This window comes from Pseudorasbora parva, chromosome 2 (assembly GCF_024679245.1).
Source record: "Pseudorasbora parva isolate DD20220531a chromosome 2, ASM2467924v1, whole genome shotgun sequence".
In the NCBI taxonomy this organism is placed as follows: Eukaryota; Metazoa; Chordata; class Actinopteri; order Cypriniformes; family Gobionidae; genus Pseudorasbora; species Pseudorasbora parva.
In genome coordinates this window covers 6,179,477-6,235,390 of record NC_090173.1, presented here as the reverse complement: position 1 = coordinate 6,235,390, position 55,914 = coordinate 6,179,477, and the positions used below count along the sequence as shown (strand labels likewise).

The 55,914-nt window shown below is 39.4% G+C and overlaps 2 protein-coding genes and 1 long non-coding RNA gene across 3 annotated transcripts; 1 reads left to right on the top strand and 2 right to left on the bottom strand.

Moving 5' to 3' along the window:
* Window positions 1-15,427: 15,427 nt before the first annotated feature.
* Window positions 15,428-18,273, bottom strand: LOC137091192 (uncharacterized). Its single transcript, XR_010908041.1, has 4 exons — window positions 18,059-18,273; window positions 17,230-17,299; window positions 15,802-15,863; window positions 15,428-15,663 (listed from the first exon to the last, which is right to left on the bottom strand). It is a non-coding gene; the product is annotated as an uncharacterized lncRNA (long non-coding RNA).
* Window positions 18,274-22,456: 4,183 nt separating this feature from the next.
* LOC137048321 (GTPase IMAP family member 7-like) lies at window positions 22,457-23,593 on the top strand. The gene is made up of 3 exons (XM_067426442.1): window positions 22,457-22,468; window positions 22,560-23,402; window positions 23,471-23,593. Exons 1-3 carry the CDS (start codon window positions 22,457-22,459, stop codon window positions 23,591-23,593), a joined length of 978 nt encoding a protein of 325 aa, XP_067282543.1.
* Window positions 23,594-25,900: 2,307 nt separating this feature from the next.
* Window positions 25,901-50,504, bottom strand: LOC137048313 (GTPase IMAP family member 8-like). Its single transcript, XM_067426429.1, has 2 exons — window positions 49,925-50,504; window positions 25,901-27,087 (listed from the first exon to the last, which is right to left on the bottom strand). Exons 1-2 carry the CDS (start codon window positions 50,502-50,504, stop codon window positions 25,901-25,903), a joined length of 1,767 nt encoding a protein of 588 aa, XP_067282530.1.
* Between the last annotated feature and the right edge of the window lie 5,410 nt (window positions 50,505-55,914).

Below are 55,914 nucleotides of genomic sequence, written 5' to 3'. Positions count from 1 at the left end.
ATTGTTTAATGACTACAACAAGTATAGTAAGTTACAGATTTATGTCATGTCTGAGCTGGATTTGAACGAACATCATTTTACCGGCGGGTTCATGAGCGCGCCTGCAGATTATTGAGCTGATCACACCGACTCCGCTCCGCTAATTAGTCATTACAGGCTCTTTCTCGATGCTTACACGGGCAGGGCTGGTCTCTCGGGTGCATGGGCTCGGGTAGTGTTGGGCTTTATTTGTTTGAGCCAATCTACGCTCTAGTTCTGGCGAAAAATGTAGTGCTGTGCCGGCCCGTTGTCATAAATTGTTTTCGTGGTAGTGGAGCGCTCTCGGAGCGAGTAAAAACCACAATGCTCCGACTTTTAAAAAAATCGCTCCTCACTCCATTCAAAATCTCGCCGCTCCACTCCTCACTCCGCTCCGCTCACATAGGCCTACTCTGCTTCGCAGGCTGTGGAGAATTGCAATCCTCCAGCACGGAGCGCTGTCATGACAGCGAGGGCATCACGTCGCAGGCTTACGGTATCGATAAGAGGCAGTTTTAATCTGACAATTTGACCGAAAAGATTTCATTTTGTCGGACATTTAATTTTTTTCCCGGCCAATGTCCGGTAATTACCGGACAACGGAAACCCTGATCTGCTGAGACCGTGTCAATTGGTGTCTCCTCTGAATTTGCCTCACTGGTACGTCATGCAGGATGATGGAGTTACTTTAAACAATTTCACTCAAATCTGCAGTCCATTTCAATTAAAAATGTAACTGTTTCATAATCAGAGTAAAACTGCGTATTTGGAGATGTGAATGAACTAATTGGATTGTAATTGTGATGTTTCAGTGGAGCGGTGAGTGTGTACTTGTGCTCTAGTTGCCATGGTGAAGCAGTGACTCTGTGATCGGTGAGTGTGTAATTGTGCTCTTGTTGCCATGGTGAATCAGTGACTCTGTGATCGGTGAGTGTGTAATTGTGCTCTAGTTGCCATGGTGAATCAGTGACTGTGATCGACGAGTGTGTAATTGTGCTCTAGTTGCCATGGTTAATCAGTGACTCTGTGAGTGTGTAATTGTGCTCTAGTTGCCATGGTGAATCAGTGACTCTGTGAGTGTGTAATTGTGCTCTAGTTGCCATGGTGAATCAGTGACTCTGTGATCGGTGAGTGTGTAATTGTGCTCTAGTTGCCATGGTGAATCAGTGACTCTGTGATCGGTGAGTGTGTAATTGTGCTCTAGTTGCCATGGTGAATCAGTGACTCTGTGAGTGTGTAATTGCGCTCTAGTTGCCATGGTGAATCAGTGACTCTGTGAGCGGTGAGTGTGTAATTGTGCTCTTGTTGCCATGGTGAATCAGTGACTCTGTGATCGGTGAGTGTGTAATTGCGCTCTAGTTGCCATGGTGAATCAGTGACTCTGTGAGCGGTGAGTGTGCTCTAGTTGCCATGGTGAATCAGTGACTCTGTGAGCGGTGAGTGTGTAATTGTGCTCTAGTTGCCATGGTGAATCAGTGACTCTGTGATCGGTGAGTGTGTAATTGCGCTCTAGTTGCCATGGTGAATCAGTGACTCTGTGAGCGGTGAGTGTGTAATTGTGCTCTAGTTGCCATGGTGAATCAGTGACTCTGTGATCGGTGAGTGTGTAATTGTGCTCTAGTTGCCATGGTGAATCAGTGACTCTGTGATCGGTGAGTGTGTAATTGTGCTCTAGTTGCCATGGTGAATCAGTGACTCTGTGAGTGTGTAATTGTGCTCTAGTTGCCATGGTGAATCAGTGACTCTGTGAGCGGTGAGTGTGTAATTGTGCTCTTGTTGCCATGGTGAATCAGTGACTCTGTGATCGGTGAGTGTGTAATTGCGCTCTAGTTGCCATGGTGAATCAGTGATTCTGTGAGCGGTGAGTGTGCTCTAGTTGCCATGGTGAATCAGTGACTCTGTGAGCGGTGAGTGTGTAATTGTGCTCTAGTTGCCATGGTGAATCAGTGACTCTGTGATCGGTGAGTGTGTAATTGCGCTCTAGTTGCCATGGTGAATCAGTGACTCTGTGAGCGGTGAGTTTGTAATTGTGCTCTAGTTGCCATGGTGAATCAGTGACTCTGTGATCGGTGAGTGTGTAATTGTGCTCTAGTTGCCATGGTGAAGCAGTGACTCTGTGAGTGTGTAATTGTGCTCTAGTTGCCATGGTTACTCAGTGACTCTGTGAGTGTGTAATTGTGCTCTAGTTGCCATGGTGAATCAGTGACTCTGTGAGTGTGTAATTGTGCTCTAGTTGCCATGGTGAATCAGTGACTCTGTGATCGGTGAGTGTGTAATTGCGCTCTAGTTGCCATGGTGAATCAGTGACTCTGTGATCGGTGAGTGTGTAATTGTGCTCTAGTTGCCATGGTGAATCAGTGACTCTGTGATCGGTGAGTGTGTAATTGCGCTCTAGTTGCCATGGTGAATCAGTGACTCTGTGAGCGGTGAGTGTGTAATTGTGCTCTAGTTGCCATGGTGAATCAGTGACTCTGTGATCGGTGAGTGTGTAATTGCGCTCTAGTTGCCATGGTGAATCAGTGACTCTGTGAGCGGTGAGTTTGTAATTGTGCTCTAGTTGCCATGGTGAATCAGTGACTCTGTGATCGGTGAGTGTGTAATTTTGCTCTAGTTGCCATGGTGAATCAGTGACTCTGTGAGTGTGTAATTGTGCTCTAGTTGCCATGGTGAATCAGTGACTCTGTGAGCGGTGAGTGTGTAATTGTGCTCTAGTTGCCATGGTGAATCAGTGACTCTGTGAGCGGTGAGTGTGTAATTGCGCTCTAGTTGCCATGGTGAATCAGTGACTCTGTGAGCGGTGAGTGTGTAATTGTGCTCTAGTTGCCATGGTGAATCAGTGACTCTGTGATCGGTGAGTGTGTAATTGCGCTCTAGTTGCCATGGTGAATCAGTGACTCTGTGAGCGGTGAGTTTGTAATTGTGCTCTAGTTGCCATGGTGAATCAGTGACTCTGTGATCGGTGAGTGTGTAATTTTGCTCTAGTTGCCATGGTGAATCAGTGACTCTGTGAGTGTGTAATTGTGCTCTAGTTGCCATGGTGAATCAGTGACTCTGTGAGCGGTGAGTGTGTAATTGTGCTCTAGTTGCTATGGTGAATCAGTGACTCTGTGATCGGTGAGTGTGTAATTGCGCTCTAGTTGCCATGGTGAATCAGTGACTCTGTGAGCGGTGAGTGTGTAATTGTGCTCTAGTTGCCATGGTGAATCAGTGACTCTGTGATCGGTGAGTGTGTAATTGCGCTCTAGTTGCCATGGTGAATCAGTGACTCTGTGAGCGGTGAGTGTGTAATTGTGCTCTAGTTGCCATGGTGAATCATGGTACATCATAGTAGGTAAAATATACACAAATTACATAAAATCCTTCAAACATACATAAATTCTGGTTTCGAAAGTAGACCAATGTTTTTTATGAACACTGAAAATATTAAAATCATGTGTAATAAACCATAATGTATGATGATGTACTCACCGTAGTTAATGTTTTAATTAAGGTGTTGTTCATCCATGAAGTCATGAATGAAAGACTTCGAATTCCTGTTAGTTCCTGAAGATTCATGAGATGAGATTCATGATTCATTAATGCATGAATTCATGATAATTCATGTTCCCTTAACGTAAAGTGTTACCCAACTGTTTAAGCATCACTAATCATAATAAATGGGTTACTCCCATATTTCAACTATCTTTTCCAGGTCTCTTATTGGACATCTTGTGACGGGTTTCAAACCTAAGCAGCAATATTCAACAAATGAGACTGTGCTTATGATATACTTCATTTCTACAACACTGTAAGACCTTGCAGTAAAAATACGGCCAAATTCTGACAGTAACAGACCATTTTTCATGAAACAGTAATATACCGTAGAAAACGGTGCATTCTGGGTAATATTTGTTGTTTTCGAGAATGTAGCTGACAGGAATATACTGTGAGTTAAGCTGTGCTCAGTCGACACTTAGAGGCTGTGATCCAAATCCCTATACCCTCATTCACTATCCCCTATTGTTCACTAAATATAATCCCCTTGACAGAGTGAATGAAACTAAAGCCCCATTTACACTGCATGGTTCAAGTTACCCAATTCCGAAATATTTTTCAATATTCACATATTGTAAATTGTTCTGATTTTACAATTCACTATGCAGAAAGTTTTTTGAGCATTGTCATTTAGAATCACACAGATACCAAGTATCAAGTCACCTCCAGGTTGACTTCAAACTTTATTTTCAATAAAACATCAGCACCTTCTCATTAAGAAATTTTGTATGAAGGTAATACAGTCAGACTGGTTTGTAATAAGTACAGATGCTGAACTTTGTTCTGTTTTATTTTGTCTGAGTTTTGTGAGGCTATTGTTTTGTTGAGTATTCTGTGCTTCAGTCCAGGATGGGCCAATGAACACTAATGTTAAGCTGCATGTTGCTTTATTCATCAGGCAGTGATTGTGTAGTGGCTGTGGTGGCAATGATAATTACATTAACTCATGTGTGTGCTGCTGTTAATTAATTGTTAACTGCAAGATATTTGCACTTTATAGAAAATATTTCACTATGATAATCAAGAAAATAAGTGTTTTTTTATTTATTTATTTTTAAGCTAAAATTATTGACCTAAATTTTGCAGTTTGAGCCGTCTATGTTAGTCAATTTAGCTCTATTTTTCAATTAACTTTATTTGACAAGAGCAGTGGGGACATTCTGGGAACAACTAATTTTCAAATAAAATATGGTTCCCTAAAAGTTAAAAGAATGCCCTGAATGTTCATTGAAGGTTTGCCAAATAACGTCCCTCAACCCTTAAAAGAACTCCACATCGTGACGTCTCTGAACGTTCTGGGAACTTTATTATGCAATGTCCTTGACACCAGCAGGGACGTTCTAAGAGCTTTCTTGGAATGTAAAATTTCTAGCAGGGCAGTTACTGTAACAGATGGTTATTTCATAAACTCTGAGGTGGAACATCACAACACACAAACAGCTCAGTTACTGAACATCCAATGTATTTGTTATTCCCTTATTTTCTATACATCACCCTCTAGCTTTTACTGAACTGGTGTGTCCTCTATAGTGCCATGCAATCCACCACACTAGTTAACAACATGCACACTTCTTCTTCTTGTTTAATGGCAATCAACTCTTTAAGAGCATTATTGCAACCCAGAGTTTATGATTTTGAATGGATATTTCATTTCCATTCTGTCAAATGGGCCACTGACACTCTACTTTTAATTTCTTGTTGAACCATTTTCTATCAACCCATTCCCCCTGATTCTTATACCTGCATAGAGGCTTCATATAGCTTTATCCGACACTGCGTGTTCAGCTCCTACGTCCACACTCAGCTCCATGGTGGGATTAATTTTTTTTCTCTCATAACAATCCATTAAAAAAAATAACCCGATTCCCCTGCTATGTTGAAGTCCTTACAGATTTTTATTAGAAATGGCTGGGCAAGTTGGAAAGCTGATTTCCCCCAGACAATAGATGTATAAGGTATTTTAATGTACAATATTAGATGTATAATGTATTGTAATGTACAATATTAGATGTGTAATGTATTGTAATGTACAATATTAGATGTGTAATGTATTGTAATGTACAATATTAGATGTATAATGTATTGTAATGTACAATATTAGATGTATAATGTATTGTAATGTACAATATTAGATGTATAATGTATTGTAATGTACAATATTAGATGTATAATGTATTGTAATGTACAATATTAGATGTATAATGTATTGTAATGTACAATATTAGCTGTATAATTTGTTGTAATTCTAATTTGAAATGTTTAGCCGTTGTGCAAGGTTAATGAATTCCATTTTGGCCAGTGCAGGAGAATTTCAAAAAAGAGAATTTTTCCTAAAACTACATCAACATTGGGAAAATAAATGAATTTATTGCAAAACTGAATTCAACAATCAAAATAATTGTATCATGAAGTCAATAAAATCCATAAACATGACAGGGAAAAAGATTACAACAGCATAGAAAAGCAAGCATTTTATATAACAAAGATGACGGCAACAGCATAATCAACGAATGCTTTAATTCATGCTCATACAAATTAATCTATATAAATACGGGATAATTATATTGTAGAATCTTTATATAATTACTGTTTTTGTTTTCTCTTGAGAACTCTAAAACATCTACAGCCCAGGACAGTTTCTCTACAATATTTCATTGAGTTATAGTAAATATACAGTTATCATTTTTACAGCATTCTTTGCACAGTTGTTTTCTTAAGGTTTTGTAAGCAGGAAATATAATTAGAAATTAAAATAATCAGAAGCTTCTATGAAAACAATGGAAGTTTATGAGATGTCCTCACTAACAAAGTTAAACACACCTGTGTGTGTGTTCCTGCATGCATGTACTGTAGTTACTTTCAATTTATTTTCTGTTCAAATCAAACAAGATTCACGGTCCGATCTCTAATAAACCACATGCTCAGGTGTAGAAGTACAAGAATACTCCAAATGCTATCAAAATAAGAACACATGATAAAAATAATAATAAACCTAATACTATATTCTGTGTCACCTTATTCCTGTTGTCCAGCAACTCTGCCCTTTCTCTTTCTCTCTCATCCACTGCTCTACTCCCTTCCTGCTCCTCAAATTCTCTCCTCCTTTGATGCTATAAAAACGGGGGGTGTGACGTCATGATTGACAACTGAGGTCGACGTCTTCTCTGAGTGAAGTTGTCACTGAGGCACTAACGGACTTTTTTCAACATTTTTGGGAGCAGATTAGAGCTTTAGGTTTAATTTCTACATTTCCATAACTGTTTATTTCACACCAACATAATTAATTGTTCTGCATCTGCGAGAGTGTGGGCGCTTTTGATATCGCAGCTGTACTTCCTGCTCTACTTCCTGCGCTCTACTGCACAACTCCGGTCCCGAAATCGCTACTGCGCAGACTCGGTCCCAAGATGTCCGCGCCCGGCAAGGCCGCCTAAAAGCTTCAAATCTGCCAAGCGGAAACGGATGATGTTGAGTCGTCCATATATTTTTTTACGGTCTATGGCTAAATGCACTATTTTTCAGGTTGTTTGAGATAATAGAATGCCTAAAAATCTATATACTATCTGGAAGAAAAATAAAATAAAAAATCCCCCAGTAGAGCCTACAACCTGTTTGGTATTTAACTGTTCTCCAGCTGTAGTGAATCCAAAACACCAAAAATGTTAAGGATGACTCATTTTAACCCCTGGAAAATAAAAAAGGCAACCATTATCTGACAATTTTTCAATTAGCCTGCATAGGTGAAATTGGAATTTGGTGTAAACATCGTTATTAATCTTTAGAGTTCAGTTTGGTTTACTTTGTGCTTAGCTGACAAATTTGCTACATCAGAATCCATGACCAATCAGATGTTGTTTTCGGCTGCAAACTTTCACTGTTGGTTAGTTCTACAAAGGAAATGCCCATATTTGGATTAGAGTACCTTACCTGATCTGCCATGATTTCAAGGTCCGTGTTCCCCTAGTCAAAGCACTTTCACCAAGAAAGAGAAGAGTCCAACCTACAAACAACAAGAACAACTTGTACATTACGAACACTTGGACATCAGGAGATCCGGAGCTCCAGTCATTTGAATATGATATGAGTTATGTTATACGCTCGTATGTGAGCAGCGCAAAGGCTCCTTGCTAAGGCTATCGATGAACCAAAAGAAACCGTCTTGAGTCTTGACCTTTTAAACTGCAGTGACGAGGTAAAACATGATTGTGCCGTACAATGAGCTTTCAGTCCACACCGCAAAATCTCCTCGTACTGTAGAAAGGTACAGTAGCAACATTACAAATGTGACTTGCATCCAATATTGTCCCTTTTACTGAGATTGTTTTAGGATTTGTTCTTATTCCAAAACTCCACCGTTCTTTTTCTTTCTTCTTTTCCTTTTCTTTTTTAAAGAAACCACATCACCTCAGGAGCATAGTTTTACCGGTGACTACTGTGATCTTAAAAACACGACAGTCGATCTCTGGATACAATGAACTGAAACATTTTCAGAACCGAGAAAATTCAACAAAACAACTCAAAAGAGCTCAACAGCCCTGAATTTAAGAGCAAAGGCATGACTTTGTGTTCTCTGTATATGTTTTACATTTAATAAATTCTGCATGTTCAGCTCTAATAAATTGTTTTAAATTAAAAAGTTAAATATTAAAGGTCCCGTTCTTTGCATGTTTTCGAAGCTTTGATTATTTTTACAGTGTGCCATATAACATGAGTTCATGTTTCGTGTGTAAAAAAACACAGTATTTTTCACACAGTTGACTCATCTGTACAGCGCTGTTTCCTCTGTCCTAAAAACGGCCTGATGATTTCCTTGTTCTATGAAGTCCCTCCTTCAGAAACACGTAACGAGTTCTGATTGGGCCAGCGCTTCCCGTGTTGTGATTGGACAGCAGCTTAGTGCACTTTGCCCAGAAAGGTCCCTCCTCTTACCATAACGGGGCGATGCAAGCGCTGAATGCGGCTCTTCTCCACGTGGGAGAGCAACGAGACCACGCCCCCTATTTTGCGTGTTCTTGTGGGCGGAGGGTTAGTCAACAAACGGTTCTAGTGACGTCATCACAGCAGGAAGTGCAGCGGTGTAGTCCAAACCGGCCGCTCGCTGTAGGCTTTGAAAGGGAACTTCTGTTAAATAAAATATCTCGCTTGGCATTGAACTTTGAGCTTTATAATTCTACAGGTATTATTTATGCTCTAACAGCAACATTACACACTAACTAAAGTTTGAAAGATGGAATCGCGAAGAATGGGACCTTTAATGTATTATCGTTACTAAGGATATTCTGCATTTTCCCTTTACTGCATCCCAACCCACAATAAATGCTTTACTGTTAATTGTGCCTTTTTATGTGAAATATGTGTGCAATATTAATAATGTTAACTACATTTGAGGTTCAGTCAATATTTGTATTTATTCGTTTGTTTATAGTGTCCTCAAAACATTCATGGCAAACTGGATTTGTCCGTGTTTTTGTCCCATTTCAGCCCCGCACGATGTCACAGGGTGTTTTGGTGTTGGTTTCATGTTTTTAGGTTTTCATGTTCACTGTCATGTCATGCACTTCCTGGTTTTGTCATGTGGTCTATTTTCATGTGATTCCATGCCCTCATGTGTTCCTGCCTCGTGTTCCTTTGTCTTGTTTTCATTGGTTGATGGGTTTATCAGGTGTCCCTCGTTTTGTCATTAGCCCTTGTATATTTAAGCCCTCGTGTTTGCTGTAGTCTCTAGCCCCTTTCACACTGCGATTCCGGCAAATACACAGATAATGTGATCCGGCATTTGTTCCCGGGCCGCTAGATTTGGTCCATTCACACTGCCAGCGAAATACCGTAATATGTGCGCTTTCACACACAACACTTAACGGTCCCGGGTCGAGTTGACACGTGACATCCGGATGTGACGTATAACGGCGAGCGATCTCAGCTTCAGCGCGGATAGTAAGGAGCTCCGTGGTCTCGACTTGTGTCCAGTTTGCGCACGTTTCTGCTTGTTTAATTTTAGTTTCTTTTGTATACGAACACTCTCTGCGTTTAAAACACCGACGAGCTCTTCTGGCACTGCAGGGTTGTGTTATTGAAAAAACAAGCTCTAGAAGTCGCACGGTAACTACGTACACGTTGCGGCATTAGTTTCGGCTTTTGTTCACACAGCGCTCGTCCCGGGTCGAATACCGCAATATTACTAGGTCCCTGACCCGAGGTTCAATTCGGTAATCAATCCCGGGACGTGGTTGCTTTCACAAAGAAGGCGACCCGGCAATGTTCCGGGAATATTGCGGGTCCGACGTGCAGTGTGAAAGGGGCTTATGTCAGATATTGTATGTTGTAACCCGCTGTCTGTGAGTGTCGCATCTGGTCAAGTTCGTCACGTCACGTCACGTCAAGTCTTTTGTTAATGTTTGGTAGTGATGGGCAGACGAGGCTTCGTGAAGCACTGAAACAGTTGAAACAAATGTGCCGAAGCTTCGAAACAACACCCGACACCCGTCTCCATGACGCCATCTAGTGGACACTGGCGTGTATTGATCTGGAATAACACTGACAGTGATCTACTGTATGTAAAAATTAAAAATAAACGTTTTTAACATCTGTCTGACATCTACTTGGTCTTGCAACCTTTGGCCTCCTCATTGTAAATAACTATTTTTATTTTATTTTTTCATGAAAAAGATTAAAATTAAATATTAAAAGAAATAAAGCCACAATGTGTCATTTGTTACATAACATTTTTATGCAAAATATGAATTGATTTGCTGTTGAAAGCCTTTGAGTAAATCCTCTCATAAGGGACACTTGTTGCTAGCATGCATACATATTTTTTTTAGCAAGTACATACAAACGAGGAAAAATTACTGAAAATTAAGTGAATGGATCATGCATTCTGGGCCAATACAATACACACATCTCACTTTATGTGGTGTTTCCAAATGGAAATGCTCCCACACCAGATGTAGTGTCTGTTACATTTACGCATTTGGCAGACACTTTTATCCAAAGCGACTTACATTGCATTCAAGGCACACATTTTACATTTTACAGGTACATTTCCGTCATCATAATTCCGGTTTATTTGGTTATCAAAATAAAAGCCTGATACCGTAATAATAAAACCATATAACGTAGCTATAATCAAAATAATGCTTAACTACTCTGATGGCCTTTACAGTGTCGTTTGTTACATAACATTTTTATTCAAAAGCTCTGCTGGTGAAGGATTTAGTCAACTTATATATAATTTCTCCAGCCTTTGAAAAAATTATCTCACAAGGCGGGACACTTCTTGATGGCATGCATAAATATTTTTTAGCAAGTACATACAAATGAGGGAAATTACTAAAAATTAAGTGAATGGATCATGCATTCTAAGCCAATAAAATACACACATCTCACTTTATGTGGTGTTTCCAAATGGAAATGCTCCCACACCAGATGTACTCTCTTATGTGGAGCCTCCTTATCTATCTATATATCACCTATTAATATCTTCTATATTCTATATCTCTAACATAGCCTATATGAATGTGTCACTAGTCTATATCTATCCTAACTCTGTGTCATTGTCTCTACCTATCAGTCAATATATCTCATTTAAATCTAGCCTAAATATAACTAACCAAAGTGCACTATAAATCTCACTTATTTCACAAAATATCTCTCACAAAAACCCACGAGGTGAAGATGGATTAACTTCACTTTTAAACTGTGGGTTCATTCAGATGTACAGATGTTCATACAGTGACTGTGCGACACCTGATGAAACACTTCGGTGCTTCGTTTAGCTGTAGTCACGTGACATAGGTGTGTCGAATCACAGCTCGGAGCAGCGTTTCGAAGCATTTGACCTTCGGGATCTCGACACAGCGTCGAAACGTCAGGTTCGCGTCAGCCATCCCTAATGTTTGGAGTTTAGGGATGTAGAAATGAAACCTCATGAAGCAGTGAGGCTTTACCCTGACTGTTTCGGGAAAAGATTCGAAGCTCCGAGAGTGTCGAGAAAAGTGCCATCTGGTGCTTATTTAAAATAAAGCAGCCAGAAGCCTGTGAAAGATGCGCTGACAAAATAGTTCCCCCTTAACCGAATTTGAGGGTATCCCAGTTAGAGAGGAAGTAACTTATCTTGGTATCAAGATCTGTAAAAATCAGTAGTGAACCTCAAAAAAAAAATTCCAATTTTAAAAGGCAGATATTGTTGAATGGTGTAGATATTAAGGATACCAAATGCAATAATACATTTTTTAGAAGTCTGATTCAATGCCCTGTAACATTTCGAGGTAGATGTTTTTAACAATTTAACTCCTCATCTTTAACTTGAGTACACCCTTCATTCTGTTCTTGTTTTTGCTATTATCTTATTTCTTATGTTATGTTTTTTTGTCTTATTATGATTTCACGATCTCATGGAAATGTTCAAATAATTATTTGTGAAACATTTGTAAAAAAAAAAAAAAAAAGCTAAAGCGGTGTTGTAAACAGAAGATAGAGATGCTTTGATTAAACATGACGACAATACACGACTGCAGCAAAAAAAAAAAAAGTATTTGCCTATTTCCCTTATTCTCTCTCGATCTGCGCATTGTTACGAGCCTCCTTCGAGGACAAGTTTGTTTTACTATTAACCATTCAGACTGAACGGGCAGTCGATCTTGTATGGAGCCAGATCAGCCTCAATAATAATACATTTACAAAACAAAATTCATAAATGCATAGCACAATTCACATTTGTAAAATCGGATTCGTAAATTCAAAACACGATTCATAAATGCACAAGTTAAAAGCATAAATATTTCCCCAAATGCTCACACAAATGCATCTTACCTAAATAAATGTAAAATCTTTACACAAATATGTATATATCAAGTTCTTGAATGCATTTCCATCACACATTTATGAAAGATGTTGCATGCATTTATGGATCGTTGAATCTGCATTTGCGAATCGTCACACGTGCATGGACTGCATTGCATTTGTGTGTGGGATTTTTGAGACCTTCCTGGCAGGTTAGGATTCGTAAATATCTTTTTTTGGAGGACGTTCTGTTTAGCCAATTGTGGTGAGCTTTTAATCCACCAATCAAAACGCTCCTTACTGATCAGACTCAAGAAGCTCACTCCTGCCCTTGTTCTGTGCATTCTTTCATGATCGGTTGTTTCACGACCTTTATGTAAAGACATTTTAATGAGTACTCTTTTTTTTTTAGCACCTATTGCAATTTCTACAAAATTATGATTTATATTGTTCGCAGACTTCGCACAAAATACAGCTACCCGGTTAGCCTGCTGTCTTATTCACCAAAGTTGCATACCGTTTATTCATGTTATCTTTGAAAAATGACTTCAATATAAAACAATATTATAACTGTATAGTAAGAGAAATAGATTAAGTGGTCTTTTTAGATCTCTTTATAGTTTATCATAGGCAAGTCACAGGTTACAATATTTCTGTAGATCTGAATATTCATCTTATTACTAGCACTTTTTACATTTCACCTTACCTTTAGGGCTCTCCTCTGGTTGTTGCTCATTTTATTAAACTACATTTACATATGTAGTCCAAATAATTTTTACTTTACACAAATTTAGTCACTCATTGTATTTATTCACAAAACATAAAAAGCAATATGACAGAGTTCACAAAAAAAGAATCATCCTTGGGTTATTCCTAATCTAAACCTGTATGACCTAATTTTCTCTGCTGAACACAAAGGGAGGTGTTAATGTTAGGATCATATATAATTATTAAGCATAATAATCTTCCTTATTCACCATTTACTTTACATTCACCATTTACTTTTTTGAACCAAAGAAAAGTGAATGGTGAATAAGTAAAAATTATATACCGATAAATAAAAATACACCAAAATAGTACAAATAAAGTACAGCACATGCAAATGATGCAATGATTGGCAAATTTAAATATAATAACATTAACCAATAGAAAAATACAAAACAATTTCAGTGCACAGTTGTTATAATGGCGTCTCCTCCGAATTTGCCTCACTGGCACGACATGCTCAAAACCCATCTTCGGCGCAATAATTCCGATCTTTCATGTATTCATACTCTTGTGTAATCGACGCCCCATCCTAAATAAATCCGTCTCTTCCGTGATACCCTGAAAATTTTGAATAATCCGATCTAATATGATTTCCGACCTGTAAGGTTGCCAGAATAATAATCTTACACGGTGTGTTAATAGGCCAGAGGAGAACTGGCACCCCGACTGAGTCTGGTTTCTCCCAAGGTTTATTTTTCTCCATCATGCCCCGATGGAGTTTTGGTTCCTTGCCACTGTCGCCTTTGGCTTGGCTTGCTCAGTTGGGGACACTAAAAATATGATTAAAGTTATTCAACTTATTATACAAATAAAATGTATGAATTAGGTCTTATTTAATTCTATAAACTATAATACTGATCTGCCAACATTGTCGCTATATGATAAATTAAATCACTGTTTTCTCCAGTACGACTATACAGCCAAATCTAATTTTGTCGCAATATTATCCTGTTTGACACTGTGAAGCTGCTTTGACACAATCGTGATTGTAAAAGCGCTATATAAATAAAGTTGATTGATTGATTGATTATAAGATACAACAGAAAAAAAATGCATTTCATCATTAAAATGTACATTCTCATTTGAAATAATTACAATCATTAATTAGTTAATAATTAGTTTGCTGCAATTATTATAATAATTAAATTGCAATCTAAATATGTAATTTAAATGTAAAATGTATAATGGCTGTTATTGTTGAATCAATAATATTTGTTGTTTTAATGTGCCTGTGTTTTAGCTGTTTTTCAGCACTTTTATAGCAGGTTACATTGTTATCCCAGTAGGTGGCAGCAAGGGCTCTTCTAATGCGTTAGTAGGTTAGTAAACCATTCCATTCAATGCTGATCCATACAGAGCACCGCACACGACGTGCAAGACAAAAAAGTAAATTGTGCCTACGATTTACTAATTCGTCCCCTCGATTAATAAATTTAGCCTACACTGTTAACAATTTTCTTGTATTTTTACAGTACATTACTGGCAGCACGGTTGCCAGCAAGTTACTGTATTTTTGATTTACAGTAACTGTACTGTAATGCAATTTACAGTACATAAAAATATTACTGTAAATTTACAAAACAGTATTTTACTGTATTTTTGCCATTTTGGCTTGCTTATGCTGTAATTATGTGGTATTATACTGTAATATCTATATTGATACATTACTGCTAAATATTACTTTATTTTTCAAAATAAAGACTACTACTACTACTAATATTATATTAGAATTATATAATAAATGTAGTTATTACAGTATATACATCTATAGGAAGCAATATAACAATATGCTTCTTCAGAATACCTGCTAATCAAAAGACAGTCCAAACAATGTTCTTGTCAAAAATATTGTTTTTATTCAGTCAAACTGTTAAAACCATTTAATTTAAAACCATTGCATGTTAAGTTCATCAGCAATTGACAGGTATGGCTGTTAAAGGGATAGTTAACCCCCAAAAAATTAAAATTCTATCATTTACTTTTTCTTCAAGTTGTTTCAAACCTGTGTAAGTTTCTTTGATCTGTTGAACACAAAATAAGATATTTTAAAGAATGTTGGTAACCAGACAGTTGAAGTAGCCATTGATTTCCATAGTAGGAAAAAAAAAAACGATGGAAGTCAATGGGTGCCGGCAACTGTCTGGTTACCAACATTCTTTAAAATATCTTATTTTGTGTTCAACAGATCAAAGAAACTTACACAGGTTTGAAACAACTTGAAGAAAAAGTAAATGATAACAGAATTTTAATTTTTGGGTCAACTATCCCTTTGTGTGTGCAAAAATGTAAATTAAACAAAAACATACAAGAAAACAGAACTTGAGGATTGGGTTGGGTAAAAGAATGACAGGTGAGCAACAACAACTAAAAACCCAACAAAAACAACAAGCGTCCCACTAACAGTGGTTGGTGGGTGTAGGCTTCAATTTGAAGTTTTCCATTCAAACTATTGACATGTGGGTTGATGGCCGTCACCTTCCTCTGCACCATCCTCTTGGTCCTCTTGCTGACTCCGTCGCAGTAGAACTCTGGCATTTCCATCTTCAGGGTTGATTCAGGAACCTGTTAGCAACATCATACCAGTCAATAAATTTGATTTATAAAATTCTTCCCATCCTCCAACTTTAAATTCTTACTAAACTGTTGCACACCTGATTTAATTACAATACAGAAGTGAAATGCAGAAAGAAATTAACTTGCCTCTGAACAAGCTCTAGTCAAGAGAGCATTTCCCTCAATGGATGCTGTCATGATTGAATGTCCTGAAAATGAAAGAATGCAATGTTAATTACCTACAATCTTTTATTTTAAAAATAACCTTATCTCAACAAAGTCCATAAACGGCATCACTCCATTCTTAAATGGTATAATTTACATATTACTATTTGTACACATTCATTGAGTATATGTATGTGCAGTAAATAAAATGTTGTGTGTGAATGAAAATACATATGTTAATACAGCTGTGTGTGTGTGTGTGTGTGTGTGTGTGTGTGTGTGTGTGTGTGTGTGTGTGTGTGTGTGTGGCTGTAAAACCATCTTTGAGTGTGTATGAGTATGTTTGTCTGAGGATGTACGAGTGTGTGTGTAATGAGACTGTTTGCGTGTATGTGAGTGTGTAGCTGTACGAAAATCTGTAAGTGAGTATGTACAGTATATGTGTATGTGTGAGTGAGTGGGTGTATGAGTGTGTATGTGTGAGTGTATATGAGTGTGTAGCTGTACACATATCAGTGTGTGTATGCAATATATTTATGTTTGAGAGTGTGTATAAGTATGTTTGTTTGTGTATGTGTGAGTGAGTGAGTGGATGAGTGTGTCTGTGTCAGGGTATATGAGTGTGTAGCTGTATAAACATTTTGTGAATGTACTATATGAGTGTGTTTGCATGTGTGAGTGAGTGGGTGTATGAGTGAGTGTCTATGAGAGTGAGAGTGTGTATGCATGTGTGAGTGGGTGTATGAGTGAGTGTCTATGAGAGTGAGAGTGTGTATGATTATGTATATGAGTGTGTTTGCATGTGTGAGTGAGTGAGTGGGTGGGTGTATGAGTGAGTGTCTATGAGAGTGAGAGTGTGTATGATTATGTATATGAGTGTGTTTGCATGTGTGAGTGAGGTGGGTGGGTGTATGAGTGAGTGTCTATGAGAGTGTGTATGATTATGTATATGAGTGTGTTTGCATGTGTGAGTGAGTGGGTGTATGAGTGAGTGTCTATGAGAGTGAGAGTGTGTATGATTATGTATATGAGTGTGTTTGCATGTGTGAGTGAGTGGGTGTATGAGTGAGTGTCTATGAGAGTGAGAGTGTGTATGATTATGTATACGAGTGTGTTTGCATGTGTGTGTGAGTGAGTGAGTGAGTGAGTGAGTGGGTGTATGAGTGAGTGTCTATGAGAGTGAGAGTGTGTATGATTATGTATATGAGTGTGTTTGCATGTGTGAGTGAATGTATGAGTGAGTGTCTATGAGAGTGAGAGTGTGTATGATTATGTATATGAGTGTGTTTGCATGTGTAAGTGAGTGAGTGGGTGTATGAGTGAGTGTCTATGAGAGTGAGAGTGTGTATGATTATGTATATGTGTTTGTTATAGTACATTGCTACTTGAAAACCACATAACTTTACTTACCAAGCATAATGAGCCTGGGTGTGTCTGGTATCCCCTGCTGTGCCTCAATGTATGCATGGGTTGCAGTGACCTAAACACATTAAAAACAACATTAATTAAAATTATAGAATATCAAATAACTACTGTGCATAAAAAATGAGTATAACAAGTACAACTCGACAAATATTGTCAGTGATATTTTTCTCTCTTAAAATAATTTTCCACTGCATATTTATTTAAATGTAAAGGAAAGTTCTGTATTTTAAAGACTTGTTTTCACGTATTTTTCTAAACAACTTATTCAAATTGGTTCAGATCGCGAGTCCGTCTGCAGCCATTATCCGGGATAGGCTAATCTTTTAGCAGTTTGAGCAGTCAATGTACGTCTATTATAATACAATAATTTCTTGCTGACAGGCTCGGATCGGACATTACGGAAAGGATCCCTACATAGATTATGTTTTTGTTATCATAATATCATTCAATACCAGCTTCCATTTGCAAATGCAGCAACTTAACTCAGACTAAAATGATCTATCGTAAAACACACAAACATTAGGTTAACGGTTAACGTCACATTAAAACTCGACAGAAACAAAGAAAAAAACAATCTCGATTTGTCTTTCCACCGTTTTAACAATCACCGGGTCTGGTTTGGTCGAAATAAACCAGGCAATTCACCGAGTTAACGTTATATGTGAAAACACTGGGACAGCGGGGAAATACACATCTAAGAAGTTAACTCTGTAACGGTGTTTTTGCAACGGTCACTAAAACTTACACACTAAAAGCTATGTACACTAAAGCGTAAAATCCTGAAACCTAATTATAAAATTAAAAATTAACTTACCAAACGTTCTGATATCCACCCGACTGAGACATCCGTGAGTGAGCTGCTGCCAGAAGTTGTGTTCTGACGTCAGTCAAGGGGCGCACTTTCGCTGTTTACAGCTGTCCTGTATTATTGCCTGGCATATTACAGCCAAGTTACAGCTAAGTTACAGCAACACTAAAATATACTGTAAAATGTTCCCGCTCAAACAAAATTACCCAGAATGCAATACAAATTACAGTATATGACTGTATTATAAAAATGCAGTATTGTACTGTATGTTTTTACAGTAATGTGCTGCTAAATCTACAGCGACATTTAACAGTGTACTATTTTCCCTGCACGTCATGCTCTGTAGATTCATTCTGTTGTAGTAGCTAATTCTGTGACCCTAGTTATAAGGTTAGGATTAGGAATAGGTTTAGTAGTAGGTTGGATTTGCTCAATATAGCGCCAACTAGGGTCACATGATTTGGTCAGTCACAGATTTTGGAAAACACCGGAAATCTGGCGCTTCATTTCATAGAGATCATTGTATTGACTAACGTTGACTTCTGTCATCTGAAAACCCCTTTACCACTGAAAGAATACTATGACAAAGATATAGATATACAAGCAAATGTGGGGGGAAAATTACGTTTCACTGGTGCACTAAATAGATGTATTATAGCAAACAAAGTTTAGTCATGTTCCCGAGTAATATCTGCATGCACCTAATTCTGCAGAGGACACATAATACACCATTAGACAGTAATAAATATGAGAGAGAAGTCTGGTCTGGAAGGTGGATCTGGAACCGACTTCTGTCCAGGTTGTCATAACATCTCTTGTTAATCTGTCTTCACAAACTGCCCTGAAATACAATTCAAACATCAACAAGAATTGTTATAAATATAACGTGAGATTTGTACATTCACAATGCTCATTTGGCCTCTGTGGTGAAGTGTGCAGAAAAAAAGAAACAGTGGAACATAAAGAATTTGTTACAGAGCCAACAATATGTGGTATTCAATGTCAGGTTTATTAGAAATAAATAAACTAGAGCATAGGTGAAAATGCAGGGGAAAAAATAATATACAGGATATACAATATAATATCTTAAGATACTAGAATTTACGTTTAGGTTTTACAGATGCATGGTGATATACATTGTCAATACTGGTTCACTATGAAAGATCAAAACGTGTCTGAAATCGTTTCAGTCCATTTTCACGCTTTGTGTGAGTGACGTCACCGATTAACAGTGAAAACTTTTAGGTTACATAATTAGATTAAAATTACTTCCATTCATGACACATTGCCAGCAAAGCTATCAAAAACTCTTATCTACAGATAATATGTGATTAAGAGCCCAAATTTCCTTATAGCGCAAGGCTAACGTTAGCCTAACATTACCTCTTATATTTAACGTTAGCTTAATGGTTGAGACTCTAACAGATTTTTTCCGAAGACACTAAACCATTTCTCTAAAGTAAATATTTAACAGAAGCTTGCAAGAAAGTGTCAGGAACAGGTGTGTGTATTATCTGTGTAATTTTAGGGACTAAACTTACCTGAAGTGAAAACAACAGTGACAGCTGCCAATTGTCAGACGAGCTGCCGCCCCATTTCCATGGTGATCGCAGGCTAACCGGGTAGCTGTATTTTGTGCGAACAATATAAATCATAATTTTGTAGAAATTGCAATAGGTGCTAAAAAAAAAAAGAGTACCCATTAAAATGTCTTTACATAAAGGTCGTGAAACAACCGATCATGAAAGAATGCACAGAACAAGGGCAGGAGCATAGACAGTAAAAGAAATGGACGGAGCGTTCCCATTGACGTCTACGGCGAAAGAATGAAGTCAACCTAGGGGCACTCACTTCCTGATGGCTGAGCGAACTGCGCAGGCTCAGACTGAGCTTGACGACGTAGATGTGACGTGAGCCTCCTGTCTGACAGCTGTGAGTCTTCTAGTAGATGTGGAAAGCGAAATCTGAATCACGTTGTTTAAATATTTTCTCCCGTTGCTTTTGGCTCACTATGGGCTTCTCCCCATTCTTCTCCCTTGACTTTATCAGACTAGTCTCCAGGACATGTCTCCACGTCCCCCCGACTGTCTCATAGACAGTAAAAGATTGCCTGCGAGCGTCTCCTCAGGTCTATACGGTAATTTCTCAACTGTGCGACAGGGTCGCGTTGGTTATGACGCAATCATTAGCCTATTTTTACAAAAACAGCTTCTGCGGGGCGACAGTGTAAGATACAAGGTAATGGAGCCTTTTATACATTGTCGTGTTTCTATAGTAATAAACAATGGACAAATGGAGTCTTTAAACGTCTCAGATGTAAAGTTATTCACTGTCAAAGTGACTCAAAAATGAATGGGAGTCAATGGGATGCTAACAGCAGGTGATGGCTTGGTTAGCAATGGCCGCCCCTAGGGGTGGAACGCTTTCCGAGCGCTAGATTACCCCCTTGGGCAGGAGTGAGCTTCTTGAGTCTGATCAGTAAGGAGCGTTTTGATTGGTGGATTAAAAGCTCACTATGATTGGCTAAACAGAACGTCCTCCAAAAAAAGATATTTACGAATCCTAACCTGCCAGGAAGGTCTCAAAAATCCCACACACAAATGCAATGCAGTCCATGCACGTGTGACGATTCGCAAATGCAGATTCAACGATCCATAAATGCATGCAACATCTTTCATAAATGTGTGATGGAAATGCATTCAAGAACTTGATATATACATATTTGTGTAAAGATTTTACATTTATTTAGGTAAGATGCATTTGTGTGAGCATTTGGGGAAATATTTATGCTTTTAACTTGTGCATTTATGAATCGTGTTTTGAATTTACGAATCCGATTTTACAAATGTGAATTGTGCTATGCATTTATGAATTTTGTTTTGTAAATGTATTATTATTGAGGCTGATCTGGCTCCATAATCTTGTGTTTATTTCTATACCTGGAACTGTATTTATTTCTGCATGCGATATAAGACCCACTATAAATTAGAGACAGACTGATGTCGCCACTGATCTTAAACTGCCGCTGTTTCACTTGTTTTATCGCTCACAGAGTCCGGAGACAAACAGCGTCACGTGACTCATGGCTGGTAAAAGTGAAAGTAAAATATCCGACATTTTGGTTGAAGCTTCTGACCGAAGACATTTTACTCTCTCCGTGTTGTGTGCTTCTCGGTAAGTTAAATTCGGTTCTATTTCACATATTGTGTTCTGGAAATGAGTGCCTTAACTAACGTTAGTTAAGTTAGCTAAACTGCTGAACTTAGTTGAGTAGCTGGGTAACAGTTCGGTCTCATGAGCTAATAGGCTTTAGCTAAAACTAAAACTAACAGAACTTGATGGTGTCTAAGTGTCACGTTTTTGTCTCTCAACTTCATTTAAAAAGATTAGCACATTAGCATTATATCACGGACTTGAATAAAAGCGCTTGTTTTTATTTCACGTTATTAAAGCATTTAAAGTGCATTCCTGTCTGCATTTACAGAAATCAAATATAATTTGTGCTCAGGCTTTCGTGCGGGACAAAAACACGGACAAATCCAGTTTGCCATGAATGTTTTGAGGACATGATAAACAAATGAATAAATACAAATATATATGACTGAACCTCAAATGTAGTTAACATTATTAATATTGCACAAATATTTCACATAAAAGGCACAATTAACAGTAAAGCATTTATTAACGATAATACATTAATATTTAACTTTTTAATTTAAAACAATTTATTAGAGCTGAACATGCAGAATTTATTAAATGTAAAACATATACAGAGAACACAAAGTCATGCCTTTGCTCTTAAATTCAGGGCTGTTGAGCTCTTTTGAGTTGTTTTGTTGAATTTTCTCGGTTCTGAAAATGTTTCAGTTCATTGTATCCAGAGATCGACTGTCGTGTTTTTAAGATCACAGTAGTCACCGGTAAAACTATGCTCCTGAGGTGATGTGGTTTCTTTAAAAAAGAAAAGGAAAAGAAGAAAGAAAAAGAACGGTGGAGTTTTGGAATAAGAACAAATCCTAAAACAATCTCAGTAAAAGGGACAATATTGGATGCAAGTCACATTTGTAATGTTGCTACTGTACCTTTCTACAGTACGAGGAGATTTTGCGGTGTGGACTGAAAGCTCATTGTACGGCACAATCATGTTTTACCTCGTCACTGCAGTTTAAAAGGTCAAGACTCAAGACGGTTTCTTTTGGTTCATCGATAGCCTTAGCAAGGAGCCTTTGCGCTGCTCACATACGAGCGTATAACATAACTCATATCATATTCAAATGACTGGAGCTCCGGATCTCCTGATGTCCAAGTGTTCGTAATGTACAAGTTGTTCTTGTTGTTTGTAGGTTGGACTCTTCTCTTTCTTGGTGAAAGTGCTTTGACTAGGGGAACACGGACCTTGAAATCATGGCAGATCAGGTAACCATTCCCCCCCCCCCCCCCCCCCCCAACCACCCCAATCCAATTGCCATTGCAAGCATTTGACAATGGTTTGATGTGTTTTACACAGAACCCAGTGTCGACGAGAGAGGAAGATGATGGAGGTCTGCGGCTGCTGTTGATTGGGAAAGCTGGATCTGGGAAAAGCGCCACAGGAAACACCATCTTTAATGAAACTGTGTTTGTGTCAAAAATAAGCCCTTCCTCAGTGACCAGAGTCTGTCAGACACACACCGGTGCTGTTAATAACAGGAGCGTGACACTCATCGATACTCCAGACTTCATCTTCTCCACTCACACTGACTTTGATTCAGACTCAGAGCTGAAGAAAGCTCTTGAATTATGTTCTCCAGGAGCTCATGTGATCCTGCTTCTTCTGCCTTTGAGCACTTTCACTGAGCAGGAGAAGGATGTTGTGAGTCGGTTTGAGCAGAAGTTTGGAGCAGAAGCTCTCAGATTTACTCTAGTGCTCTTCACTCGTGCAGAAAAGCCACACGGTAGATCACTAGGAGAAATGATCAGGAGAAACACTGAGCTGTCTGCTTTTATTAATCGATGTGGAGGAGGGTTTTGTGGAATTAACAATAAAGATCCAGCAAACAGATGGCAGGTGACTAAACTCATGGAGAAGATCGACAGACTCATGACTGAGAACACAAACTCCTGCTACACACTAGACATGATGAAGGAGAACGAGAGGAGGATAGAGGAGGAGGAGAGGAGAGCAGAGGAGGAGAAGAAAGCAGAGGAGGAAAGGAAAGAGAGGGAACATCAGATGAAATTAGAGACAGTCAGAAGAGAGACAGAAACACAAGTGAGGAGAGAATTTCAGGAGCAGGAAAAAACAAAGATACTGGAGAAACAGGAGAAAGTTGGGAAGAGGGAGAAACCGCTGTCCCTTCAGAAGAAATATGTCTGTGCATTTGTGGTTTTGCTAGTGACAGGTGGTGTTTCGTTCTGGAAGAAAGATTATTTATATAGATGGGCATTAATGAGGGGTTTCCTTACAGCAGGATCAGCAGTAGCTGTTGGAGTTTTCACAGGGATTATCTGGAGAATGTTGAGGAAGAGTCGGTTTATGAGGATCTGTTCATCTTCTCATGAGCCTCCCAGTGCTGTTAGACAGTTATTACTGAAGACAGTAGGTGTTGTGTGTGGTGGTGTCTTAGCTGGAGGTGCGATTTATCCTTTTGTAGGAGCAAATCTTCTTCCTGTTTCTGTGTTGGCTGGAGCTGCTGGAGCTTTCGCAGCAATACACTGCAGCTCATCTTTTTTTACCAAAATGTTTAATGATGTGTAAATATTATGCGTATTATACAAATATGCCACTGGTGTGTTGCCAATAGTATCCTATTTTGTTCAAGTGCTCAATGGTGTGTGAATCATTAGGTGACTTAAAGGGGTACTTCAGCGCTGGGAAGATGAACCTGTATTTAAACTGGGTCATCAATGTAGTAGAAATGTGAAATTATTTTAGAATTTGGCGCCTTCTAGACTGAGAAAAGACAAAAAATGTATTTTTGTCTCATGGGGATGAAAGACTACAATTCCCAGAATGCTTCGCTGCCCTGTGAGGCCACTCCCAAAGCCGCCGCTACTGGATTACAGTGACTGAGTTAGAGGAGACACTACAATTAAAAACTGAACGTGTCTGTTCAATATAATGAGTGAGTCACCGCGCGAGTATCACAGCACTGAGCACTAACTGCAGGAGTGATGAGAGCTGAGGTAATCACGACTACACTCGCGGCATACATTCACAACTAGAGTTCAGTCTGCCGCGTTTCAGTTCATGCCTTTGCAAGCTTAACTTTCATAGAAATTAATTTGAGAAGTTAAAAGACTTACATTGCTCACCATAGGTCAGTTTAAATGAGTGCCTGTAGCTGCGAGCTGAGCTCTGACTGTGATCTCCAACCCCCATGTGCAGATTCAAAACATGTGGAAATGGCTCCCTCTGCTGGCTGTAGTCTTTAGCCTTTGGCCAAACATTCTTTCTTTTTCCAGAAATAAAATGCATAAATCTCTTGTCTCAGGGGGATATGAGGGGGGAAAGCACAATCATTTGAATATACTCCAGGGTTTCTACTGATACAAAGCCATATGCTAATCGCTGAAGTAACCCTTTAAGTAAAAGTGAAAGTAATTAATAAAATCTGTAAGCTATACCTTTACCTGCCTTGTGTACTTTATTAAGTTTGGTGTTTAACACATTTATATTTGTCTGATTCATTGCAGCTGAAAATTTGTACTTTTAACTGTCAATTCATGAGTTAATAATTCATGGAAGTAAAAAAGTTTAACTTTAAAGTCCTCATGAAATCAAAATGACCCCCATTTACTTTGTTAGAACACATTACCAGTCTTGTTGTAAATAATTAATCCATGCAAGTTAATACACATAAAACAATAGTTTGCCGTGGTAATCTTTAATCAAAATCTGAAGTAACTTCAGGCCTCCTGGCGTACCTTCAGTGATGATGTTAGTTTGATGGCTTTGGTTGAAAACACTTAACCATTCCCCTCCAACCTTTAGTCTGCTATGAGTGAGAGAGGGAGAGGAGTAAAGCCCTGCCCTCTATTCAATATACCTTTTCACAAATACAGCACAACACTATACATCTAAAAACAAAAAAATGTTTCAAGAGTTTTACACAGTTGTACATGATTAACCAGCCTGAAAGCAAATACTAAATATTTCATCATTTCATATATTCTAGCAAATGTTTCCCACAGTGAACAACATTTACACACAACATTGTTTTTTTTAAACATTTTTTATTCAAAAGGATATACAAAGGCACTTTGTCATTAGTAACTGTATTCATAGTACATAGTATTCAAGTTAAACGTAAACTAGATTAGTACACAAGTTGAGTAGGGAAACTTTGTCTGCCATTTGTCCAATATGATGTTACAGATGGGTTTGACCTGGAGCTACACAAACTTTAATGCAAACATCTTTTATTTTTTTCATCCACAGATTTACATTCTACACTCTAAAATAAGTGTTTTTTTTGTGCTATCCTTCAATGAAAAGGAACTTTTGAATATAGAGCTTATGTTAAAGTCTCCTTAGATTTCCTTTAATCCTGAAAGAAATTATGATATTTGTTTGTGAAAATATTTTTTTTATTGTAATGATATTTTCAACAGTGCTTATGAACTAAACTCTAAATCAAGCAACTACAACAAGCTATAAAAAAATCTAAAATATTGTGAATCTGTTTTTTTTTTTTTTCATTACAAATTTTTAATTTTATGACTAAAATAATAGTTAACACCCTCAGCCCACATTACATTTTGTTTAGATTAGATACTCCATAATACTTACAACATATCTGGCCTAAATAATATATTAATGCTAATGAAACAGATCTCTGATTAACTTGCTGAAAATTATTCAACAACTCAACAAACAGCTCTACCACCAGTATCTCCACCAGTATCTCCACCAGTATCTCCACCAGTATCTCCACCAGCATCTCCACCAGTATCTCCACCAGCATCTCCACCAGTATCTCCACCAGTATCTCCGCCAGAATCTCCATCACAATATTTAGCAACTCCACCAGCAACTCCACCAGCAAATCCACCAACTACTCCACCAACAGCTCCACCAGCAACTACACAACAAGCAATAGCACCAGCAACAGCTACACCAACAGCTCCACCAGTAATCGCACCAATTACAACACCAGCTGCAATACCTATCAAAAACCATTTCCGATACTTGTATAAAAACTCATTAAATCCACTGCTTGTCTCTGCTGGTTTCTCCTTGCTTTCTTGTTCTGACTTCTGTTTAGCTTCACACTCTGCTCTGACTCTCTCATCTGTCTCATTTCTCACTCTCTCAATCTGATCTTGTTTTTGATTTTCCTCCTGTAGTTTTCTCAGTCTCTCCTCTTCTTCGTCTCTCTGTCTGAATCTCTGAGCATCTTCGTACATCTGATTACTGTAGTGTCCTCCTCCATTCTGCTCTATCATTGAGTCAATCTTCTGCAGTAGATCCTTCACCTGCTCTCTGTTATTCTGAGCTTTATTGTTGAAGATGTGAAATCTGCCTCCACACTGATCAGATAGATCTCTTAAATCTTGGCTCTCCTCAATGAGCTCCTCTACTGTCTCTCCTTCTAGCTGATCTCCATGAGTGAAGAGAATGATGGAGTGTTTTAACACTCCCTCTCCAAACAACATCTCAATCATCTGAGGAATCTGCTGCTCCTGCTCTGTGAATCTGTCAATTACTCTGAGAACAATGAGAAAAGCGTGCGGTCCAGGACTGGATATATAAACACTTCTGGCTATCTCTGTCATTAACTGATCAGGTTTCATCTTTGTGTCAAAGAATCCAGGAGTATCAACTACAGACACAGATCTGCCTGAAACAGTGGCGTGTTTCACTGAGGATTTGCAAGTTACTGAATTCATTTTCCTCTTAGATATAAACCTCTTCCGTCCCAGGATTGTGTTTCCAGCTGCACTTTTCCCAACACCAGTTTTACCCAGAAGCACAATCCGTCTGGATGAAGGACTGGAGACAGGAGCGTGTTTTGGATTTTCTGTCTTCACAGCTGTATTCTTTATTGTTTTTGCTGTAAAAAGATAAGCAAAGCTTCAGTTGTAATAGGTGAAATAAAATGTTTAGCATTCTCAAGTATCTTAAATATAATAAAAATAAGTGTTCTATATAATTCTATTTGTTTCTTATCAGCCCTTATTTTTGGTTTTCTTGTATAGTTTGTAATAATCATAAACAGCTTCAAGAGGTCATTGTGTTAATTACTGGTCTGGAGAGCGGGACGAGGCTGGTCGTTAATGATAATGAGCAACAGCTGCGCTCTTCACCGCCTCATGACTCATGGAGGAGTCACAAACAATATTTTAAGATCGCAAAATTGTCCCCACCAATATTTTAGCAAACTCCTTCGTGCTGCTATATGGACCGATTCAGACGGCCAGGAAGAAACAAATTAAAACGTTATTTGGGGTGGGGGGTAGGGTTGCCACCTGTCCTTTGAAATACGGAATTGTCGCGTATTTACAAACTAAATAACGTGCCCTGTATTGGTACGGGACGCGATTTGTCCCATATTTTACATAGGTCCACACATAGTTCAATAAACACATAAGGAATTTGTTGTGTGGAGAATACTAATAGCAAATATAAAGAAATAAATTTCACATTAAGTAGCACTGAAGCTCATTTGCACAAGATTGCGTTTTATCGGTTTTGGTGCCATAGCGACGGAGTCTCGAGAACATACGCTGGAAACTTGAGCTTTTTTTTAAAAACATGTCGAGCTCGCGTCCACCGTTTGAACGCAAGAGGATTTCCAGATATATGGCCTTTCTAAAGAGAAAAAAAAGGTGTCAGTGGGTCTGTCCAGTATGATGAACCTAAGATAAACTGCACACTTAGCAGAGAAGCATTTCAGTTGCTCAGAATCTCTGACTTAAAGCATGCGATGACAGACAAATCCGTGCTTCTAAAGGTAGGCCCATTGTTTTTTAATGGATAATATATTAATATTAAAGCTGCAAGCAGCATTTAACAGGGTTCAAGCATTTAAGGCCTTTAAACAGTTTAGGTGTTTCACATTTAAGGGCCTTTAAGCAGTAAAATAATTTTGGTTTCAAAGTACATTTTCCATGTTAATTATATTAAACATGCTTACACACGCACACACAAACACACACATTTTTTGTAGATACAGATATTTAATAAAAATGAATGAGAAAATACTTATTCCAGGTGTCCCCTTTAAAACATTATGTTCAGGTCTTTTTTTAATTGCAATTTGTTCCGATAATACGATTAGCATGCTGTTAACATAATGGTAACACAATTAGCATGTTACATGCATTTTGTTAACACAATTAACATGTTGTTAACATTATGCTAACACGATTAGAATGTTGTTAGGCGGTTGCTAGGGTGTTCTGGGTGGTTGCTAGGGTGTTGCTAGGCAGTTGCTAAGGTATTCTGAATGGTTGCTAGGGCGTTCTGAGTGGTTGCTAAGGCATTGCTAGGTGGTTGCTAACGTATTCTGGGTGGTTGCTAGGGCATTGCTAGGCGGTTGCTAACGTATTCCGGTTGGTTGCTATGGCATTGCTAGGTGGCTCCTAGGGTGTTCTGAGTGGTTGCTAGGGTGTTGCTAAGTGGTTGCTAAGGTAATTTGGGTGGTTGCTAGGTAGTTGCTAAGGTGTTCTGGTTGGTTGCTATGGTGTTTCTAGGCAGTTGGTAGTTGTCACAGTTGGTTTACTATGGAGTGTTTATAGATTTCTTAATATGTTTCAGCCTGGTTTTAGCACATAGCTAATCACTATTAACATGTAGCTATTCACTGCTAGCATGTGTAGCATGTTGGAAGTGCTGTTTGCTAGCATTACAGACAGAGAGACAGAGAGGTTTTATAATGTCTAAATATGAATTATAGAACATTATAAGTAGGTAGTATGATAAAAATGACTTTTTTCAACTAGCAGGTGGCAGCAGAGCACCACTCATTGGCTCATTTTCATTTTAAATGTCTGTTTATCATTTGATGGGCATATTTTTCAAGTGAATGCCTTCAAACTTGCTTTAGTCACATGCACATGTTGTTGAAGATATAGATATTTGAAATACATGATAGGTAACAAATTGCTTATTCCATGTTTTCCCCTTTAATTTCAGGTGTTATTTTAATTGTAATGTAATATTATTGTAAAAAAAAAAAAAAAAACATACATCAAACTGGTAAACATTGACAAAATGTTATTTGCAATGCTATTATAATGATTTCATAACATGTATATGCTTTGTGAGCAGAATGAACCAATGATTGGTCTTCTGCTGCCCTCTGGTGGTTTTGTAATTGTAATTGTAAGGGATATGTAAAAGGCACAAAATGTGTCCATGTTAACTTATTTAAACTTTAATTTTGTTGCAGATATATTTAAAATAAATTATTTTGACAAAATGTGATTGTAAATATTGTAATAGTGACTTTATAATGTCTAAATAGGAATTATAGAACATGATTAGTAAATAGTATGACAAAATGACTAGTTAAGCCAGCAGGTGGCAGCAGAGCACCACTCATTGGCTCATTTTCATTTTAAATATCTGGTTTTCGTCACATGCACATGTTGTTGAAGATATAGATATTTGAAATAAATGATAGGTAACAAATAGTTTATTCCAGGTTTTCTCATTTTAAAACATATGTTCAGGCATTATTTGAATTATAATATAATAATTATTGTAAAAACATACATCACATGAACAAATTAATTGGTAACATTGACAAAATGTAAATTGCAATGCTATTATAATGGGGATTTTTTTTTAAGTTAATGCTTAGTGGACAGAATGAACCAATGACTGGTCCTCTGCTGCCCTCCGGTGGTTTTGAGTGTTCTTTCAGGATTAATAGGCTTTTGAGCATGTTTTACCACACCTATTCTCTAAATGACCCTGTTATAGCTCCCCAAAGTGTAAAGTTCAACATGTTTTTGATAACTATTGATCAGGAGAGTCCAGAGAATCATACTGCAGTGGTTTGTTTCCGATCAGGCAAAAAACCTAGGACTAGCACCCAAAATTAGTTTTTTAACATAATTGTAAATATGTAAATAACAATTTGATTGACAGTATTGGTTCTTGAGGCAAAGTTGTTCAGTGTGAGGAGATGTATCATAATATATGCATTTGATGTGGCTGTTTTTATCCCCACTTGATTACAAAGATGGAAAATACCATTTACAGCCAATACAGGCAATTCACCATAGGGAATACATGGTTTTCAAAGCATTTTAACACTTATAGCGCCACCTATAATCCGATCTTCATAAAACTTTGCATGCTTCATCAGCATGGTATGCCACATATACCCAACAATTTCCGTGAAGTTTTGAGTTTCCCCTTAGGATTTATAGGCTTTTGAGTGTATTTTGCCACGCCTCTTTTCTAACTGGCCCTGTTATAGCCATCCAAATGCAAAAGTTTAACTTTTTTTGATAATTATTGATTTAGAGTGTCCAGAGATTTGTCCTAGACTAGCCTTTAAGGCCTTTAAAGCACATAGGCATTAAATACATTAAGTTTTATTTAGCAAGATTTTAAACACTGAAATTATAGATGAAAAAGTCAATTTACAGCCATAATAGGCAATTTACCATAGGAAATGCCTGGTTTTTAAAGCTTTTTAACAGTTATAGCGCCACCTATAGTCCGATCTCTTTAAAACATTGCATGCTTCATCAGCATGTTATGCCACATGTACCCAACAATTTTTGTTGAGTTTTCCCTTAGGATTTATAGACTTTTGAGTGTATTTTGCCACGTCTCTTTTTTAAATGGGCCTGCTATAGCCATCCAAATGCAAAAGTTCAACTTTTTTTTGATAGTTATTGATCTAGAGAGTCCAGAGAATAGTCCTAGTCTGGTTTGGTTCTGATCGGAGCTAAAAACCAGGGACAAGTTCACAAAAGTAGGTTTTTAACATAATTACAAATATTTAATTAACGTTTTGATTGACAGCAATGGCCCCAGAGGCAAAGTTGTTCAACATGAGGAGATCTATCACATGATATGCATATTTTGCAGATGTGTGCAACACCACGTGATTACAGAGCCATAAACATAATAGGTGCTCAAATTTCATTGGCCTATGGCGGCCATGTTTTTTGAGATACGCCAATGTCCTCATACACATTAATGGTACCTTGGGCCAAGACACCGCATACCAATTTTCAAGTCAATCGGACTAGCAGTCGTGTGGTTATAGCCGTTTTTGTGTTTTTTTCATGTTATAGCACCACCAAGTGTACAATCATCGCATTTTTTTTCAAGTGACCGAAGTTTGAGCTCATAGACATGTGACCCAAGTTTTGTGAAAATATCTCTTTCCATCCACAAGTTATAGTCATTTTCGTAAAAGTGGCCCCCGACCAGTTGAACATTTTGGTTCCCCTTTGCGTCCATGAATTGTAAAATTGAATTTTTTTCATAATTATTAATAGTCTCGCTCCAAAGAACATTTCTACAGTGGTTTAGTTCAATCAGGGAAAAGATGTGGGAGAAGTTTACAAAAGTAGGTTTTTCAAAAAAACCAAAATTTCTCGAAATTGGCGCCCGAAGGGTCAAGTGTCTATTCGAACGGTAAAAGACACGTGAGCCCACGCCTAACGGTTAAGGAGTTATGAGCCGTTTCGTACTTTTGCTTGCTGTAGCGCCCCTGTCAGGCCGATCGGGGCGTGCCTTGGTGAAGTAGGTAGTCGGTGTGAGTACCACCAGCCCTGAAAGATTCAAATCTACACGACTTACGGTTTGGTCTGCCCGATCAGTTTTAGATGGAGAATGATGCATCATGGGAAAATTAACAATAACAATAGGGTTTCAGCCTTTCAGGCTTGAACCCCTAAAAATCTGTACAAATACAATAGGGTTTCAGCACTTCGAGCTTGAACCCCTAATATTCCATACATTATTAGAGCTTGGTAGACTTATTTTTCTAGATATTAGACCGGTTAATTAATAGATTATAGCCTAATTAATGTTATTATTTTATAATTTAGCTAGGCTATATTAATCGTACATAATAAACAATCCTATCATATAAAGTTTGACATTTAAAAATATTTAGATACAAATTTGAGTAATAATTACATAATAATTTATAATTATAATAGTAAACTAATAAAGAAATTTAAACAGATTAACCAAATTCAGAATTGTCAGTAAAGTGGTAACTGGTTCAGAATGACTGCTTAAAGAGACAATGCACCCAAAAATACAATTCTGTCATAATCTCCTCACCCTCAAGTTGTTCCAAACCTGTATACATTTATTTGTTATGTTGAACACATAGGAAGACACATTCCTACCATGGAAGTCAATGGTGCCTCCAAAGCAGCCTGGTTATAAACTTTCTTCAAAATATCTTCTTCTTTTGTGTTCAACAGATTCAACAGAACATTTTTGGGTGAACTATCCCTTTAATGTGCATCAATAGGCGACTTAAGAGATCTTTAGAAATAAATAAAATAATTAAATGTAAAATAATATAAAATGTTATGTTTCAAGTTTACATACTCGATTCCATCTTTATTGTTGAGCTGTTGTCATTGTTTATTTGTCACTCTTATAACTCTTTAATTGCCAAGTTCATAAATGATTATCAAAAACTGATTCAAAACTGAATTGGGGAACAACACACAAAATTACTTATTTTTAACATAATAAGTGATTGTGGAGTGTATATTTTTTTACCATGTCTTGGACATGCAAAGATTAGTAACAACACTGGGTTTGATGCATTGCTAGTTTTTGTGCAGCATCAGATTTGAAATTTTTCTCCCTCATTTATATGCAGTTATTATACTCTATACAAAAGCCAGAAACTAAGCTTTTTTTAGCGCAGGCCTATCTAAAGGGTAAATAGTGCCACCTGGTTCCCTTTCAGTCAGTACACTATGAGTTAGGTCAGTATTGACGAAATGGTGGTTTCGCTTAGAAAGCCAGCTGCCTTCAATCTCAATCAAAAAGATCCAATGACATGCAAATGTCATGGGTCTGCGGAACTTGCATAATGCAACCCCGCCCACCGCGTGGGTATAAACAGCATTGCATTGCAGTCATGCATTGGTGACCAGTCACGGAAAGTAGGGACACAAGTCGGTTCTGGGGCATTTTGAGTTATTCACAGATTCTGAAAGTGTAGTCTCCAAGCTTTCCAACGATGTGTAACACATGGACATCTGATGATATTTGGAGAAGTTGTGTCCATCTGAATGTAGGCCTTTAGAAAAGTGTAAACGAGAGAAAACAGCCTCTGAAGTTCTGCAGTCCTCACCTGTTCTCACCTGCTGGGAGTGACAATAATCTCATTTAGATAAGCCACACCCCCTGTAAAGCTGCATGGTTGCTAATAACGACAGACGCAACGGGAAAAATCGAACCGCATACTACTAATAATAAAGATGCTAACATTACCATCTAAAAGCCCATTATAGTAATGAGGGTTTTTTGGCAAGCGATACGATGCTAACGATTACAATTAAAATGCCAGTTAAAAACAATAGGTAGATATGGGAAGGTCTAAACATGAGATAACGTGTGTGTGTTCTTAGAATGAACACAATACGAGAAACTTTGGTGTTTATGGAAACACACCCCATAAGAAACAGAAAAGTATTCTTGCAAATCTTGTTGCCTCCAATGAAATAAGTCGTTTGGGCGCACTTTCTGTTTGCCGGGGTCTTCTTAGTGGAAGTACTGTGCATCTGTTTGAAGGGGATAAAGACAGAGAAATGGGTAAAGGCCATAATCGTGGCTGTAGTGTAGGGGTAAGGCGCATATCATTAAGTTTTGACGCATATCGATCATAGGTTCGAATCCGCCTTTTGCCACACTCTCTAACCGAGAAAAACGTATTAATAAACACATGTTAGATGCTTTATTTCCACTAACATTTTCTAAATTCTTTCTGAAAATAAATGCCTTTCCGATCTGATATGTGATGGGAAAAGGGAGTAGAGAGTGTGTGGCAAAAGGCAGAATCGATCCTCTGATCGAGTTGCGTCAAAACTTGATGACATGCGTCTTACCCCTACACTACAGCCACGGTCAAAGATTTGAGCCATTTCTCTGTCTTTATCCCCGTCAAATGTTACTATCGATATAGCCTCTTATTTCTTACGGTCCAACTCGTCTGATGCCAGTCTGATACATTCTTCCTCTTCTTCATCTTCACTCAGTTGTAGATTAGGGTATTATCCAGTCTTATCATGCCGCTTTCATCGCCTCTCAGATCATCTCTACAGCCGGCCAGAGCGCTGCATAAATAATTATCCACGCGTCCCTTGGAGGGCGGGGCAATAACACAAGCCAGTATGGAAATACACAGACAAAACAAGGCGATTTCAACCTCAAAATATACGCTTTTAAATATACAATTAATGCCATCTCAAACACGGAGAGGCTTCTTCGTGATTCTGCAAAAAAGCGAAAATCACATTTTGAAATAAAAAACACTTCTTTCTCATTTTTCTCAATAGTAGAGCTGCCGACTTGTGTCCCTGGTTTCCGTGACGGGTCACATTTGTTTTTAATTTCCGCTGCTGCGCCCACTCCGGGGAGTCCGCTATACGATGTTGGGTGGAAATGCCCCTATCATGCGTGCGGAGATTGACACCCTACTGGCGAAGGGTGCCGTCGAGATCGTCCCTCCGGCCGAGATGAAGTCTGGCTTCTACAGCCCTTACTTCATTGTACCCAAGAAAGCCAGTGGGTTAAGACCAATCCTGGACCTGCGCATCTTGAACCGATCCCTTCACAGGCTTCCTTTCAAGATGTTGACAGCCAAACACATTTTTGAATGCGTTCGTCCATGCGATTGGTTTGCAGCGATCGACCTGAAGGACGCGTACTTTCATGTCTCCATACTTCCTCGACACAGATTGTTTCTACGGTTTGCCTTCGAGGGGAGAGCATAACAGTACGCCGTTCTCCCATTCGGGCTAGCCCTGTCTCCTTGCGTCTTTACGAAGGTCGTCGAGGCAACCATAGTGTCACTCAGGCAACTCTGGGTTCGCATCCTGAACTATTTCGAAGTCTGATCCTCAGCCACTCTCGAGAGCAGGTTTGTGAACACTGGGACTTGGTTCTCCACCATCTTGCCCGTCTGGGCCTTCAGGTCAACTGGGAGAAGAGCAAACTCTGCACAGTGCAGAGGATCTCTTCTCTCGGTATGGAGATCGACTCGGCAGCTTACGAGCAAGTGCGAGCAGTCTCTGCTGACCTGCCTTGGCCAGATCGAACGCAGCAACGTGGTCCCACTGAAACTATTTCAGAGGCTCCTGGGGCATATGCCATCCGCAGCCGCAGTAACGCCGTTTGGGTTGCTTCATATGAGACCGCTTCAGCATTGGCTTCGCGACCAAGTCCCGAGGTGTGGATGGCAACACAGCACGTTCCGGGTCCAAGTGTCCTCGGCCTGCCGTCCAACCTTTGCCCCGTGGAGGAACCTCCAGTTTCTAAGGGTGGGAATTCCCTTAGAATGAGTTTCTAGGCATGTTGTGGTAACCACTGATGCCTCTGCCACGTGCTGGGGTGCCATGTGTAATGGTCATGCCGCTGCTGGGGCCTGGAAGGAACCTCAGCGTGCATGGCATGTCAATTGCCTCAAGTTGCTGGCCGTACGTCTTGCCCTGCACTGCTTCCGAGCCCTGCTCAAGGACAGGCACATACTGGTCTGACATATCATTTTGGCGATGCACAGATATTTCTGTTTGCCTCCCACGACTCCTCCCATTGCCGCTGATACTATTCCCTGACCGAGGGGAGCCTCGGCACAGATGCACTAGCGCACAACTGGCAGCGGGGCCTTCGCAAGAATACGTTCCTCCAAGTGAGCCTTCTCACACAGCTCCTGTGCAAGATCAGGGAGGATAGGGAGCAGGTCCTAGTGGTCGCCCCGTATTGGCCCGGCCGGATATGGTTCTCTGGACTCATACTCCTTGCGACAGCACCTCCCTGGCCTATTCCTCTGAGGAAGGACCTCCTTTCTGACTTCATTGTGGGTAAGCTTTATTGATGCCATTAGAAAATAATAATAGTAATAATAATCTAATGCAAATACTCACTGACATTGACAATGCTCTGATAAAACAGCTCACTCGCACACCAGCTCCGCGTTTGTTTGCACTGATTCAATGCGCTCTTGCTCAAAGATTTTGTATAGAATCATGATGTTTTTTTGAGTCGGGATGAAGTACGACATGTCTGCCATCTAGTGGAAGGGAGGTTGAATGAAATTTGACACCCTATTTGACAAAATCAGCCGTTTTATTCAGTACCGCATTTTGTCGAGTAAACTCGACCGTGGTGCCTAGAGGGTTAACAGCCCTGCATATGTAACAGGAAAAAGAAAATTGTTATGAATTGTGCCAAAATGTTAGTTTGTTTTATAAAAATTTCCATTAAGAGAGTGTATTGAGTGCATCCAGGGATATGGGGACACCTACAGGGATATGGGGACACCTACAGGTGACTAAGGTAAATTATAACTAGAGTCAGCCATTTTCTCCTCAGTCGCATTAAGCTGTTGAGGAGAACGGTAGGTGTAAAATCTCTCTCCGGTCAGACAAATAAAATATAGTCAGAAATGATCTTTTAAGGTCAAAATTGTTCTTTAAAATGTGTTTTGAGTTATAAGTGATATAGGATTGACTGATAATCTTTCTCTGTATTTTCTTGTTGCTTATTTTTACACTTGCATTTGTTTCTGCCAGTTGTGTGACCGGATGAGCTGTATATTACATCTTTGTGGTGTCATTTCATGTGTTTCAGGTATGATGCACTTATATTTGTATGATGTTATGTTTTGTATGTTCTATGAAGAAAAAAGAAAGAAATTGAGCTCTTAGGTGAAAACCTGGTTTGTTGTTTATTGAACTGTAGGCTTAGTCGCATTAAGCTGTTGAGGAGAACGTTGTGTGAACGGATGAGCTGTATATTACATCTTTGTGGTGTTATTTCATGTGTTTCAGTAAACACGAGTGAGCTCAGTTTATGTCTCCGTGTGGTCCTTCCCGGGAGGGTCGAAATACAAAGAGCGAACCAGAAAAGAGGGGTTACAATGGTGCCGTGATTCCCGTTTATTTTCAACTCAAGCCGATCTTTGGGGAGGACGACGGGGCCTACAGCGCAGAGCAGCAAGGACACCACGTGTTTCTTTTGTCAAAGTGGACTGCGGATGCAAGATTTTCCCGTTAGAGACGTTTTTCGAAGGACTTTGGACAGAAAAAAAAGGAGAAAAAACGTTGGACAGCAGATAAGTGAAGAGATTTGAATGACAGTTTTGTTTTGATTAATTTTAATGAACTTTTCTTGATTTTTGAGTTTAATTCTAGAATGTTCTGAGTATTTCACATTTGAAAAAATGGCTGAGGGTGGTGCAGATAATTCTTTTCTTGGGATTGGACGAGGCAAATACCTAATGCAGTTTTCTGATAACAAGCCAGCGTTGGGCGAATTCGGCTATAAGACTGACATTCATGCTGAAAGTGGGAGAGATTACATGGCTCATGATGTTTATAAGACTCTCCCTGTTACTTCTACTCCGAAGCCATGTAATGTGGAAAGTTCTAGTGATCAAAATATCAATGAACTTGGTGCTCTGGTTAAAGAATTAGGACGACAGATTGGTGACTCAGTTACAGCCAAACTTTTGTCAAGGGGTGAATTTGCCAGAACCAATAATGGTAATAACACCACAGGCTCTCAATGCGCTAATCTTGATTTGTCACAGCTGAATGTCATTCTGAAATCAGATGAAAAAGACCCGCCAGTGTTTAGAGGGGATGGTTTAGGCAGATGTGACATTCAAGAATGGGTTGATATGATGCAAGTTTACCTGCAAAAGAGAAATGTCAAAGTTACTGAACAGGCTGATGAGATTATTAGTCGTCTAATGGGCAGGGCCAAAGACATTGTAAAAGTAGCCCTACGCAGCAACCCGGCGCTTGACTGTACGAATCACCCAGAAATTATATTCAGCATACTTAAGCAACACTTCAGTGATGTGTCCTACACCAGCATGCCACTCGCAGACTTTTACAGTACGTTGCCTAAACACAGTGAAAATCCTGTCGACTACTGGCTTCGCCTTAATAAAGCAGCAGATATAGCTGATGAGTGTCTCAGAGGGCAGGGCAGAAGGATGGACAATTTAAATTCTGAAGTTGCAATGATGTTTGTGAGAAATTGTCCAGACCCCGATCTTGCACGCACCTTTAAAGTACGGCCATTAGAATGCTGGACTGCAAAAGATGTTCAAGAGCTTTTAGACAGTTTCCAGCGTGAGCACAAGTTAAGAACGAACACCAATGCCTACCCAGTCAACCAAAATGCACAATCTACCACACAAAGTGTTGGAAATTGTAACATTGTTTCTGAGTCTGCATTAATGTGTCTTAAGCAGGGGACCAATCGGCCTGGTGAATCCAATAAGGATGCAAAGGATCATTCTAGTCTTAATCGGATGGCTGACATGCTGGCTCAGCTGATTGAAGTTTTGAAGGCAAAGGAGGAGAGCAAACCTGAGTATGCGTCTTCTGGGAGAGTGTATAGAAGGAACACAACAGGACCAAGGAACTGTAAGATTTGTGGCGACACAACACACACTACATTCGACCACTGCAGATCAAATCATTTGTGCATTAGATGTCATGGTGCTGGTCACTCAAAACGCGACTGCACAGCGAGATTCCCAAATTCGGCCTCCGCGCTAGTACCACCTGACAGTCAGGGAAACTGATACACCCACATTCGGAGAGGGGAGGTGTGGGTGATGTTGAAAATTCCCTCAAAGTTGATACAGATTTTGAAGCTTTGCTCAGCTCCTTTAAGAATGTATGTCCTGACTCACAGAAAGTCGTCTTTCAAAATACACAACGCATTAAGTCTTCAGATACACTTTTCTACACACCTGTTTGTATTAATGATTCACTTACTGTCAGCGCAATGTTGGACACCGGCTCCATGGCCTGTACTTTAAATGATTCAGTTGTCAGTAAACTAAGGGAACATGGCGCTTTAGACACAGTTAATGAAGAAGATACAGATGTCGTCTTAATTGGATGTGGTGGCAAACGAGTATTTCCAAAGTGCACGCTTGAGCTTAAGCTGGACGTTTACGGCTGTGACGTTGTTGTCCCATGCCTTGTTGTTCCAGGCCAAGGAGATGATCTCATTTTAGGGACAAACGTCATCAAACATCTACTCCACAGATTAAAGAATTCTGACAGATATTGGGAACTGATCTCTACGCCCATTGGACATAATCCAGAGAGTGATGAGTTTTTATCTATGATGGCTGGTGTTTATCGATGGAGGGGTGAAACAATTCCTGATGTCGTTGGTACAGTTAAACTTCAACATGCAGTCACACTTTCACCTGGCCAAGAGCATCTTGTCTGGGGTAAACTCCCCATTAAGTCCTGCAGACAACCAGGCAGTACTGTTATGGTGGAACCAACTAGACTTCGTTCTGCCTCCAGGAATGTTTTAGTGTGTCGTGTTGTCACCCCACTTTGGGGCGACGGCTCGATTCCGCTTAAGTTGATCAACCCCAGCGATAAGCCAGTAACACTGAAGCGAAACACAAAAGTGGCCGACGTTTACCCCTGTATTGCATTAGAGGATGTGTGTGAAACAAAGCCTGAGCTTCCACTTTGTTCAAGCATTCAACAGTCAACAACTGGGTCAAATAAGTCAGATACACTGACCGAAAGGCTCCGTAAGTGTGGATTAGAAACCGTTGATTTCGAAAAGTGTGAAGTTTCTGAATTGTGGAAGACGAAATTGTGTGATTTAGTGCTCGAGTATGAGTCTATTTTTACCAGACATTCTCCTGATTGCGGTGAAGTCAAGGACTTTGTACACAGGATTCGTTTGGTTGACGAAAGGCCTTTTCGCTTGCCATACAGACGAGTCCCTCCTTCACAATATCAAAAATTACGTGTTGCTTTGAATGAGATGGAGGAGAGGGGAATAATCCGCAAGTCAGTCAGCGAATTCGCATCGCCTTTAGTTCTGTGCTGGAAAAAAGATGGCAATCTTCGCATATGCACAGATTTCCGCTGGCTTAATGCACGGACAGTGAAGGATGCACACCCCCTGCCCCATCAGGAAGATTGTCTAGCAGCCCTAGGTGGCAATTCCTTTTTCAGCACTATGGATTTGACCTCAGGATTTTATAATATTCCGTTGCATGAAGACGATAAAAAATATACAGCGTTCACAACACCAGTGGGGTTACACGAATACAATAGGCTTCCGCAGGGCCTCTGTAACTCACCAGCTAGCTTCATGCGGATGATGACTAAAATCTTTGGTGAACAGAATTTTTTGTCACTGTTGTGCTATCTGGATGACTTAATGGTCTTTGCACCCGATGAAGAAACTGCGTTGCAGAGGCTAGAGATGGTTTTCGGTATGTTGAAAAAGCACAATTTGAAATTATCGCCGAAGAAATGCCACTTTTTAAGACGCTCTGTGAAATTCCTTGGTCACTTGATTACAGAGGGAGGTGTGTCTACGGACCCTGGTAAAGTCGAAGCAATTACTAAAATTACTTCTGCAGATCTGATGTGCCCAGATGGTGTCACCCCATCAGTTAAGAAGATCCAGTCTTTTCTTGGGCTCGTTATGTGGTACCAACGTTTCATTGAGAACTGTTCGTCTCTCGCACGACCACTTTTTACTCTGACTAGCGGAGTTAGGAAAGCTAGAGGTATTGGCCGCAAAGGGGTTCCTGCGTCCAGAAAACTGACTCCTGAAGACTGGTCTCCAGCTTGTGAGACTGCCTTATCAGCATTAAAGGAAGCTCTCCTGTCCAATGTTGTTCTTGCTCATCCTGACTTTTCCAGATCCTTTATTCTTGCCACTGATGCTTCGTCTGAGGGATTGGGTGCTGTGCTTTCGCAATTGAGTCCTGGGGAAAGCAGGGCTCGACCCATTGCATTTGCGAGTAAGTCACTGTCCAGAGCGCAAGCCAAATATCCAGCACACCGGCTCGAGTTTCTCACCCTCAAGTGGGCCGTATGTGATAAATTTAGCCACTGGCTAAAAGGACATCAGTTCACCGCTTGGACAGATAATAATCCCTTGACGCACATTTTGACCAAACCTAGGCTTGACGCCTGTGAACAAAGGTGGGTGGCAAAACTCGCTGCCTTTGAGTTTGACATTAAATTTATTCCGGGGCCAAAGAACTCCATTGCTGATGCTTTGAGCAGGCAGCCTTTTGTCAATGGTCATGTCAGTCACCGCATTGTAAGGGAACCCTATGACAAGCTGCTGGCAGAGTCAAATGACCATTCCTATGCTGCTGTTCAAGATGTCTTCCGGTTGTCCAATGCCAGTCAGAGAGTGCTTGATGGTATAGAGGTTCCAACTAGTACTTGTGAGCATTTGGCCGTCAAATCAGATGTGGACACAAATAGGGGCTTTTCGAGTAAAGAAGTGGCTGCTGTCTTTTCTAATCACCTTTCTTGGGATGAAGGAACACGAACATGGGCCATTCCTCTGGCTGGATTTGTCCAACAAATCACAGATGTTAGGTTTGATGCCCTTCCTTCTTACTCACGGCAAGAATTGAGAGACAAACAGCTTCAGGATGAACATTTGCAGAGGGTGATTTATTATGTCGACCGAAAACGCAGACCTTCGAGACGTGAGCGTATGGGGGACCCCAGCGCTGTACGGAAGTTAATGAAACAGTGGGAGAAGCTATTACTGAACGATGGTATCTTGTATCGTGTTTCAAAGGACCCTTTGACACGTCACAAAAGATTTCAGTATGTGGTGCCTTCTTCCCTGAAAGCTGTTGTGCTGAGAGGATGTCACGATGAGGCGGGACACCAAGGCCAGTATCGTACTCTCCAATTGTCTCGTCAACGATTCTATTGGATGGATATGGAACGTGATGTTCGTGACTATGTGAAGGTGTGTGGTCGCTGTGTACTTGCAAAAACACCAGAGCCAGAGGGCCGAGCTGTCTTGGTGAGTGTCAAGACTACTGCTCCCCTTGAATTAGTCTGCATCGATTTCTGGACAGCGGAAGATTAACTGAATAAGTCAGTTGATGTTTTAGTGGTCACTGAGCATTTTACTAAGCTGGCCCATGCCTTTCGCTGCCCAGACCAGTCAGTTAAGTCAGTTGCAAAAAAGCTCTGGGATAACTATTTCTGCTACTATGGTTTCCCGGAATGTATTCATTCTGATCAGGGGGCCAGTTTCTGTAGCGAGCTCATTAGGCATTTTCTTGATTTTTCTGGTGTTAAGAAGTCACAAACGACACCATATCATCTTATGGGAAACGGAGTTACAGAAAGATTTAATCGAACCTTAGGAAACATGATCAGAGCCCTTGAACCACGACCAAAGCAAGATTGGCCTCGGATGCTCCATACATTAACATTCATGTACAACTGTACAGTGCACAAGACTACAGGATATCCTCCCTTCTATCTAATGACTTCCGATTGATGTTGAGTGTACTGTGGAATGATTCAAACGACTCTCTTCCTAAGTATGTAGAGTCTCTGAATAAGGATTTGAGGGATGCTCTTGTTGTTGCGGAGTCTAACACTTCAAAAGAACAGTCTCATCAAGCCCACATGTACAATCGAAAAAATAAGGGTGTGATAATTGAAGTTGGTGATCGTGTCCTGTTAGCCAATAAAAGTGAACGTGGCAAGCGCAAACTTTCGGACAAGTGGGAAAATGTGGTATATACTGTGGTTGATTGTGATCCTAGGACCCACAACTACAAGATTAAACACCCTGTATCTGATCAGCTAAAGGTGGTACACAGAAACCTTCTTTTGTGTGTAAATTTCCTCCCTTTGAGTGACATCGTGGGAAAAAATGATGATGGGTGTGTATTTTCTGAGGATGATGGAGTCTCTGATAATCGTTCTGTATCTTCTGATGATTCAATGCCCGATGGTGATGGCCCAGTAATTGGCAATGATGAGCCTCAGATGATTGAGTCATGTGATGCTCACGACCCATCTGAAGTCCTCGATGTTCCATCGCAAAGTGTGGTTCCTGAAAATGATTCTCCAGTCCACCCGGCCTTTCAGGAAAATCCTGAAAATAGAAATGCCTGTAATCCTGATGTTGATGGTACAGCAGCCAGTACTGAGTTACTGGGTCGTAGGTCAAAGTTTGGCAGATTGTTGAAACCAGTGAATCGCCTTATCTCTTCGATGAATCAACATACTTTGTTTCACACCAGAAAGCAAATTTTTGGTTTCGGTTCATAGTATGAAATATTGAAGTGTTACTAAATACTAAGTCAGTTTGTGTGTGAATAGGAATCGCTAAGATGAAATGTAAAAGGCACTTCATTTAGGTCATGATTAAGGAAGAGTGAAATGTGCAGCACTTTTTCCTGTCAGTTCTTTATATGAACAGTTATTACTGATCAAAAGCATTATGCTAAGAATAGCAATTCCAGTTTGATTGGGTTTTTTTTGGAAGAAAAATAATGTTTTTGTTAACCACATTTTGGCAAATTCAGTGGGGGAGAATGTAACAGGAAAAAGAAAATTGTTATGAATTGTGCCAAAATGTTAGTTTGTTTTATAAAAATATCCATTAAGAGAGTGTATTGAGTGCATCCAGGGATATGGGGACACCTACAGGGATATGGGGACACCTACAGGTGACTAAGGTAAATTATAACTAGAGTCAGCCATTTTCTCCTCAGTCGCATTAAGATGTTGAGGAGAACGGTAGGTGTAAAATCTCTCTCCGGTCAGACAAATAAAATATAGTCAGAAATGATCTTTTAAGGTCAAAATTGTTCTTTAAAATGTGTTTTGAGTTATAAGTGATATAGGATTGACTGATAATCTTTCTCTGTATTTTCTTGTTGCTTATTTTTACACTTGCATTTGTTTCTGCCAGTTGTGTGACCGGATGAGCTGTATATTACATCTTTGTGGTGTCATTTCATGTGTTTCAGGTATGATGCACTTATATTTGTATGATGTTATGTTTTGTATGTTCTATGAAGAAAAAAGAAAGAAATTGAGCTCTTAAGTGAAAACCTGGTTTGTTGTTTATTGAACTGTAGGCTCAGTCACATTAAGCTGTTGAGGAGAACGTTGTGTGACCGGATGAGCTGTATATTACATCTTTGTGGTGTCATTTCATGTGTTTCAGTAAACACGAGTGAGCTCAGTTTATGTCTCCGTGTGGTCCTTCCCGGGAGGGTCGAAATACAAAGAGCGAACCAGAAAAGAGGGGTTACACATATGGCTCCCTTTGAGCCTCTGCAAATGGTGGAGCTTAAGTTCCTGTCAATGAAGACAGTGATCCTCGTTGCTCTGGCTTCGATCAAGAGGGTGGGGGATCTGCAGGCATTTTTGGTTGACGAAGCGTGCATGGAATTCGGGCTGGCCAACTCTCACTTCATCCTGAGACCACGGCCCGGATATGTGCCCAAGGTTCCCACCACTTCCTTTAGGGACCAGGTGGTGAAACTGCAAGCTCTGCCCTTGGAGGAGGCAGACCCAGCCTCGGCACTGCTCTGTCCAGTACGCGCCCTTTGCGCCTACGTAGACAGGACATGGTGCATTGGCACCTCAGACCAGCTCTTTGCCTGTTACAGAGGGAAGCAGAAAAGGAAGGCTCTATCCAAGCAAAGTTTGTCTCACTGGATAGTGGACGCTATTGTCCTGGCTTAACTGGTTCAGGGCTTGCCATGCCCCCTTGGGGTCAAAGCACACTCCACTAGGAGCGTAGCTGCCTCTTGGGCTCTAGCACATGGTGCCTCGCTGACAGACATCTGTAAAGCTGCAGGCTGGGCGACACCCAATACATTCGCCAGATTCTATAATCTGCGAGTGGAGCCTGTGTCCGCCCGTATACTCGCCCCAGATGGCCAGTAACTGCACACATGCTTCGCTTGCTGCGCCATTCCACTCCACGTACTGGATACATATGCTTATTCACTTGGATGAGCCTCCCCAAAGGCCCTGAGTTCCTCCAGCACTGTTAATGTCGGCACCAGAGTGCATGCCCGAATGGTCCCAGCCCTCGTGTCAGGCTAGGTGCCCATGTGCACGGTTCCCCCGTAGGCTTACCGTCACATGTGTATTCTCCACGGTAAGCCTCCTCGAGGTTAACATAATAACGGCAGAGTTGCGCTTGCGTGCTACTAGTAAACACAGAAGCTGGCGAATGGCGGTCTTTCGAATCAGCTTTGACCGCAACTCTGGAAGACTTGGAGTAAAGAACGAGAACAAAGAACGACACTGAAATCATTCTTAAGAAGGGAAGATGTGTTCGGAGTTTTGCATACCGGATACGGTGAAAGTTTATTCTATCAACTAGCTCCACTTCACGTTGCTCTGGTTGGTTGTAGCGCTATCCAATTGCGTGCAGAGGGAGTTTGAAAGACAACTGTTTATCCGCCCCTCGGATTGAGCCCTGTCAATGGTGAGTTTCCAGACCAAACATCTTGATGTGGGTCTGGCTTGTCAGGCTAGGGAAAACCACCAACAATCAAGAATGCACAGTGTCATGGCTTTCCAATAAAAAAAAAATGGTTATAATGGAAGTTAATGGGGCAAAAACAGCCACAAACAGTAAATGAGGGAGAAAGAAAAATCTGATCTTGTACAAAAACTAACTATACATCAAAGCTTAAGTTGTTACCAATCTGATAAAAGGTACAACAAATATCCAGTCCACAATCACTTTTTATATTGGAAATAAGTTTTTTTTTTGTATCAGTTTTGTAAAATCATTTATGAACTTGGCAATTTAAGTATTTTGTTTTATTATTATTATTTTGGTTTAATTTTAACTGAATAGACTCATAAATTAATAGACGTATTCATTCCTAAACTATGGTGCATTTCCATACTCAGTAGCATAAATAATAGACTATATAATCTGGGGAAACCAGGTGGGCCTCATCCCGCTCTCACGGTCCCTCAGCCTCGCTGCTCGCCACAGAAACATTCATGCTTTTGGCACCTGTAATGCCTAAATATACAGGTGCTGGTCGTATAATTAGAATATCATCAAAAAGTTGACTTATTTACACTCAAAAAGTGAAACTTGTATATTATATTCATTCATTACACAAAGACTAAAATATTTCAAATGTTTTTTTTCTTTTAATTTTGATGATTATAACTGACAACTAAGGAAAATCCCATATTCAGTATCTCAGAAAATTTGAATATTGTGAAAAGGTTCAATATTTAAGACAACTGGTGCCACATTCTAATCAGATAATTAACTCAAAACACCTGCAAAGGCCTTTAAATGTCTAAATGTTTAAAAAGTCTCTAAGTCTGGTTCTGTAGGCTACACAATCATGGGGAAGATGGCTGACTTGACAGTTGTCCAAAAGACGACCATTGACACCTTGAAAAAGGAGGACAAGACACGAAAGGTCATTGTAAAAAGAGGCTGGCTGTTCACAGGGCTCTGTGTCCAAGCACATTAATAGAGAGGCAAAGGGAAGGAAAAGATATGGTAGAAAAAAGTGTACAAGCAATAGGGATAACCGCACCCCGGAGAGAATTGTGAAACAAAATCCATTCAAAAATGTTGGAGAGTTACACAAAGAGTGGACTGCAGCTGGAGTCAGTACTTCAAGAACCACTACGCACAGACGTATGCAAGACATGGGTTTCAGCTGTCGCATTCCTTGTGTCAAGCCACTCTTGAACAACTGGGCTAAAGAGAAAAAGGACTGGACTGCTGGTGAGTGGTCCAAAGTTATGTTCTCTGATGAAAGTAAATTTTGCATTTCCTTTGGAAATCGGAGTCCCAGAGTCTGGAGGAAGAGAGGAGAGGCACACAATCCACGTCTCTTGAGGTCCAGTGTAAAGTTTCCACAGTCAGTGATGGTTTGGGGTGCCATGTCATCTGCTGGTGTTGGTCCACTGTGTTTTCTGATGTCTAAGGTCAACACAGTCGTATACCAGGAAGTTTAAGAGCACTTCATGCTTCCTGCTGCTGACCAACTTTATGGAGATGCAGATTTCATTTTACAACAGGACTTGGCACCTGCACACAGTGCCAAAGCAACCAGTACCTGGTTTAAGGACCATGGTATCCCTGTTCTTAACTGGCCAGCAAACTCACCTGACCTTAACCCCATAGAAAATCTATGGGATATTATGAAGAGGAAGATGCGATATGCCAGACCCAACAATGCAGAAGATCTGAAGGCCACTATCAGAGCAACCTGGGCTCTCATAACACCTGAGCAGAGCCACAGACTGATCGACTCCATGCCACGGCGCATTGCTGCAATTCAGGCTAAATGAGCCCCAACTAAGTATTGGGTGCTGTACATGCTCATACTTTTCATGTTCATACTTTTCAGTTGGCCAATATTTCTAATAATGTCTTCTTTGTATTGATCTTAAGTAATATTCTAATCTTCTGAGATAATGAATTTGGGATTTTCCTTAGTTGTCAGTTATAATTATCAAAATTAAAAGAATTAAACATTTGAAATATATCAGTATGTGTGTAATGAATGAATATACTTTTTTGAATAATACTTTTTGAATCGAATTAGTAAAACTTTTTTATGATATTCTAACTATATGACCAGCACCTGTATTAGAAAACCAGTTTTGCCTGATTTACAAAAGTTGGGTGTGTTGGCTCCAATGAAAACAGATCAGGCTTCAGGCTTATGTTGTGTTTGAGACTAGGTTTGATGTGGGAATATCCCAAGAATTATATCATTATTACATAAAGTTAAGGTCTAAAGATAAAGTTTGCTTTTATGTATGAGGTAGCTCTATGCTATGCTCATTGGAAGTAGGACTTGCCACCATCTTGGAAGTTATGTCAAATGGTGCTTCTCGCTGGGGTCGGGGTTGATGATCTGCCCAGAGTTCACAGGTCAAATGTCTGCCTTCGAGTGGCTTTCCAGATGTTATTTCCAAGTTGGAGGTGGGATAAAATCTGAGCTGTCTGGAACACTGTTGGTGCGGCGAAGTTGAACAACTAACTTTCCTGACTCAAAGGTATTCTCCTTAAGTGATATTCACTGCAAACTCTGGACTTAATGCCCATTATAGGGCTCTTTATTTCTCTTTCAGTGTCACTAGCCAACAAAACAGGACTGTTCTCTGTTTTAGCAGCAGTTTATGAAAAACTCATTTGTCCTTTGTTTAAACTGTCATTTTTTAATAAATTCATAAATTCATAATGCACAAATTACTTATAATGTGATTCAAACTTGAAAAAGTGTGTTAAAATAGAAACAATAGAAAGAACAAAGCAATGTATATGAAGTCAAGTTGTTTCCCCACAAAGATAAATGTTTCTAGACTGGATGCCAGCTGAACTAAGCCCCGCCCACAAAATGTTTAGGTCAGGCGGTTCAGTCTGGCCTCACTCCATAGAGGAGTAATTATCTCCGAACAGAAACTGTTCGGACCAATGAAATCATCAGGGCGGGCTTTAGATGATGACGGACAGATGATCAACAGTACCGTAATCATCACGTCATCAAAGGGGCTTGGATTATATTTTTTTGAATCCTAAACGGAGAGCTTGCTCGTATCTGCATTCACCTTCACTATTTCTCTCAGAAATGATGATCATGTCGGGTAAGTACTCTGTGTTTCATTAAATTATGTTAATTTTTTACAACACCGGCAAAGATCGTTTATTCCGGCCTGATTTCAGCTCACGTGCAGAAAGGGTTGCCAGGTTTTTACAACAAAACCCCCCAAATACTAGCCCTAAACAATAGCTTCTCTGGGGGTTTCTCCAGGGAAAAAATGGCGTTTGAGGGGTAAAATGTGTGTTATTTTGGCAAGGTTGCCTGTTAAAATTCGCACTCATGGGTCCATATAACACATAATAGACGTTTCAACCCGCAGACATAGAAAACAACCGGCGGAAAAAAACGCGGACTTGGCAACACAGTGCAGTTGAGCTCTGTTGACATTTGTCAATGCGTTGCTTCGCTGCTCTGATTGGTTATAGGTTTATCCAATTGAGGTCTTTCCTGGTTGGGTTGAAACACGCCTCATAATCACAGCCCAATGGAGCAGTTTCAGACTCATATTCTGACTAGAATTGAGTATGACCACGTCAGGCTAAAATGTTTCATTATATCCTGCACTGCACTTTGCGAGGGATGTGGGATAGTTGGATGGATGGAGCTCATCTGTTGTCTCATATCTTCATATCTTCTCCCAAATTCAAAGCAATTGACACTGTTTGTAAGGGTCAGAAAAGCTAATTTTTCTGCATGAGCAAGACATTTCAATTGGACGTTGCACTGCTGGGGAAAACAAAACTGAATTAGTGCAGTGCTTGAAATGCCTCCCTGATTGAACAGGTTGAAACAGATTGAAAAAATAGATATTGATAACTTAGGAATAACTTAGGTAATTAGGAGACATTTCAATAATTAGTTCCCTTGTTAAATGAAATAAAGAAACAAACTGATTAACCCTATGATTTGCCTTGTTTAAAAGCACAAACTGTATTAGTATTGAATGTGAATGGAAAGACAACGATCCCATGGTATCGCAAATTGCAATGATTGTATAAAACACTATAAAAATAAAGGTGATAAGACGACTTGCAAGATGGTGGTGACATCACTACAAAAACTATACGGGGACATCCTTTTTGTTTTACTATTATAATTGTTGATTAGAGGGGAAATCCATGTACTAATTCATAAATTGACTGAATTCTTCATTTCCACTATAAAATCATGTATTTTGATGTAAAGTTCTGAAGCTGAATTTCAAACTCTGAAGACAGAGTGAGAGAGTACAAAATACAAATTCACTTATATGTGATGCAAAGAACGTTTTTAAAAATGCCCAAAATATTTATGAAAATATGGAATAATAAATGCTCACCCATTGTCTGAAGACATGTCTTAAATATTTTTCTAAGCAGCATTGTAACTTGTCCAGTGTGTCCTTTCTTCTTGTTGTTGAACACGTGGTATCTCCCATCATATTTCTGAACGAGTCTCTTCAGTGGTTCAGTGTCGTTGATGAATTGTTTTATGCTCTTCTTTTCTTCTTCCAGTTCGTCTCCTCTGGTGAAGAGAATCCAGGTTTTCTCCAAGCGGTTTTGTCCCAGCAGCTTCTCAAACTTCTCCACAGTTTTTCTCTCTTCTGCAGTGAATCTGTCAGCTTTGATGACGAGGAGAAAAGCACTGAGTTCTGAATTGCATTTCTGAAAAACATTTTGATATTTCTTCTGTATCTCTTGCTCTTCCAGCTCTGGGTCACATAATCCTGGTGTGTCATAAACAGTGACAGGAAACCCAAAGACACTCCCACATTCTTCCACCACATTTTTTGTGACAGAAGTGGCACATTTCTCAGATTTGAAAGCTTGTCGTCCCAGGATTGTGTTTCCTGCTGCACTTTTTCCTGCTCCTGTTTTTCCCAGTAACACTAAATTCAGACCTTCAGTATCTTCTTTCATTTTCAAGATGTGCTGTAAGAGAAAAAAATAATACATCTGTAACAAACTTGCTCCATTCAGTGGAAATAGTGCTAAAAGGATGTTTACATTAGTTCTGGCTTTCCAATTTTGTGTCTTCATATTTTTAATGCTTGACTCAAAGCTGAGTTTGAGTTATACTGTACTTTAAACAGCTGAAAGTCAAGTGTATGCCATCCCACATGCCTATCAAAGTGAGGAAAAACCCAACACCACAAAAGAACAATGAAAACATAATTTCTGAGCATAAATCCAGTCTCCTGTTGAGTAAGTTCACCTCAGTTAACTATTCAAACAATTTTGTCAGATTCAAAAAAAAAACTTTTTTGAAAAGACTGTGCTTCAGCATAACAGCTAAGTTCCTTGCTTCTGGGTCATGTGTCCGAACGGCGGATCTATGTCATATTCTCGCGCATGCGTCGTGGTGCTTCGTGAGTTCACGTCCAAGGCATACGCGGAAGACAATAACTTTTTTACGATAGATCTTTTTTGGCGCACAAAAACTATTGTCGTCCCTTCGAAAAATTACTGTAGAGCCACTTTAGTGAGATGGACTTTGTATCGATGTGTTTAGTGCCTTTATGGGTATTGCGAGTGGGAATGTAATGAATGCCAATGGAGGCCTTTCTGAAGCCTTTCTCAGCCATCAGCTTTCAACAAAAATATCTTCATTTGTGTTCTGAAGATGAACGAAGGTGTTACAGGTGTAAGACTGAAAAAACTACTATATGCTGAAATGTCTGAATGAGGAACAAGGACTCTCTTATTATCCCATAGAAAATAAAGGAAATTAACATCTGAACTGTCCTTCACGCACCACTGGAGACGCAAGTCTCACCTCACTATCAGCTAATCTACATTTTTCCCTGTTGACCTCCTCTCCCCCAATTCCTTCCCTCTCTCATGCTGAGATCATTTAGCCTGACAAGCCAGACCCACATCAAGATGTTTGGTCTGGAAACTCACCATAGACAGGACTCAATCCGAGGGGCGGATAAACGGTTGTCTTTCAAACTCCTTCTGCACACGATAGGATAGCGCTATACCAACCGGAGCAACGACGGTGAAGGGGAGCTCGCTGACTGATTAAACATTCGCCGTATCCGGTCGGCTAAACTCCGAACACATCTTCCCTTTTTGAGAATGACTTCAGTGCCGCTCTTTGTTCTTTTCTCAGAGAAAAGCTTAACTCCAAGTCTTCCGGAGGTGCGGGCAGAGCTGATTCGAAAGACCGCCGCCGTTCGCCAGTTTCTGTGTTTACTAGAAGCACGCAAACGCAACTCGGCCGTCGTCATTATGGCCCCGCCCGCCGACTCTATAGCCTACACGATGTGATTGGGCCGTCCAGATTCTGAGGAATACAGCTCAGATAGGAATTGAGAGTTGCTAGACCACACTTGCGGGCAAATTAAATTTGCTGCCGCTAGGGTGTGTCTAGATTTCTAGGCTAGAGATCACTGAAAATACACCCAGAATCTCTCTCTTACAATGTCAATCCACACAATACAGTATTATGTGTTTGATATAATTTGAAATGTCTCAGTGCGACTGGTACAAAGATCTCGTCCTCACAGAAGTTAACCAAAAGATAATCAATGTTTTAAGAGTTTAAAGATATCTTGACTTAGTTTGGTGGGTGTGGCTTTCAGCCATTTGGCCTTTACATCAATACAAGTCTTGATCAATGCAAATTCCCATTGTGAACTTGTGTTTACATTTGAAAGAGTTTGTACATTTGTTTCTGTATTTAAGGAAATGTTGCAAAGAGCTCAGGGCTTGACACTTTAAACAGGTCAGCCCGTAATGCTGGACGTTTAAACCGATGCAGCATTATGTAATTTTCAGAAGTCAGGTATACATTTCATTCTTTACTTCAGAGTATTTGATGTTATATATGGATTACCTTTCAATTGATTATGTAATTGGCATTATACATTTACCTGACTGTTAATAAATTGTTACACTTTGATTGATTCTGACTTGCTCTGGAATTATTCAGGTTACGAAGGGACATAATTTCAACAAAGGGTTAAATGGAATAATTAAATGTGTAGTTAAACTATTAAATATAAATGACCAAATAACCAATTGGCATTCTAACCTAAATTCTAAATTATGATTAAATGGAGTCATATATATATAGAGGAATTGGAATAAAATCCCTTTTGCCCAACTGAAAAGACCGAACGCGCAGCGAACTTCACCCGCCGATCGTTAGCCTTCATTGGGACGATTTGGGCGGCCTTACACAGGTGTCCAACGACATGAGGGTGAGTAATTAATGAAATAATTTTCATTTTTGGGTGAACTAACCCTTTAAACGTCTTGCAAATCATATGTTTCATATACTAGTATATAACCGAAGCTCTAATTTGTGAAATACAGCATATCTCGTTCTTAATGTGTTTATAGTTAGCGTACGTTCTAGCATAGCATGTTCAATGAACCTGTTCTGTATATTAGTTTTTTATTCTTTATTATTTACATTATAGGTACATTACTATGTTATGCTTTTTTTATTGTATTATTACTTAGTTTATCAATTGAAATCATTTACAGTATGTTAGGCATATTGCCCCCATCATAGCAATCAATTACATATTTTAAATAAATGTTGTTTGTGTGTACTTAGTATGACAATAAATTTATTTTATTTTATTTTTAAACAATCACTTGTCCAGAACCATGTCTTATGAATTACTTTATTATATTCTGAATCAATTTCTGTTAAGTTTATCTGTACTGTATAACAGCTTTTGATCAGGCATTTAAAACAGACACCACGATTGTTCCTAAGCGGACACTATAGGGGGACAGGATTTCGAACACAGAATGTCAGGATGTGCTTTCAAGTAAAATGGAAATACTCTTACAGATGAGGATATAACTGTCATCTATATAGATCAGTGGACATAACCTGTAAAAATAAATATTTTGCGCTGAGGATGCAGACGCACACATATCTGTCAAAGCGCATGACAGGGTGTGTTAAACGCTAATGCATTCACTTGAAGCTTAAAATAAACAGTTTTCATGTTTTGGGCCCTTGGATCATGGACCTTTCCTGCATCAGCTCACTCTGTTTCCACTGCACTATTTCTAGATGTGCGTGTTGTCCACATAAATGTGTTATTCAGTGCTGTCATTTGGCATGACTGACAGAAGCTTATCTTGCACAGAGAGTAGACCCGATTAATCGATATTGAGAATCGTAATTGATGATTTTCATTATCGATTAGTTGTTGCAGCCCTCTTCAGTCATAAAAATATATTAAATATATACTTTGTGTTGTTTATACATTAATTTGGAGATTGAATGTAAAGTTGTTTCAATCAATGAATGACACATTAATTATTTATTATTAAGAAAACACATTAATTATTATTATTATTATTATTATTATTATTATTTTATTATACAACCCCAAATCAGAAAAAGTTGGGACAGTTTGGAAAACGCAAATAAAAAAAACAAAACGCAGTTTTGTCTGGTCAACTTCGTGTCATTTGTAAATATGCATCCTTTCCTGTCATTCAGACCTGCAACACATTTCAAAAAAAGTTGGGACAGGAGCAATTTAGGGCTAGTAATGAGGTAAAAGGGTTAAATAATGATGTGATTTGAAACAGGTGATGTCAACAGGTGATTGAAATTATGATTTTGTACAAAAGCAGCATCCAAGAAAGATCTAATCCTTTAGGAGCAAAGATGGGCCGAGGATCGCCAGTTTGCCAACAAATACGTGAGAAAATTATTGAAATGTTTAAAAACAATGTTCCTCAAAGAAAGATAGGAAGAGATTTGGATATTTCACATTCAACAGTGCATAACATAATTACAAGATTCAAGGAATCTGGAGGAATTTCAGTGCGTAAAGGACAAGGCCGCAAGCCTAAGCTGAACAACCGTGATCTCCGATCCCTCAGGCGGCACTGCATCAAGAATCGTCATTCATCTATAAGCGATATCACCACATGGGCTCAGGACTACTTTGGCAAACCTTTGTCAAGTACCACAATACGTAGTTACATCCACAAATGCCAGTTAAAACTGTACTGTGCTAAAAGGAAGCCTTATGTTAACAGTGTCCAGAAGCGCCGTCGACTTCTCTGGGCTCGGAGGCATCTGGGATGGACCATCACACAGTGGAAATGTGTACTCTGGATGCCATGTGCTCCGGACCAAAAAAGAAAAGGATCATCCAGACTGTTACCAGCAACAAGTCCAAAAGCCAGGGTCTGTCATGGTATGGGGTTGTGTAAGTGCCCTTGGCAAAGGTAACCCTCACTTCTGTGAAGGCACCATTAATGCTGAAAAGTACATAGAGATTTTGGAGCATAATATGCTGCCTTCAAGAAGATATCTTTTCCAGGGACGTCCATGCATATTTCAACAAGACAATGCAAAACCACATTCTGCACACATTACAAAGTCCTGGCTGCGGAGGAAGAGGGTACGGGTACTTGACTGGCCTGCCTGCAGTCCCGACCTGTCTCCAATAGAGAATGTGTGGCGCATTTTGAAGCGCAAAATGCGACAACAAAGACCCCGTACTGTTGCCCACCTTAAGACTTGTTTGCAGGAAGAATGGGACAAAATTACACCTGAAACACTTCATCACTTGGTGTCTTCAGTCCCTAAACGTCTTTTAAGTGTTGTGAAAAGGAATGGCAACATTACAAAGTGCTAAATGCTTTACTGTCCCAACTTTTTTGAAATGTGTTGCAGGTCTGAATGACAGGAAAGGATGCATATTTACAAATGACATGAAGTTGACCAGACAAAACATGAAATATTTTGTGTTCATATTGTCTGCAATGAAATACAAGTCAAAGTAATTTTAGAAATCACTTCTTTTTTATTTTATTTGCACATTACATACTGTCCCAACTTTTTCTGATTTGGGGTTGTAATATTAAATAAAAGGAACTGGCCCCCAGGTGTGTCAAATCAAATCTGGCCCCCTTTAAAAAAGTTTAGACACCTCTGGCCTAAGGGGTTCTGTAAATACTGTAAAGTGTATACTAGTAATGTGTAATAAGCAGCATTTATAACCTGCTCTGTGTCTAAGCCACTCAAACTTTGCCTTATGCCCCCTATGTTTTTTTTTTTTCTTCTTAAACCAGGTACATTTTGAATTTATTTTAACACTCATCCATTAACTATTATATAATAATAGTAATATTATAATATAACAAAATTATACTCTTCTAGTTAACCAGAGTTGTTTTGTTTGTATTAGTTAGGTTCATCCGTGAAGCAAGATGTTTTAAAAAAAAGTGGTGGGGATGTCCCACCCGTCCCACCCGTAAATTATGCCTATGAGTAATAATAATACACTGTAAAAAAATATTTAGAAAAAAAGTTACCTGGTTGCCTTAAAATTTTGAG

What these genes read in the sequence shown, in the direction of transcription:
- LOC137048321 (XM_067426442.1), top strand. An exon ending in TGTCCCTTCAGAAGAAATAT is followed by an intron (nt 23,403 to 23,470) that starts GTCTGTGCATTT and finishes TTATTTATATAG; the next exon opens with ATGGGCATTAATGAGGGGTT.
- LOC137048313 (XM_067426429.1), bottom strand. Translation starts at nt 50,504, where the DNA reads ATGAAAGAAGATACTGAAGGTCTGAATTTAGTGTTACTGGGAAAAACA. An exon ending in GACATGTCTTCAGACAATGG is followed by an intron (nt 27,088 to 49,924) that starts GTGAGCATTTAT and finishes ATCTTTTTACAG; the next exon opens with CAAAAACAATAAAGAATACA.